This window comes from Pinus tabuliformis, chromosome 1_2, assembly GCF_031772625.1.
Source record: "Pinus tabuliformis cultivar Carrire ecotype Pingquan chromosome 1_2, CPIR1, whole genome shotgun sequence".
In the NCBI taxonomy this organism is placed as follows: domain Eukaryota; kingdom Viridiplantae; phylum Streptophyta; class Pinopsida; order Pinales; family Pinaceae; genus Pinus; species Pinus tabuliformis.
In genome coordinates this window covers 319926785-319998873 of record NC_142298.1, presented here as the reverse complement: position 1 = coordinate 319998873, position 72089 = coordinate 319926785, and the positions used below count along the sequence as shown (strand labels likewise).

The 72089-nt window shown below is 39.1% G+C and overlaps 1 protein-coding gene across 1 annotated transcript; it reads right to left on the bottom strand.

Moving 5' to 3' along the window:
- Positions 1-20453: 20453 nt before the first annotated feature.
- Positions 20454-70281, bottom strand: LOC149205659 (DNA oxidative demethylase ALKBH2-like). Its single transcript, XM_089393523.1, has 3 exons — positions 69965-70281; positions 21340-21456; positions 20454-21110 (listed from the first exon to the last, which is right to left on the bottom strand). The coding sequence occupies exons 1-3, from the start codon at positions 70157-70159 to the stop codon at positions 20553-20555; spliced, it is 870 nt and encodes a 289-aa protein (XP_089249649.1). The 5' UTR covers positions 70160-70281; the 3' UTR covers positions 20454-20552.
- Positions 70282-72089: the final 1808 nt, after the last annotated feature.

Sequence of the window (72089 nt, the reverse complement as noted above, 5' to 3'; positions counted from 1 at the left end):
GAAGTGGAAACAAACAATGATTGTACCTTTAGTGCACACGCACCACTTGAGCAGAAGTGGGGAGACATCGATTTGTAGTCAGGCGAACTACAAGCGATGAGGGGAAATATCCTCGAGGTACCCAGCCTCTTAGATTAGACCTTGCTACAGGAGCCCCGAAGAGGAGTAGCAGGACTGGAGGAAGTGGGTGGAGACGGATGTGGATGAAGCGACAGAGAGAGCTATAGTGCAAGATTCCCAGGACAGCGCAAGGCTAGCAGGCTGCAACGGTGCGAGAGGCACGGGAGTGTTGCACCAGTGCAGGATGACATAGAGAGGTGTGCAACGGTGCGAGATGCGAGGAATTGTTGCAGCAGCGCAGAGGTCAGAGAGGGATCACTTGTCAGTGGTAGAGGGAGCTTCAGCATCAACGGGTGTCTCTAGCCCAACAAAGAGGTCAAAATTGGGAGATCAGTTACTTACTTCTCAGAGACTAAGTTGCAGTGCAGCAATGGGCAGCACGATGTAGCATGATGAGAGGAGATGCAGTGCAGATGCAGCAGTGGCAGTGGCAGAGCCATGAGCAGCAGCACGGATGCAGAGGGAGTTGTCGTACAGATGCAGCAGTGGCAGTGGCAGAGCCACAGGTAGCAGTACAGGATGCAACAGTGCAGAGGATGATGGGCAACAGGGCTAACATCAGCATAGGGACCGATGCCGGATGATCAGGGTGATACTCAGTGAGAAGTATTACTAGAGCACACTCCTCACTAAGAGGGAGTGTTGATTTGGGGTAGCATAAGATGTGCTCTATCCATGAAATTTGGTGGAGAGGTTGGGGCACATGAGATCTCCAATACCCAGAAAGGGTTTGGGAAGATTCTGAACAGTTTGGGAGATATTAAAATAATTAATATTTTTAATGGAGTCCCTAAGTCTTAACTTAGGGAAATTAAAATGTTAATGTGGATTAATATAACATTGTGTTAGAATGGTCCAAAAGACATGGATCAAGCCAGATCTAATCTTAGTCGTTGATTAGGGACTTAATCTCGGTCGTTGATATGTCAACGAGAAAAGCATAAGAGGAAGCTTGAGGGTCACTTTGAGAGTACACCAGATGATCAGTAATTCTATTCTCTAGAGCGGGGTTTGCTAAGAGAGATAGAATCAGTGATCGAAGTTGCAGCGAAGGGGCTGTGAGTACAGAGAGACAAAGAGGCAGAGGTAATGTCAAGAGATCAGCATAGGAGACAGAGAGAGTGCCGCAAAACCAGCCAAGGCTAACTCAGGGCCACGTAAAGGCAGCCAGGAGCTGCACAATGCTTTAGAGAGGCCAGTGTTGTTGACACAGAGGGCCATAAGTTTGACACGGGGCCTCCTGAGACTGACGCAGGCCCATTCATGGTGATGTGGGGCCAACGCTGGGTAGAGAGAGGCTAACGCAATCCATAAAGGCAAGCGCTAGGGTTTCGGGGGCAGCTTGGAGCTGAGGAGCTGCCAGAGGGTTTATCTGGGGTTTCAGCTGAGAAATTTGTCTCAGACTGAGAGGTACTACTACCAAGGGCATTCTCTGTTGGGTAAGATGGATTTGGCACCCAAATTGTACTTTGAAATTGCTTAATAAGAAAACCCTCAGATAGTTGCACCGGTTTTCCCGCATTGGGTTTTTCCGGGGACATTGGTCCAAAAATAACGGTGTCATTTTGTGTGCTTGTTTCTGTTTCCTTCAGTTGATGATCTGTAATATGTTGAGCATGCACTAGTGTTTATTTTCAGTATTTACATTGTAAATAACTTGTTAAGTAACGGAACAAGTAGGTAGGAATAAATCAGTAAAGTGCATGGAGGGTTTCTAACTGGTAGACTTAGAAACTTCAACATTGTAGAGGGGAAAGCCCCACTATGAACAAACTTCACACCCATCCAATACATGGCCATAGCACTCTATGATTTTGGCCACAACAACACAAGATACTTTTGATATAAACGTACATTTACATATATGTTCCTGATTTCTTATTATCACTCCGTGAGTAATGAAAACATAATCAATCAAGCATAGTAGATCCATGTTAATTCATAACAAGACATATACAGTTCATTAACAACAAAACTCTCTAATGCTCGAACACAAAGATTCTCCAACAGTGAAAGCATTTAAACCATGGAATTTCACACATGCCAAAGCAATTCAACTGAGCTCTTTACAAACAATATAAATCATTCAAATAGCTAAGAATACATCAACGGTTACAGGGATCTACAAAGCCCTTATATCATGAGCACAATCATGCAACAGATATTATTGCACACACATACAGAATTACTCACGTCTTCATCAACAGTGTTGATACACCCTCGATATATAACAACAACATTTACCTTTCAAGTGATAGATATGCACAGAGGCATAAGTAAGAAACCTATCTTATCATTTTAATGAGTGGAAACTGAGAGAGGGACTTCGACTCTCCATCAAACCATAGGCCAACTACACTGTAATTATTTCTTGTAATTGACCATCCCCGAGCCAAATTCAAAGACTGAGGAGGGAAGTGCTCAAGGGAAATGTACACCAATCAGTCAATAAAACCACCTAGGAATCTAGAGAACATAGTAGTTCCACCTACTAAACCCAGCGGGAAACCTCGAACTCCCTATGTCTTCACCTACTAAACACCAAGAGATTTTCATGAGTGCACAACTTCTCCGCCTGATATATAGGAGTCCAAAGCCTATTGTAACTCTACTTCTCAACACAAAAACTTCTTCTTTACACCACGCTTATCCCATGCCTTCAAGCCCTCATATATGCTTAAGGTATTAAGCCTATCTTCCACCTTTCTCTTGTGTTCCATGTCCGCATTTTCCCCTATTCCCTTGCATTCCTTTTCTTGTATGTTGACTACCACAATCTCGTTCCATGAGAGAAACAATTTGTCATCCTTTTCTCAGGAGCGCATACACCAACTTTAATAATTGTGCAACTTTTTGATACTTCCCTCAAGGTGATAAGTGGAAATTAAATGCAAAATTCTAATTTTGGAAACTTCCCCAAGCAATTTCCCAAGCAACTTCTCCTCCTCATAGCTCTGAATCTGTGTCCTTCCTCAGCCCAGTCATTTTTTGTTTTACATAGTTATTTTTAATGGAATTTGTACATAGTATTTACATGAGGTGCAGTAGAAGGGCTATCACATCCTCTAATGGGGTGGGGTTTGTAACAACCCTTTTTTGTCACCCTTCATGTAAATATTATTATATGAACTGATCATGTAAATTGATGCGAAATATAATTGAGGACTAGACTGAGAGAGAGGACATGGATTCAAAGTTGGGAGGAGTTGCTTGGGAATGGCTTAGGGAAGTACCTAAGGTTTAAATATTGTAATTAATCCTCACCCATATCCCTATTAGATTGTACAAGAATTAACACTAGCTTATCGGTGCTAGAGGAAAAGGATGAGCTAGTCCTGTGGGACAGTTGGCGTTGATCAACACGCAAAGGAAATTAGGGAAGGATTGGGAGGAGATACACTCTCGCAAGGAGAGCATTATCAAATAGACGAGAAGAGCAAGTGGAGACCAGTGAAGAAGCACAGATTAAGACCAAGGCACCGTGACTTCATCGCAGCGAGAAGAAATACACAGTAACAATGTGTCAAAGCATTGGATGAGACTTAGAATATGCTCAAGCTTGGGAGCTACTTAGGAAACATTGCATGAAGGTGAAGTTGTGGTGTTAGTAAGGTAGGGTGGAAGTGGACTATGGATTATTGCATAGTAGGTGGAGGCACTAGTTACTCTAGGGATTCTCTTGGTTTTCTTGGGTGGAGACCTTGAGGGTAAACTCTGGATTCCTATTAAATCTATGAGGTGGAGGCATGGTATGCTCTAGATTCTTGTCGGATTGCAAGTGGAGGCATGGTATGCTCTAGATTCATCTGGGATTGCAAGTGGAGGCTTGGTATGCTCTAGATTCATCTGGGATTGCAAGTGGAGGAACTATGGGATTTCGATTCTTGTAGTGTAATCAAGTGGAGATACTAAGCTATGGATTCCAGTGAGTCATTGTTGGGTGGAGACATTGTGTGATTTGGATTCCGACCGAACTAGGTGGAGACACTATGGACTCTGAATTAATGGAAGTGAATATTTGGGTGGAGGCACTGTGTTCTCTGGATTCCTACCAGATTGTAGGTGAAGGCATTGTGCGCTCTGTATTCCCATGTGTTGTGAATGACTGATGTGAATTTCCCTTAAGCATTTTATTCCTCAGGCTTTGAATATGGCTTGGTGGTGGTTAAATTCAAGAAAGGATAGAAGTGCAGATGACCTATTGTTGGGAGGAGAGTTGAAGTCCCTCTCTCATTCACATATCATAAAATTTACATATATTTAACTAAGGCCATAAAGAAATCATACAAAATAATATTGCAACACATATGTACCATTCACCAGAAGACGAGACTCCACTTGATTTGTCGTTACTTGTCTTCCCTTGTTGTCGGTCACCTTCGAGAGTGAATGACGACGTACTTGATCCGAATGCGATGACCCACCGGTTAACCTCCCAGCCTACTCCTTGGGTACTCTTCTTCCCCGCGGACCCTCGAGCTGCAATGGGGTTGTACAATGGAGGAATGCAATCGCTGGTAGAGGAAAGCACTCCTTGGCTCAAGAGTCCCCTCTCTACAATCCTCTACCTCACCAAACTCGCTATAGTTTCGTAATCACTGCTCTGACATAGTCTCATCCATCCAACAATAGAATTCCCAAAAAGTTTCTTCTCCCATGCTTGCCCTTTCTTTTATAGGAGTCTTCATTTGTGACACTTGGCATGTCATGCATAATTAATTATTTTTTTATAATTCAATAGTTTGATTATTCACCCACCCATGTGTCACTCTCTCATCAAGGGTCTCCAAAATTTACTTAAATTTTAACTTAAAACTAATATTTTCCTCACCTCAGCAAGATTCCTATTTCTTCTCCTAGTTGCCTCTTGATCCCCCTTTTTACTCCTTAATTTGTGTTCATTACTAAAGTCAATTAATGAGTCAAGATTTGATCCCTTATCTACTCCCTAATTTAACTCAAGTTATCTCTTAGATGGATATTCTTATGTTGGTTGTTGCCACATGGAGGTTCTCTACATTTCTCTAAAATTTAATTTACTAACATTATTTTAATTCACCATCCTCTTCTCTTACTTAGGTTTAACTATTTTAGGATTAATCTTTATCCTTACAATTATGTCCCTCTTTCCCCTTTTACCTAATTAAACTACATAATCTACCTATTATTTTCCAACATGGGAAGGGTAGAGTTTTTAAGGTAACTTATTTTATTTCTTCATATGATCCTCTTAACTCAAGTTTTATTTTTGATTTAATTACCTCGGTTTCTAACATCATTTACCCTTGATGTAAATTTACCTAGTTTTCATTTCTTGATTATATTTATTAATTTATTTATTTTTAATGATTCCAAGGGTGCCAAGTTTGGTCGTGCCCTTCAAGAAATTCCCTTGAAGTTCCAAAGGTTCCAAACCACTTGCCCTTCAAGCATTCAGTGACTACGAGGGGAAAATATAGGTGCAATGTCATAGACCACTATCATCTCTTATGTTGCCTGCTATAATGAGACTAATGGTGTCGGGGATCAAAGAATCCGCCTTGATGCACGAACCCCAGTGAAATCCTCATGAGCGACCCAACTTTGGGACCTGCCCTCAGGACATCGTGATCTTCAAGGCGAAGGTGTTTCAACCTTTCCAGCCCAAGTCACGGCGGGAGTGCTAGTGGGTGAGATCGGGGACACTGTGCCACCCCTCCCATGTAGTTCCATCCACTTGTACAACCCCTTCACCCATATGTGAGTCATTCAGCCAAGCAACTAATCTGTGCCTACAACCACTAACATCTCATCAGAATATAGATAAACATATATAGCAGGTTTCAAAATTGACTTTGAATTTCAAAGATAAAATAATATAATTCTTTTTTTTTATCAAACCAGATGTCATCAACTCGTCAAATGCGAGTGTCTTTGGTGGTTTCCTGCCATACTCAATAATCATCAGTAACAAGGTTTCTTAGTGTTAGTCATTGTCATAATAGCATCATTAACAACACCTAGTCATTCACATCATTGTTCATAGTAAGCAGAACTAATGCAAGTAGGTAACATAGGGGACACATCCACCATGGCTATCATCATCATAACATCAATGGGAACATACATATCTATCAAATCTATCAACATCGTAACCTCAATAGAAAACATACCTATCCATCAAAGCTATCATCATCATGATATCAATACAAAGCATACATATCCTTTACTGCTATCATCATAAATTCAATAGAGAACAAACATAACCATTTATGCTACAATCATCATAATATCAATAGAGAACATGCATAACCATTAATGCTACAATCATCATAATACCAATAGATAACATACATAAACATCACAACCACTAAGAATAGAGTCACGTGTCTGGATCCTCAACCTGAGGTCCTCAAAGAAGAAAGTGTGGACCTTAGGGTTAAATAAATGTTAATGTCATATCATTGTCAGTCGACTAAACCAGGGCACTATAGTCATCTAGTTACTGAGATAAGTTGCTTACCTATAACTTGTGTATGTTTATGCAATATCAATGATCATTGTTGTTATCTGGTTGTAATGGGTATATCAGCACCATCAATGAGGAACATGTATTCATGTATGTTGCAATGTGATGGTTTGTGAATGATTCCCATGGTCGTAAGGGACTTGCAAATCCATGTAATGTTGATATGTTCCTGAATGGAAAAGTTATTTATTTATGCTCATGTTAATTGTTGATATAACAAGTTGACTGTGGATGTGTGGGATTCCCATTATATGTATCATGTGAATAATGGTTAATGCATCTCACTAAACCACATGGTGTGCTTAAATCCACGGGTTGTATGATATGATGGAGATGGAACCTCCATGCCTTAGATATGATGCGATATTTTGTTCAATGTGGTTTACAACATGTTAAGGATTGTGTGGCCGACTCTATTATACATGTTAGACGCAATCTAATACTTTTTGTGTTACAAGTGTCGGGAATGGTTGTGTAATGTTGTTGAAATTATTAAGACTTTGAGTTGGGGCTTGCTTAGAGTGGGCATGTATTCGAATTGAACAAACCTTGAAAATTTTCCAAAGGAAGAAGTGTGACCTACGAAGGCATTGAGTTAACAGAATGTTGAATGGGAAAATTCCTATTATCCATTGTAAATATTTATGTTTTGTTGCGTCGAGTGAGCTAGCAGGTTATTGTGGAAGGAGGTGTGGTTGACAAAGGCTTCAGCATGGGAAACTTCCCGTCACATGTTTCCAATATTGTCGTCGCATCATAGAAGTGTGATGAGTGGTTCTTCCATATTGGAATGTTGGCATTGTAAATGAAGGGCGTGACATAGATCCCTCTCCATTCACAAACAAGAAATAATGACTTTACATGGAGTTCTGGGACCCTGATGGGACCCAAGACCTAAGTTTAAGTGACACCTTCGGGGATTGCCATGTGACCGGACAATGTCACCCTAATCTCAGCAAAACATTAGCAAAAGGTTGTAGGAGTGGGTGACGTGGAGGTTAGTTGATGTGTAACCTAGAAGACATGTGGTTGTGGATCATGATGACACATATGCATGGAATTCTCATGCAGTAATGACATGGTGGCTCACATGGATAGGGGTCATGTCATCACATATTGCGCTATCGTGGAGGATAATTAGTGGTATCATTTCGTAGCGGACCACAAAGATAACAGGACCTGCAGAATAAATGGAAGGCGCGTAGCGTAGATTCTCTCCATTACTTAACAGAAATGTTCATGATGTGTTGCGAAGATCAAAACTATGTACATAAAAGAGGGAAAGGCACAGTGCAATGAAAGCGCTAGATGAGGACCTTTTTGTCATTCGACAAAAATAATTTTGTCGCATCGCGAAGCTTGGAATAAAATATCCTTAGAAGAATCGGGCAATGGCAAGGTGGTGTTACGGAACTATGGCAAGTCAGGTTCCACCCTAAACCTTGCGTGATGTGGCAACGCCACGTGTTTTCCACATGGCTAACCCTTGCTAATGTGGTAGGGTTGTGGGGCCCAATTTTCAAATGGACATAACTTTCAATTTGGAGGTTGGATTGAGGAAAAAATTATATCACCAGAAAGCTTTCGACGAGCTAAACGCGATGGTGCAGACCGAAGTTAATTTTGCTAACTTTGGAAAAAGGAGGAATTTCATAACCCAACATTGTAATGAAGACCATGGAGATCGGGCTAGTTAAAAGTAACACCTCCCACATAGTCGAGATTCTTCTAACAAGGTGGGAGGGAGCATTATACTAAATATGTATTGAAACTATCACAAAGGTTAAAAATGGAAGACTGTCAACTATGTTCCACTCCTTGCCAACTAGGATTAATACTACTCTCTATAGGAAACTTGTTGGTAGCCTTATTTATCTAAATCATAGTTGATATGATACTTTGTTTGTTGTCAGTGTGGTCTCTCAATTCATGTGGTATTTACGAGAGTGTGACTTGAAGGTTGCAAAGAGGATTTCTCATTATATCAAGGGAACTTATCAACTTGGTACAAAATATTGCAGTACTAAGAACTAATTAGTCAGGTGCACTGAATCAAATTTGGTTGGAGATCATAATCACACAAAGTCTACATTAGGATAGTTTATCTTGTCTCTAGACCTATAATCTAGCCTTGATTGGTTTGAGGAAATTGTCCAAAAAATATAACTCCAAGCAATCTCCCATAATATCATCAAAATCATTTGGGCAATGCTAGAGCATGGAAACATGATCCAAGCATAAGTGACATACTTGCTCCTAAATATTAACTTGCAAATTTCGAGAAAATTTAGCTAGCAATGCTTCTTCAATCAACTCATTGTTTCCTTTATCTTGCATGATGATGCATTGTCTATTTGTTGTTATTTCCCTATGGAGATTGAAAAATTCATTATTCACTTCATACTTAGTCACTTCTACCATTGACGTCTATATATAGATATTAGTAGCTCTAGATTGTACAAGATCAATGAATGATATCGATGCTGACTCTTTTTTTAAATATAAACATAATAATAAAAAACAAGTTTATCCTAGTCAATCTACATTTCATTCTATCCAAGAATTTTAATTGCAAAGAAAAATTCAAAGTTATACACATTGGATGAACTATTATGATCGATGAATATTTTATCAACCAACATTTGGAGATATTCCTACTCTCCATCATTACTCATTATTTTATTCTTGAAACAAAGATGTATAGTTTTACTATATGATAAACTAGTGGATGTTCCTATAAGTGGACATTATCAAACAAGGTCAAGTAGAGAAAATAGAGATTTTCAGAATTTGGAAATGATTCTTTGGTTAATGAGTTTTAACAAACCATAACAAGTCATTATTATTTTGTTTCGAGATGGAATGCTAATACAAGTTCAAAATAAATATCAACGGTTTCTTTCCACCTTGAGTTTGAGTTTCTATATTTTGATGACAATTCCTCTATTTTAGTGATTTACTAGTTATGAATCATGTTTTCTTCATTTTATTATTCTAGTTCATGACCCTCTTTAGAATATGTGATGTTAATTATTTCCCAATGCTAACCTATCATTCAAATCTACAATAGCCCTCGAAGTTGATTCTTCATTAAAATCTAGTTTAAAATCATCTCCTACAATATTATTTCCATATTATATTTGAAATTAGATCACAAACTATGAGAGACTCGAAGATCAACATTGATGGTCTCTATGATTAATCTTATTTCCTCATGATGGGAAGAGGTTGAATTTTCGTTGTGATTCTAAATTAGAGCACTGAGAAACAATTTCATATAGGTTGGAAACCTTTTCATTTTCTAAGTTGTTTCCTTCTAAAATACCTTATAGACGATTGTCTCTTAGACTAATAGTTTCAATGAGAGGAAAAAAATTTCTTCAAGTAATTCTACATCAGGTAATGATAGTAGCAATTAAAAAGAAATGATAGGGCAATATGCTAGGGGGACACACCCAAGATTCTATAAATTCCCCTCATAGTCTAAAGGTACTTCATTTTCTTCATCGACGGAAAACAGCTATAGAAACCATCCAAGGACTTTTCAGGCAGATGATTTATCAATTTCAAAAAACCTAAAGTAAAGTCGTATCCTCGTTTTAGAGAAAACATCTAGAGGTTGAATTATATTCCTATGGATTCCTTCAACCTCATTATAAAGTTCTTTATAGCCATAATTTTCATGAGCGATCATAAATTATCTCCAAGTATGAATTGATTCAGACGATGATGTCCTATACCAAGCCTTGATTCATCCTTCCAAAGTCAGGGTAAACAATCAACACATTCAATTGTCCTAAATAATTTTAGGATTTGATGTGAAAAGTTAAATTCATTGAGATGCATGCAAAGACTTTCCCTTCACCATTGAACTTCAATTTTGACAAGAGATGAAGTGTCTTTATCAGGGTTGCAGGAATCGCCCCCCCCCCCCCGCCGGATCCAAACCCGGAACCGCGGATCGGAGCGAACCGTCCCGGAATCCACCCTGGAAGCGCGGATCGGATTTGGAGGTGGCGCGGATCCGTAAAAAAAAAACGATTCCTGGCATATTGGGTTGCGCCAGCCCGGAACCGCGGATCGGAGGACGGTTCGGGCACGGGGTGGCGCCACGCTTCCTGCCCGGAACCGCACGCCACCCGCACGCCACCCAGGCGCACCCGGACGCAACCCCGCGGCAGCGGATTTTTACTTTTTTTTTTTTAAATTTGTTTTAACATGTAACTTAACTAGCATGAGGGGGTGGGTTAGGTGAGTTTAGGGTGAGTCTAGGGTGACTTTAGAAAAGAATAAAGCCCCCATTCTCTTCTCATTTTCTCACTTTGAGTTTATGAGAGTTGGAGAAGAGAAGAGAGGAGAGGAGAAGAGAAGAGAGGAAAGGAGAGGAGAAGAGAGGAGAGCTTGGAGGAGTGAAGAAGGAGGAGCTAGGAGAAGGAGGAGGAGCTAGGAGAAGGAGGAGGAGCTTGGAGCAAGATCTTGGAGGACTTCATCTACAAGAGCTAAAGAGGTAAGTTCAAACCCCAAACTCCCTTGTTTTTTTGAAAAAAAAAATTGTATTTTTCTCCTCCCTCTCCTACTCTTTCCCATTGTTTCTACTTGCTCCTTTATTTACAGGTTGTCCACCACCTATATCCATATTCCAAGATGGTGTTCTTTTGGCTTCTATGTATCATTCCACTCTTGGTTTTAATGATGGCAAGGGTGAGGAATAGAGGGGAAGAGGAAGGGGATGAACTTGGTCCTAATAGTAGTGACCCAATGTATGATGAGGAGGAAGGGTTTGAAGAGGAAGGGGATGAACTTGAAGAGGACACTGAAGCACAAGATGGGAAAGGTACATCAAATCCCTTGTGGACCTATGTGACCAAACTTGAAGGGGGAAAGGGTGGTGGATCTTACAAATGGATGTGCCCTCATGGTTGTCATGGAGGAAAACCATATACGGGTTCATATACCCGTCTGAGGAGGCATCTTTGTGGGGTGCTAGACAGTGATGAAAAAAAGGGTTCCGTGGGGGTAACCATTTGCCCAAACATTTCAAGTGAACAAAGACAAAAATACATCAAAATAGAGATGGCTGCACAACGAAAAAACAAGAAACAAAAAACTCATTCTGAATCAAGTGCAACCTCTAAATTTGGTAGTTGCCCATCTCCTCATGGTACTTTTGCAACCTCTGGAGGTAGAAAAACAATAGGGGATTTCCTTAATGTTACTGGGAGGGATGATGTGGATGGAAAGATAGTCCGTTTTCTTTGTGCTTGCGGTGTACCATTCAATGTGCTTCGCTCTCCCTATTGGCATGACATGGTAAAGGCCATCAATGAAGCCCCAAAAGGATACAAGGCCCCCAACTATGAGAAAGCTAGAACAGTGTTATTAGAAAGAGAAAAAGCTAAGGTTCAAAGAGCTTTGACACGTTTTACACATGAGTGGGTGGATTCTGGGGTATCCATTGTATCAGATGGGTGGACAAATATTAGAAACCAACATTTGATAAATGTTCTTGGTGTTTCTTCTAGTGGTGCTGTATTTATTGCATCTCATGACTCCTCCTCCATCAGTGCAACTGCACCAAACATTGCAGATCTCCTATTGAAATCAATCAAAGATGTTGGTCCGAATAATGTGGTTCAAGTGATCACAGATAATGCAGCAAATTGTAAGTTAGCAGGAAAAATTATTGAGCGTACTCATCCACACATCTTTTGGTCTGGGTGCCTGGTTCACACATTGAACCTTTTGATGCATGATATTGTGAAACACAAAGATTGTGGGTGGATTGCTGAGGTTTACAGGAAAGGGAAGCAGCTCATTAAATTCATCACAGGGCATACAAGGGTAAACTACTTCTATGGCACTTACTCCAAGTTGCAATTGCTTAAAATTGCAAAGACAAGATTTGCTAGTTATTACCTCACCTTTAGGCGGCTAGTGAGGGTGAGACAAGCTTTAACTAATCTGGTGTGTGCTGAAACATGGGATGAAATTAACAATGACACAGATGGTGCTAATGAAGTCAAGGACACTGTTCTTGACAGTTACTTTTGGTCACAGGTTAAATATGTTTTGCAATTCACCAAACCAATTTATTACATGATCAAGTTTGCAGATTCAGATCGACCAGTAATTGGGGAGGTGTATGAGCAAATGGATAGCATGTTGGGGCAGATTAAAGACATTGTTGAGCCTAGAGATACCACCTTGTACAATTATATTCGTGAAGAGGTGGTAAAACGATGGGATATGCTAAATGTTCCATTGCATGCATTAGCATATGTTTTGACACCTAAATACTATCATCCATCATGGCTTTCAAAACCAGCACCTGGGGGGGGAGTCAGGAGAAAACCACACCAAGATAAAGAGGTTCACGAAAAATATATGGCTGCATTGAGTAGATTAATCCCTGATGAGGAGGAGGCTGCATTGGTACGGAGACACGTGAGCAACTATACGAGCAGCACTGGTCCATTTTCGAGCATGCATGCAATTCAAGATCGAGAGAATTTTTCTGCTCTTGAGTGGTGGAACATGCATGGAGGGCCTACTCCACTTCTACAGAGTTTGGCATTGCGGGTGCTATCACAGGTGGTAAACACTTCTTCTGCAGAGAGGTGTTGGAGCTCTTATTCTTTCATCCACAGTGTTAAAAGGAACAGGTTGAATTTAGACCGGGCAGAGAGCTTGGTTTATGTTCATTACAACTTGCGATTGTTGTCCCATTACTGTGAAGATGCAAAGTCTAATAAAGACTTGTTGACTTGGGACAAGAATCCAGAGGAGCCCAATTTGGAGGATGGAGTGTTGCGACTAGAGCAATTAGAGGATTCTCTTATCCAGGTATGTCCATTGTGGTATGAATTTTCCAATTTTCCCTTATAAAGAATTCATGTTTTTAATTTTTTTGTTAACTAGTGTTTTTTTTTTGCATGAATTTTTTGAGCGATTCTAGGATGATGACACGGGTGTTGATATGCCACCACCCCCACCCCCATCTGGTCCCTTGGTTTCTACTAGAGGAGGTTCTTCTTCATCAGTTCCAGTGCCACGACTTACACAGGGACCATCTTCTTCATTGCCACCACGTGGAGGCCCGCCATCACGTTCTATTCGTGGTGGAAGGAGGAGAGATTAGTAGATATATTCACAATCTACTTCTTTTTGTCATAGATTACTCATTAGACTTGTAGACTTGTGAATTTGAATTTTGAACCTTTTTGGCTTGGCGGTGACCAAGTGACATATTTTGTAAACATTATTATTTGAATTTTGGACATGACAAATGTTGACAGTTGCTCACTTGCTAGATAAATCATAATATGCTCTATGTTTTATGTTTTATAATATGCTTAAATGTTTTATGTTTTATAATATGCTTAAAAATTTGATGTATGTTTGTAATAGCTAGAATATAGATGATTGTTGTACATACTAGTAACTACAATGGAATCATGGATGCCATATCTATCTTGATTTATGCAAAAATATGCATGTTTTCATGTCTTCTACAATTAATTTGGTATTTGGGATGTTTGTTTTGAGTATAAATGCAAAAAAATATAAAAAAATATATATATATAGCAGACGCTTCCGCGGACGCTTCGCTCCCTAGATTTTTGGAAAATGACGCTTCCGCGCTCCGCGCTTCCGCTTCGCGCTTCCGCTTCGCTCCCGCTTCGTGCAACATTGGTCTTTATTAGGTTGCCACCCAAGGATCTCAAAAGACTCAAAGGGTGATCCCATATAAAGATAGAGAGAGGATCCATGTGTTGGTTAAAATATTTCAAGAAACTTTGCTCCACATGGATAGACCTATCATCGGGCCCTCCTTCTAGTGCCAATTCTATTAATGGGTCAAAATGATTAGAATTCCTAGATATACCCTACACCGTTTAGAATAGGGAACTCATCCGCATTTTACCCTGACAATCATTAATGGTTTTAGAGTTTTGTTGACTGTATTCTATTCCTAAATTGATGGTTTCTAAATTAGAGAATAAAATGCAACTAATATAAGATGAAAATGCACGTGTCCATATGAAAGTATTAGTAACTAGAAAGCAAACATGGATCCACACATGCTATTGTCAATAGCCCAAGAAATAGTTCATTGAAAATAAAGACAAGAATATGAGATAATGACTACAAACCTATAATAATCCAGCGTTAGGCCAACTATTTATTGTCCTATGCTCATAGATTCAGACAACATTTTTAGAAGAACAAAGGAAAAATGTAGTAGCTACACATAAGAATAGTCTATAGTGTGAGATACATCCTTGCACAACTCTATTTTCCTCCCATCAAACGCTGAAGTCAAATTAGCATCGAGGGGGTTGTTGCTAGCTCAACATAATCTACCGACAATAATAAGACAACATGATTTTACCATGGCTGTAGTAGATAAATTAACCAAGACAATATATTTCCATCTTCCTTCCATCTTTGGCAAAGGATTTCTATTTAATGAATGAGAAGGATGTGAAGATCTTTCTTCTAGAGAATTAGGGGGAGCAAAGATTACACATTGTACAACGATGGTTGATTGAAATCTTGATGGTGGTCAGTTACAAAGAGATATGTTGTAGTTAGGCCTATGGTTGGGTAAAGAACCATCCCCCACAAGTTGGTTGCAATCAACCAGATTAAACATTGGAACTCAATATGTCAATGGGATTTATCTCAATTGGCTGGCAAAATTATTATTGTTCTCTCCACCAAGGTTCAATACTCACTAGAGTCATCCCCCACACTAGTTAAAGTCAACATATCAAAAACTAAAACTCAAAAATTCCACATTCACGAATCTAACAAGTTTCTCACCACTCATTACCCCTGTGGATTATGTAATTCTTCATGAAATTTTACTTCTTATTATCAATTAAAAGTTATAAATTTTGTTGATATAAGTATGCTAGATTTGTTTGTTAGGCATTAAAAGATATTTACTCACCATTCATGAATTCATATTCTTTCCAAATTTTGTTAATATAAGTATGCTAGATTTGTTTGTTACATTAAAAGATATTTACTTACCATTCATGAATTCTACCACTTCAAGGCATTTTAAAGTGCAAGCTTGCTCGCTTTAAATGGAAACAAAAAACAAGAAGAAAACAGTCCCAAAAAAAAAAACAAATAAGAGCAGCAAAAATAAAGAAGAGGCAACCATTTCCAGTCCCACATCTACACCTCTTACTTGGTCGTCAGATTTCTATGTCCAAGAGCTGATGAAGGCCAGGGCAAGGTTGGAAATTTTGGAAGCCAAAGAGCAGGAAAGGGACCACAAATTTTCAAAGATTACACTTGCAAATCGATTTTTAATGTAAGGTAATAGGATCCTAAAAGAACAAGTAACAATACTACAAGAGACTTTAGAGACAAGAAAACAAAAATGGGAAAACATGAAACAATCAATGGCAGCAAACAAGTGATAATTTCTAAAGCAACTCAGGTGGATACACAAATATCTCAGCAAGTAGTCATGTCCGAAAAAAAGGCAAAAGAGATCAAGAGGACAAACATTCCAAAAGAAATCAAAACCAGCGCTGAGGACACTAATGATTACATAAGGATGGAAGGAAAAAAAGATGTAAGTGCTCGTAGAGCACATGAAAGAGAACACAAAGACAGAAAAGATAGGGAAACAAACTTTATTTTAAGAGGAATAAGTGACTATGGAAAAAATGAAAGCACTCTCAATTTGACAAGAGACTTTTTAAAAGAGAAATTACATTGGAGAGGGCAAATTTGTCAAGCAAGAAGGGTGGGAAAAATATGTGAAGAGAGGCCTCGACCCATAAAAGTCATCATGGCAAGTGTGCAAGACAAACACTATCTTTTAAGAAAAAAGAAACTCTTAAAAGGCTCACTTCTTAGATGAAAATCTAACTAGCAAACAACAAGAAGAGAGAAGAAAAGAAGTGGAGAAAATTAGCGCAGCAAGAAACAAAGGGAAAAGAGCATGGTTGTACAATGGTAAAGCGGTTATTGCAATGTTTGGGCCTCATGACAAAGTAGGGCCGCAATTTGGCAATAAAGAAAAAACAGTTAATTCTATAATAGGGAGGAAAACAACGAGATCAACATGGATGAAAAGAGGTGAAGACTCAAATTTGAGTCTTGCATGCCAAGCCGTGTAGCAATCAAATCCTACCCAGGTCTACCTAAGTCTAGTTTGTTGGAACTGTAGAGGTTACCCTTGGAGGAGGGGACCTAGGTTAGGACCTATTGCAGAAGGTAGAGACATAATTTGTCTCACAGAAACTCATGAACATGATGGTTGTAAAACTCCTATGTTTGATGGTTATTTGAAATTAGCAATTTGGAACGAAGCAACAGAAAATGGCAAAGGGTATGGAGGAATACTGGTTTTAGTGAAAGAAAAAGGTCGTCACAATCAGTTTACGAAAGAAAATACAAATAAACAATATTTATGGTTGAAAATAAGAGGGAATGAGAACCACATAAGAATTGCAGTATGTTATTTTGCACCTCAAGTCTCAAAAACTTACAAAAATAAGGGGCTAGATATCAAAGACCCTTATGCAACTTTAAAGCAAGATATTGATGTATATTTTCAGCAGGGAGAAGTTATTTTAGTGGGAGATTTCAATGCTAGAACAACAAATCAACAAGCTAGTATTTTTTTGTTGCAAAGAGGATCACAATCCTATCTGGCTTGTTGAAGAGGAGAATCCCCAATGGTTGAGATGTTCAGAAGATGAAAAAGTTAGCAATCATTTTGGAGAGGAGTTGTTCACATTGTGTGGTGCTTTCAACTTAATTATCTGCAATGGTCTAGATAAATGGAAAAAGTTTGGGAAGTTCACTTGCAACACATACAATGGGGCGAGTGTGGTTGACTACATTATTTGTTCACAAGGCTTGATAGAAAGGATAGATGAAGTTAAGATTGGCGAGCATATGTGGGACTTAAAATCAAACCATAACCCAAATTATATAAAGCTATCTTGGTTAGAGGTAAGTCAACATAGGAGGAAAACCTAATGTTCTCAGCAATTGATATCAAGGGGCAAAATTCTTCTAACACAAGAAAATTTCACCATCTTCAAAACAATGTTGGAGAGATCAATTCAGAAAGAGAAGAGTGGTTCCCAAAGCCTCAATAGTCATGAGCTAACAAATATATTTAGAGTGCACTTGAAAAGTACAAAAGAGCAAAAAATAGAAAATCTAAATCAAATTGTTTTCTTGTAAATGCTTGGTTCGATGAAGAATGCAAAATGGCAAGGAAAACCTTGAAAAAGGCAGGCGAGGAGAAGATGAATGTAAAGTTATATAAGCATATTCTGAAAAAGAAAAAATATGAGTTCATGCAAACAAGGCAAGAAGAGTTAATATATCTACGCAAGAATCACCGAAAGCGTTTTTGGCAAGAACTTCAATCAAGGAAGAAGCAAATTGAAAATAATATTACAGCGAATCAATGGTTTGACTATGCAAGACAACTCTATGAGGAAGAATCAGAGGAGAAACCTCCTCCCAAAATCAACACAACCACAAAGATTTTCACATTACAAGAAGTAGAGACAGGTATTAAAAAGTTGAAAATAGGAAAGGCAAAGGACTTGGTTGAACTTCAAGCATAATATCTAAAGTGGGGAATGAACATTCTTGCACCACACATCATGGAAATATTCAACAACGTCATTCGACAAGGATTCCCAAGAGATTGGACAACTAGTCAAACAATACCCCTTTTTAAAAGTGGAGACATTAATCATCCTTCCAACTATAGAACCATTATGATCAATCCTTTGTTTGAATAACTCTTCAATAGCATGGTGGAAAATAGAATCAGTGAGTGGGCGGAAGTCAAAGAAAAGAGGGAAAAAGGGCAAGCAAGTTTTAGACCGAAACATTCTACAGTAGATCATGGTATCACGCTGAAACACATTGTAAAAAAGGTTTGGGAGGCCAAAGAAGTATTTTGTTGCTTTGTTGACTTCAAAAAGGCATTTGACACAATCCCTAGAGATAAGTTGTGGAGTAGAATGGAAGAACTTGAAATTCCTTTGCATTATAGAGTTGTTGTCCATAGGCTTTATGAAGAGGTGAAAGTCAAAATTAGAACTTCAGCAGGCATTTCAAAAAGCTTTAGAAGTGACATCGAAGTTGAGCAAGGTTGTCCTTTATCCCCTACTCTTTTTGGTCTATATATTGATAAATTGGAAAAGTGGTTAAATCTGCAAGGTGGGGATGGTGTTTGCTTGGGGGAGTTTGTGATAAAGCTTCTTTTATATGCTGATGACCTTGTATTGATTTTTAAATCAGCCCAGGAATTGCAAAGGCACTTATATGCCCTTGAGCATTTTTGTAAAGCAGCGGGGATGCAAGTCAATACCAGCAAGACCAAAATAATGATTTTCTCAAATGAAAAGACGCTGAGTCAGCATGTGTTCTTCTTTGAAGGCAACATATGAAGAAGTAAAAGAATACAAGTACCTCAGGATTGATTTCAACAAGCTTAATTGGGAGCACTACAGAAAGAAGAGAATTTAGGAGGGTGAAAAGCATTATATGTCCTTCAAAACAGATGTAGGGAGGCAATGTTATGGGATTGGAAAACAATTAAAGTGCTTTTTGGGCTCCTAGTTTGTCCAGTGATATTATATGGGTGTGAATTGTGGGCTAGCAACATCCCTGTTTCAAAATGGAAGCAATTTGAGAAAATCCAAAAACGCTTGATCATGAGCAAGTTTAAAATAAATAAAAAATTGGTTTCTTATGAGATAATGCTCAGTGAAACAAGGGCAACTTCCATCAAAGCAATTGCTATGGTGCGTCTCATAAGATATCTTTAGAGAATTGAACAAATGGGAAAAGGTAGATGGCCTAAAGTTATCTTCAATGACGGAATGAGTGAAAGAAAGAAACCATGGATGTGAGAAAACAACAAATGGATGCAAAAATGGAACATTTACATCAATGTGTGTCCCACAAATAGCAAGGATTTGAAGAGTTGTGTTATGGAGAAGTTTCATGAGCATATATGGGGAAAAGAGTTGAGTAGAAAGACGAAATACTATGTTCAATAATTCAACCCCACGTGTGATCTCCAACAAAAAGAGTACATTGGAGCTAGCATTCCATGGAGAGCAAAGATTCTTATTGCTCAATTAAGAACTAACTCGCATCAATTACGGTGCAAAAAGGTCGGTGGAAAAGACCTAAAGAAGCTTGGGAAGAGCGGGTGTGTACTTTTTGCACTTCTAGGACAGTGGAATCAGAAAAACATTTCATTTTGGAATGTGATGCTTTCAGAGACATCAAAGACAATTACAACAACATGTTAACTTCGGTTCCTTGGCATTGTCTTTCAGTGAGGGGACCCTTAGAAGGTTGGGTCAGCTCATCATTAATTTGAATAATAAGAGGATTGAATTGCAAAAGGCAAAAAGCAAGGAAGCTAGTGGTCCCATAGACTATAGCTAGTCTCGTGGACGTTAAAATTTCATTCATTCATTCATTCATTACCCTGATGCCATGTAGCCCTGAATAAGCAACTCCTAATCTATGATTCTGTGTAGACTAGATTCAGAAACTTCTGAATATCTAATGCAAACAAACCAAGTAACCAGCAAGCAGTGCCTGTAACACGTTTATTCATTCAATTTTACGATGATTCATATTCTTTTACCAGGACAATGAACTATAACATGGGACCAAGAAGCAGAAATTATTTTTAACATCTGAAAGTAACATGAAAATCGATTTACTTATAACCTAGGAAAGACTTATACGGGAATATGCAATGGATTATAATCATGCTTCAAGTTTTGGAGCGAATTTCAGCAAATCTAATGGGGCTACCTGTAAGCATTTTAAACATGTGCAGCACTGGTACTCCAAAGATTATCGCTATCATGTCGAACCCCTTTAGCACTTGATTCAAAAATTAACTTTCCCGCACATATCTAAATGTGAGATTTATTCTCAAACCTGGCAGTTTCATCCGTTTGGGAACTGAATGTTCCCAATCCCTTTGGGTATAACCTTTCATTACAAAAAGTGAACCATGCTTGAGCATAAAGGAGTATCGGTCTTTATAAACTTGTGAAACTTGTGAATGGCTGTCTCCCCTGTTTGTTTTCAACTTTTCAAATACGTTAACAGTGTTTGACTGAAACGCCCTCTTTGTGCATAGGGGGACTGTTGATACTGCAGACATTTGGGCTATAGTCCCCTGAACTTCTGACTCATTATGTTTGATCTTTTTATCTTCTTTGGTTTCAACGCCATTGTTTAATGCCTGAACACCCTCCCCTTTTGATATCTTTGTTTTTTTCTTCCGCAACAAGAATTCACGTTCTGCACCAAATGTTACAGAGGCAATTGTAGGAGTCGGACCATACAAGACTTCATTATCAGAGTGCCAACCAACATAGTCACCCCCATGTTTGTATCTGTTTAGTAACAAACTGTTGAAAGTACTTCCTGGAAGTGCCTCGTGAACCTGCGCATGAAACTAATTAGTCAATATGTTCAAAAACCTTACATTGAGTGAAGTTCCTATTCAATAAGAAGAAAACCAACTCATGAGATTTAAACTCTCCAATCAATCACCGTTTATTCCAATGACATTGGTACATACATGAGACAATCCAATATACAGGTTTAATTCCAGGCAACTAAAAATGGCTCCTCTGAAAAATATAACTTTATCATGGCAAGGAACAACTTACAGCCTGTAGAATATCTTTGAGTGGAGGATAGTCATCCCATGAATGAATGACAGGCTCATACCCACTGTATTTATATGCTGGCAAGCCACTTTTGGATACATAGCATGTCTCTCTTGGCTGCACACACATTCCATTAACCAACATTGGATATACAACAAAATAAGATGGGAAAAGGTCAATGGACATGAAATGATAGCTGCACAGCAATTACAAAAGCATGCAGAATTATTTCCGTTAGCTAATGAAATGCAGCAGTGACTTGATCACCCACACTTCTTGAACATATCTTCAAAAAACAAAACAAGCACAGTGATTTAGATGCATTTACATTGATTTAATAAAAGGTGTTTGAACGAATGCAACATGATGTGAACCTGGACAAATATTTCATAGAATATACAAGCAAATGAAGCATTATAGATGGAAGAATATTTATGGACCCATTACATTGATGTCAAGGAACACAAATGATGGGAAAGCAGACACTGAGAAAAGGAAATGTGCATATGAACAGTGGTCCCAATACTACAAGCAAGCAAAAAGCAAAAGAGTGGAAAAGAATTTCCATGTCAAAGGCAAAAATTCGCACTTAAGGAAGCCATGATGTGAGCAGAGAGCAGAGAGCCAAAGAAAGTGAACAAGATAGAAAGAAAATGGAAGGAAATACAAGCTACTCTATGTTAGATGGCTTTATGGCTTTAAAGAAATGTAGGAATCAAGGTTACTTGAGAGCGGGTGCGAAAATGGAGAGCGGGAGCGACATTTTCAAAAGCTCCCGGTTTGGGAGCGAATCCCGGAGCCATTTTTATATATATATATATATTGATGCATATATGTCAACAAAAACATGTAGAATGATGAATTAAATATAAAAAACATAGATTGAACCATATAACAACAATCATCTAGAAGTTATAATCGTCATCAACCACGTCCACAAGTTAGTAACATACAACATATTGAGTCTCATGAATCATGATTCATCAATCTTAAAGTTTGAAGCTTTCAAAATTCAATATATAACATTTATCATCATTGATCACCAAAGTTGCACTTGTAAGCTAAGTGTAATCATGTTAAAATTGGCAGCTAGGGCCAAACTCCATGTGGGTCATCTTATTAATGGAAGCTGATATTTTTCTTGGATCCCTCTCATCGAGAGATGTAGGATTGATCTAAAGATCATCCGATTCCGATAAGTATTCATGGAGATATGAATTTATTTGTGTTATGGGACAATTTGTCAAAGTCGGCCAGCAACCAAATAAACCCCACTTGTGCTCAACGTTTTAGTATAAATAGAGGTGGCCTTCAAGTCATTTCAACACACTTGGAATCTCTTCCTCTCTACTTGTCTTTGGGTTTTAGTAGGAGGAGGGATCCTAACGGATAACGCTGCCCTAATCCAAAGGGCAGACGCTGAAACTAACAGGAAAAACCGAAACTGTCAGAACTGTCGGGAACAGCTGGAACTACCGAAACTGCTGGGAACAGCCGGAACTACCGAGAACTGTCGGAACTGCCGAGAAAAGCCAGAACTGCCAGGAACTGTCGGAACTGGCGGCAAAAGCCGGAACTGTCAGAATTGTCGAAACTGTCGGAACTGTCGAGAATCTCCGGAACTGTCAGGAACATCGAAAATTGCCGGAACAACCGGGAACGCTGACGCAGAGGGCAGACGCCAGAACAGCCAAGAACTGGCGGGAAAAGTCGGAACTGTCGGAAATAGCCGAAATTGCCGGAACTGCCAGAACTGCCGGGAACAACCGAAATTGCCGAAACTGCCGGAACAGCATGAGCATCTGTCTCCGAAAAAGAGCAACATGCAAGGGACAACTAACTAACATTGGGACAGTTGTATGGTACTTAGCAGCAAATACACCAAGCATGCAATATTACAACTAGCATGCAACAACAAGCATGCTAAGGACAACAAGCATGCTAGGGACAACAAGCAAATAAGATGCAGCCAACACATAGGTGTTAAAATGGGCAACTAGGGCCAAACTCCATGTGGGTCATCTTATTTATGGCAACTGATATTTTTCTTGGATCTCTCTCATTGAGAGGTGTAGGATTGATCTAAAGATCATCCGACTCCAATAAGTATTCATGGAGTTATGAATTTATTTGTGTTATAAGACAATTCGTCAAGGTCGGCCAGCGACCAAATGAACCCCACATGTGCTCAACGTTTTAGTATAAATAGAGGTGGCCTTCAAGTCATTTCAACACACTTGGGATCTCTTCCTCTCTCTACTTGTCTTTGGGTTTTAGTAAGAGGAGAGATCGTAAGGAATAAGTTGCCCTGATCCAGAGGGCAGAAAGTCGGAACTGTCGAAAATGCCAAAAAAGCCGGAAAAGCCAAAACTGCCGGAAAAGTCAGAAATGCCAGAAAAGCCGAAACTGCCAGAAAAGCTGGAAAAGCCGAAACTGCCGGAAAAGCTGGAACTACCGAAAAAGCCGGAAAAGCCGGAAAAGTCGGAACTGCCAGAAAAACCGAAACTACCGAAAAAGCCGGAACTACCAGAAAAAGTCGGAAATGTCGGAACTGTCGAAAAAGTCGGAACTGCAGGAACTACCAGAAAAGCCGGAAAAACTGGAAAATCCGGAAATGTTGGAAATGCCAGAACTGCCGGAAAAGCCGGAACTACCGGGACAGTCGGACTTGCGAGGAACGGCCGGAACTGCCGGAACTGCAGGGAACGGCCGGAACTGTCGGAACTGCCGGAAACTGACGAAACAGCGGGAGCATCTGTCTCCGAAGGAGAGCGACATGCAAGGGACAACTAACTAACATTGGGACAGTTGTATGGTACTTAGCAGCAAATACACCAAGCATGCAATGTTACAGCTAGCATGCAAGGGACGACTAGCATGCAACAACAAGCATGCTAGGGACAACGAGCAAGCAAGGTGCAGCCAACACATAGGTCACGATGGCAACATGGTGCAGCAATGGTACATAATGCAGTACACTGATGGGTACAGTCATGATTAAAGAAGTGTGATGAGATGCAGCATAGTGATGATGGGTGCAGCATGATGCAGCGCGGTGAGGTGTTACATGATGACGAAATGCAGCACAACGATACGTGAAGGAGTCACCTTGGAGAATTAGTTGAAGCAGCATGTCTTCAACTGATCTCATGTATCATCTTCTTAGAGATGATCTATGCTCTTATCTAAATAAGTCAAAGTGTTGACTTCTGTTGTAAACGTACTCTCTCTCTCTCTCTCTCTCTCTGTTGAACTATTGAAGAACATATAAGAAGAAATGATCAAGGGTTCCCCACATTGGGGTTTGTCCCTGGCTAGCGCCACATCTTGTGTCCTCTTGTCTTGGCTTGTCTTCTGCGATTTATGTTTATGTTCTATCTGCAGTTTACTTTAATGCTGATGTGATTGCTAATCTGGAAAAGATATGGAGCTAACTGTAAAAATTGAAATAAATTGCTCTAAGCATAGAACATACCTAAAATTAACAATAGGTCAGTATGGCAACATGCTGCAACAATGACACATAATGCAATACAATAATGGGTACTGTCATGATGAATGAAGTGTGATGAGATGCAGCATAGTGATGATGGGGGCAGCGCGGTGAGGTGTAGCATGATGACGAAATGAAGCACAACGATAGGTGAAGGAGTCACCTTGGAGAATCAGTTGAAGCAGCATGTCTTCAACTGATCTCATGTATCATCTTCTCAGAGATTATCTATGCTCTTATCTAGATAATTCAAAGTGTTGACTTCTATTGTAAACGTACTATCTCTCTCTCTCTGCTGAACTATTGAAGAACATATAAGAAGAATTGATCAAAGGTTTCCCCACATTGGGGTTTGTCCCTGGCTAGCGTCACATCTTGTGTCCTCTTGTCTTGGCTTGTTTTTTGCGATTTATGTTTATGTTCTATCTGCAATTTACTTTAATGCTGATGTGGTTGCTAATCTGGAAAAGATTTTGAACTAACTGTGAAAATTGAAATAAATTGCTCTAAGCATAGAACATACCTAAAATTAACATGGTATCAGAGCTGAGATGAAGACAATGACCAAGCAAGAGTGAGAGCAATCACCGAAGACAGTTGGGAAAGGAGAAAAGGATCAATGGATTCCTCATCCCTCTTCAAATTCACTAAGGGTGAAGTCGAAGCAGAAAATATTATCAGAATGGCATAGCATAAGTTTCTGATGGCCTACCTAAAGATCACTTCAATGGGAAGTCCGGATCTAAGGGTGAAAGGAAACGCAGATGGCTTGGTTGTAATAAGTTCGGCCATTATGCGAAGGAGTGTGAGGTAGGGACACATCACTTGATGATGATAAAAATCACTCTAGTGACATCTTCAATGATCAAAGTAATGACCGGTAATGCAGGTCATCAAGGAAATGGTCGACTCTTCAAAGAAAGCAAGGAACCCCAGGTATGAAGAATCAAATGTTGTTTCTGATAAGATAAAGAAGCATTATCTTGTATTGGCCCTCTCCTTCAGATTCTTTAGGAATCTGGCTTATTGATCGTAGTGCTTCAAGGCACCTCATCAGATAGAAGGGTGATCTCTCGAATTTGGTAGAGACAGAAACAACCATGGGATTATACTTGGAGTCGATGCCACCTATCTCGGAAATGGTGTAGGGAATGTTACCCCTCAATTGAATGAGGGTAACTCTATTCATTTACAAGAATCTCTTTTATGTACCTAATCGCAAGAAGAACGTGGTGTCCATCTCGGAAATGGAAGTCAACGGTTTCAGGGTGGCATTCATCGATGGAAAGGTACGTGTTAAAAAAAAAAGAATTTTCAAAGATGTTTTTTCTCATGGGTTCAGGGTTGGCAATTTGTATCAAGTTGCAGGATGGTCCATTGGGGATCATGTCAATTGACATATCGCATCTATAACACCGGAGGTCTACCTATGGGGCCCTACCCGATGCGAGTCAGATGGTGATAGGGATGCCTGAATTCAAGAAGAGCATGAAGGTACATGTCTGAGATATACCGAAGGAAAATCTTATAAGGGGACCATTCCCCTCATGCAGCAGGTCCACAAGTTTGGAACAACCCGAGGAGTTTGAGATTGATGATCAGGAATCTCACGTATGCAAGTGGAAGAAAGCCCTCTATGGCTTGAAGCAAAACTCCCCGGGCGTAGTATGAGAGGATTGATAGTTGTCAGATGAAGCTGAAATTCACTAAGAGTGAAGTCGATCCAAACCATTGTTTGAAGGTTGTGGATGATAGACCTCTCATACCAGCGCCTTATGAGGACGACCTATTTTTGACGGGTGCAAACCCTCTCATTTGCAGAAGTAAGCGAGAGTTGGATTCCGGATGTGGAATGATAAACTGCAACACTGTGACTACCTCGAGGATCTTAACTTTCAGAAATTATATGGTAGTGATGTCAGAGCAGATTTGGGAAATGCCTCTGAGTTTCATAAACTCATTCGCATTGATGTTCTTGGTGAACTTCCGTCTGGATATATGTTTTTTAGTTAGCATGGTGAGCTCATATTTGGTTGAGCCTCACTAGATTGGTGCCAAGAATCTTTTGAGATATCTTCGGGGCACAATCTCTCATGGATTGAGATATACTGCCAGAAATATGAAATTGCATGATTATTTGAATGCTGACTAGGCAAGCAGTGTGGAGGATCACTAGAGCACTTCTCAATGCTAGTTCTCTTTGGATTCTGCTTCGATATCATGGATGAGTAGGAGCAAAAGTCGGTTGCTATAAGCACCGCCGAGACCAAATACATAGCTACGAGTATGATCTCGTGTGAAGTTGCATGGTTGCAGAAGCTCTTAAGTGAGTTGTTTGTACACATGATGAATACCACTGTGATTCTTTGTGACAACCAGAGGGGGGATTCGATTATTAAGGAATCCCGTATTCGATGATTGCTCCAGCAGATAGACATCAGATACTGCCTTATCTGGGATACCGTAAGTCGATGAGCGAGGAGGCTCCATCGCATTAAGATTGATGTACAGGTCGCAGACATTTTGTCAAAGCCCTGAGGAAAAGTCAAATTTGTGACTTTCCCGAACGACTTGGAGTCGTTGAGAGACCTTCTTATAAGGGTCCTGCATGTTGCATGCATTGAGCTCTGGGAGCTCTAGGGGACTTGGGGTACTTACTGGAGCAACATACGACCACAGGGCGACTCACCCTCCCCTGGTGGTGCGCTATGTACAAGACGACATGTTCAACCTTCCCCTGTGATACCCCGTGGCGACTGTGGAACGGGATGATTAGTTCTCTTGTGGGCCGGGATGATTAGTTCTCTCGTGGAAACTATGGAAAAGGATGATTAGTTCTCCTGTGGGCCAGATGATTAGTTCTCCCGTGGCAACTGTGGAACATGATGATTAGTTCTCATGTGGGCTGGGATGATTAGTTCTCCCATGGCAATTGTGGAACAGGATGATTAGTTCTCCTGTGGACCGGGATGATTAGTTCTCCCGTGGCAACTATGGAACAGGATGATTAGTTCTCCTATGGTCCGGGATGATTAGTTCTCCCGTGGAAACTGTGGAACAGGATAATTAGTTCTCCTGTGGGCCGGGATGATTAGTTCTCCCGTGGCACTGTGGAACAAGATGATTAGTTCTCCCGTGGCAACTGTGAAACAGGATGATTGGTTCTCCTATGGGCCGGGATGATTACTTCTCCTGTGGCGACTGTGGGGCAGGATGATTCGTTCTCCTGTGGACAAGATGATTAGTTCTCTTGTCGAGGCATCCTACCCATGCAGTTTGGGACTCATGGGAAGTACCTCTCATCTGATCAATGAGTAAGGAAATGGGGTTAGGGACCATAGTAGTACTATTGATGGACGCATCGATGTATCTAGCGTACTCCCTATGCTAGGATGACCTCCATTGATCTGGGATCAATGAAACTGATCTGGGATCAGTATGAGTGGTTTGAGACACTCTCTTGTGATATTAATCTAGGATCAATAAACTGACTTCGGGCCAGTAAGAGTGAGGTGACACTCTCTTCAGATGAAACTGACTTCGGGTCAATAGAGAATGGTATGAGACATTCTTGATCAATTCTTCTTCTTCATGGTTCAGCAGAGCAGAGCAGTGCAGGGCACTAATGGCAGAGATAGTACAGTCGGACATATGGATCAGCGGATGGAGTTCTCCCTAGTTGAGAGGAAGTGTTAAAATTGGCAACTAGGGCCAAACTCCATGTGGGTCATCTTATTAATGGAAGCTGATATTTTTCTTGGATCCCTCTCATCGAGAGGTGTAGGATTGATCTAAAGATCATCCAATTCCGATAAGTATTCATGGAGATATGAATTTATTTGTGTTATGGGACAATTCGTCAAGGTCGGCCAGCAACCAAATAAACCCCACTTGTGCTCAACATTTTAGTATAAATAAAGGTGGTCTTCAAGTCATTTCAACACACTTGGGATCTCTTCCTCTCTACTTGTTTTTGGGTTTTAGTAGGAGGAGGGATCCTGAGGGATAACGCTGCCCTAATCCAGAGGGCAGAAGCCGGAACTACTGAGAAAAGCCGAAATTGTCGGGACTCGAACTGCCAGGGAATGTCGAAACTGCAAGAACTGTCGGGAACTGTCGGAACTACTGGGAACAGCCAAAACTGCCGAAATTGCCGAGGATTGCCGGAACTGCCGAGAAAAGCCGGAACTGCCGAGAAAAGCCGGAACTGCCAAGAAAAGCCAGAACTGTCGGGAACTGCTGGCAAAAGCTAGAACTGCCAGAACTGTTGGAACTGCCAGGAAAAGCCGGAACTACCGAGAACTATCAGAACTGTTGGGAAAAGCCAGAACTGTCGGAATTGCCGGAACTGCCGGGAATAGCCGAAACTGCCGGGCACAGCGAGAATTGTCGGAACAGCCGAGAAAGCTGACACAGAGGGCAGACGCCGGAACTGCAGAGAATAACCGGAATTGCCGGAACTGTCGGAACTGCTGGGAACAGCCAAAATTGTTGAAACTGCCGGAACAGCCTGAGCATTTGTCTCCGAAGGAGAGCAGCATGCAAGGGACAACTAACTAACATTGGGACAGTTGTAGGGTACTTAGCAGCAAATACACCAAGCATGCAATGTTACAGCTAGCATGCAAGGGACAGCTAGCATGCTAAGGACAACAAGCATGCTAGGGACAACAAGCAAGCAAGGGACAACAAGAAAACAAGATGCAGCCAACACATAGGTCAGTATAGCAGCATGGTGCAACAATGACACAATGCAATACAGTAATGGGTACAACCATGATTAATGAAGCGTGATGAGATGCAGCGTAGTGATGATGGGTGCAGCGCGGTGAGGTGCAGCATGATGACGAAATGAAGCACAACGATAGGTGAAGGAGTCACCTTGGAGAATCAGTTGAAGCAGCATGTTTTCAACTGATCTCATCTATCATCTTCGTAGAGATGATCTATGCTCTTATCTAGATAAGTCAAAGTGTTGACTTTTGTTGTAAATGTACTATCTCTCTCTCTGCTGAACTATTGAAGAACATATAAGAAGAATTGATCAAGGGGTTTGTCCTTGGCTAGCGCCACATCTTGTGTCCTCTTGTCTTGGCTTGTCTTCTACGATTTATGTTTATGTTTTGTCTGCAGTTTACTTTAATGTTGATGTGATTGCTAATTTGGAAAAGATTTTGAGCTAACTTTGAAAATTGAAATAAATTGCTCTAAGCATAGAACATACCTAAAATTAACAAATCATTACAACAAATAATATCTAACATGAAATGAAATGTTATAAAATGAAATGAAACGAAACAACTTTCAACTTTCACAAAGCATCATATTCATAATTCTTTACCAATGAGTTATAATTGCCAACTTCAAACTTAAATTGTCATATATTGTTTACAAAATATATCATAATAAATATGAAAGAGTCAACACTTATAAAAACTACTAGAAACTAGAAAAGACAAGTAAATCTATCATGTACATCTTCCTCTTGCCACCACGAATAATGTTTAATTTCTGAGTAGGTCGTGGTGGTCTTCTAGAGTCTCCTCCTGCACAGTCCCATGACCAGAACCAAAAGGCACATGCCCTCCACGTGAGGATGTACATGGAGGCGGCGACAACAAAGGAACAAGACTTGGAACTCGAGCACTGCTACTGGATGGTGGGGGTGGCATGGTTGTTGCTTCATCTTCCTTTCTCATAAGTTTTGCTTCTAGTTCTTCAAGATGTATAGTGCCATCCTCCAATTTTTTTTCCTCTGGGTGGTTGTCCCAAATTTTATATGTTGGATCCTCATAAGCCCGATCACAATGATGACTCGACAACCTCAAGTTATAGTGCACATAAACCAAGCTTTCTACCCGGTTTTCATTGAGTCTATTTCTTCTCACATTATGTATGAAGTTGTAGGTGCTCCAACACCTCTTTGCAGAAGAAGTATTTACAACCTGTGAGAGAACTTTTTTTGCCAGTTTTGGCAAAAGTCCCTAGCCGCCATATGCTCCCCACCATGTGAGAGCATCAAATCTATTTCTATCTTCCATTGCATGGAAAGAACCAAACAAACCAGTGCAACTGAAGTATTTGCCTAATTCAAGACGAAGATTAGCACATTCCTCCCTGTCAAGTATCAACTTGTTTAATGGTTGCAAATATACTGTAGATACCTCTTGATCTATATGGGGTTTGACCCTAACCCCACCCCTAGGTGCAGGTTGGCCCAAACAAGATGGAGAGTAGTATTTTGGCATAAGGATATACGCCAAGGCATGAAGTGGAACATTAAGTTTATTCCACCGTGTACACACACAATTGTGAATCAATGTATACGAGTTGGGATCATCTTTCTAAACAATATCTTTTATTTGCCCCAACATGGTATCCATTTGCTCATACAACTCCCCAATCACTGGTTTATTTGTATCTGCAAAACGAATCATGTGATAAATGGGCTTGGTTAATTCCAATACTTGCCTCACATATGCGCAAAACTAACCATCAAGAACAGTGTCCTCCACCTGTTTAAAACCTTGCTTTTCAGATGCATTTGTAGCTCTTTCCTTTAATACCTGCCAGTGTGGACTTGATACCATGCTAGCCAATGACTCGCTTACCTTCAGAAGGCCGCTGAAGGTGAGGTAATAGCTAGAAAATCTAGTCTTCGCAATCTTCAACAGCTCCAATCTTGAGTGGCTGCAGAAAAGCCCATGGGTATTGTTATGATTTGTAATAAATTTTATCATTTGTTTGCCTCTCCTGTACAAATCACCAATCCATTTGTATTGTTGGTTTTTGTTCTTAATAATATCATGCATCAAAAGGTTCATTGTGTGAACCAAACACCCAAACCAAAATATATTGGGGTATTTATCCTCAATAATTTCTCTCGCTGCCTTACAATTAGCAGCATTATCAGTGATGACTTGGATGACATTTTATGGCCCAATACGTTCAATTGTTTCAAGTAATGGTTCTGCAATGTTGATGCCGATCTTGAACTTGTCTGAGTAATCCAACGGCACCACTAACAAACACAGCAAGAACACTTATCAATGGCTTGTCTTTTATATTTGTCCATCCATCAGATACAATGGACACCCCATGCTCAATCCAAGAATTTGTCATTCTACTCAAAGAATGTGATATTTTTGCTTTTTCATGATCAAGTCCAACGGTTCTAGCCTTGTCATACCTAGGGCTCTTGTATCCTTTAGGGGCATCATTTATGGCAGAAACCATTTCATGCCAATAAGGTGAGCGAAGAACATTGAATGGTATCCCACATGCATAGAGAAACCGATAAACTTTTGAATCCACATCATTCCTACACCCTTCATCAAGGAAATATGATATGGTTCTACACCTTAAAGAGATGTTTGGTGACCCTGTGCCTCCATATCCACTGTCATGGGAGGATGCTGAAGGAGTTCTTTATGCATGTGATTGTGAGCTTGGTTCAAAGAAACCCTTTGATTTTTTCGATTTGTATTGGGCTTCCTCCTCTTCCCTTATGTATTTGACTCTCTCTGCTGCTGACACACCTGTACAAGTTTTGATTCCTATTTGTTTATCTCCATCCCATGGCCTTTTCCGGCAGAGGTGCTTTCTGGCACGGGTGTATGAACATGTGTAATTATTGTTGCAATGGAGGCAATGAAATTTAGTGGTTTTGCCCCCTTTCCCTGCTTCAGGCCTAGTAACATATTTTCACAATGGGGTTTGGTCTTGTTTAGTTGTTTGAGCTGAATCATGTTCACTCTCCTCCAGTGCCTCCTCACCAAGGTACTCCTCTCTGGGGTTTTCATCAAATCCACTATAACCCACTTCTTCATCCCCTTCTTCATGTTCAACCCTCCTTTTTCTACTCTCCAACACCATAATAACCAACAAAAAAACCAAGAAGAAGAAAATGCCAAGCAATATAACCATGATGTTTGAAATTTGAAGTTTTGAATCTGGAAAAAAATGGAATGGGAATGAGAAATAGAGAAAAAAAAATATGTATTTATTTTAAAAAAAATAAAAATAAAAAATAAAAAATTTGCTAGATTAGAGTGTAGATCCTACCTCTTTGGCCTCCAATCCCAAGCTCCAATCTCCCCTTGCAAGCTCTTCAAACTCCTCCAAGCTCCTCTCTCACCAAGCTCCTCTCCTTGCTTCAAACTCTCTCCAAACTCTCTTGCTCTCTCTCCAAATTCTCTTACTCTCTCTCAATGGGATGAAATGAATAATGGGAGGGGAGAGGATTTATTTATCGCCCCCCTCCCCTTCCCTCTCTCCCTCTTTCCCTCCCTTTCCTTCTCTCGGCCGCGCAGGCGTCGCTTTTTGCCGGTCGGGAGCGACTTTTCCAACTAGGAAGCAGTCAAGAGCGATCGCTCCCCAACCACTCCCCAATTGGAAAAGTTGCTCCCGACCGGAGCGCAGATTGGGAGCGGGATCGAGGGGGGGGGGCGCTCCCCCACAACCCTAGTAGGAATACATTACGTTACACCATTTGGGCTTAAAACAACTTGACCAAGTCAAACATTGGTAATAAGAAATATAACATAATGTCCAGAATACATTATCATCGTTTCCTCCCGCTTAGAGGAAACTGTCAATAATCTCTGATGATTAGTAGCAGTCAATCACTGCACATGGGACTACCAACCATGTGAGTGCTTGGTTGTCCATGTGTACCTTAATAACGAATAACAATTCTTTGACAATCCATGATATTTTGGTGTATCCAAAAATATGCTTCAAGACTTATTATCCATGCACCTAATTTTTCTCCACCATGTGTGCCGTCAAAGTGCAATAAAGCGGTCTTTGTGCCCAGCTTAAGACCAAGTGGAATGGCCATAGGAGTTTATTGTTGTGTGGCTCTTAGTAATTGTTATACAATGAACTGTTGTTCCATTAACCGTTGGAACATGGACATCATATTGTGCATCATCTTTGCTTGGAACTCGATCCACTGTTGTCACCGATCTTGAAGCTCGTTAGCCAAGAGTTGGTCCTCAATCACCGTGTTCAGCAAAATTGAAGCTTCAAGTTCAAAGCAGTGAAACATGAATCTCCGATCACTCACGATTAATCGTGAGTCAAACTCTGCTCTTCCCTCAAACGATCTGATTCAACTCTGGGCAAGTCAAACTCGCGTTGACCAAGTTTGACTCGTGGTCAACGTGAGTTTGACTTGCAACTCACCAATTAATTGTGAATTAGGCGACTGAGGCGATTTTCAGCCCTCAACTCAACAAGCACAGGTATTAACTTTTAGGGTTTCTGCATTTTTCCCTGCATAGTTTAGTTAGGTTAAAAATTAAACGTCAGTGCGCAACTCACTTCTCACTACTCATGCCCGCAACTCATACACCGAGAAGGTAATAGAGGCATGGTTTCAGTTTCAGTTTACTCTGCGCAATAGAGTCGTAGTGTAATAGAGGCGTAGTGTGCAGTGTGCTCCAGTGTTAGCTTCAGTGTGTGCTCTGTTAGATATTTCAATACCAAACCATTATCGTAACACTTCAGTAGCGATCAAGAGATTTCAGTTACTATTTTTTTCACTGATTAGTATGCAGTGTTTTATAAACTTTTAGACACAGAGGCTTCTGGTTCTATGTAGTCAATAGTTAGGAGTCAGGACTCAGTGCTTTGGATCATGTTTGGACTCATAACATATATGAGATACTTATCCATTCATTATATTTTGGACATCTATTGATATTATGCATTGTTTGGACATGGCCTTATTGATTATCAATGAAAAATATTTTTTTAATTCAATATATGTGTATATCTTTATTTTTTGAATTGACCGATTTTTCCCAATCCGATTAAAACTTTTCACTCTTTTGCCTTGCCAATTTATTGTCGATTCCGAGTCTGGTAACATTGGTGCAAAGTCCATCAAACTTCAAAGTAAATTGAATTTGTTCGTTCCTATTCGCCAAGCATCGAGCCAAATATCAAGCCAACTGTTTGGGCAAACAAATTTGTTGGAATTGATTGGAATTCACCTGGATCATATTTGTTGGGGTTCATTTCTAAAAATATTATTAAAAACAAAAACAAACAAAAAAACCTTAATTCTCTAATACGCAGTTCCAACTCATGTTCATTTCCATCTAATTGCAAATCGCAGCCTGTTAAACAGTAGACTTAGACTGAGCCAACATCAATTCCAATGTCTTATAGTTTCACCCTTCCAATTCAATTATATCAAAGTTCAAAAAATAATATTAAAAACGTAGAAACTTAATCAAGATTCAAATGACACCTCAAAAATTCATTGTTGAGGCATGGGGCTGACCTTGCATGCCTTTTATGCCATCATAACTTTATTGGATCTTTAACAAGAGCAGTGGATCACCTTTTTGATATCAATGATAGCACTGGAGGTGGTGTGGAGGGATGCCCAGTAAACTCTGTAGAGCAGAAAACAGCAATGGAAAAAGACTACGAAAAGTCAAAATCAAAAAAAGGAAAAAGAGAATGAAGAGGCAATGGGTTTAGGCGAGATGTGTCTTATTAAACCCTCATCCCATCTTTCACCTCAACCATCTGCGACTCTAGCACCTTTGTCCCAATAAAAATCAGTGAAACAGTGAAATTAAAATCAATTTGGAAACACGTAGAAAAATAGGTTATTGTCGAATTATTCATGCATGTACAATCCTAATTAATGTGGCCACAAGCCTGTATTTCCAAAATGCATGTTGAGTTTGCCAAGGGGTATGTTACTCCCTGAATCTGAGGCTCTAAGGACCACTCTGCTAAAGAAAACAAAGGGAAAAGTGACAGAGAGGTAGATGATATCAAACAACCTTGGAAAATTAAAAGTTGCACAATTCTCAGTAATGGTTGATAAGATTTCCCTCATCATCCGGTTGGAAAATGTAACTATGTTCGGTCTTCATTAATGTACTTGAGTCATCATGTAATGTACTTGTCAAATGAATAAATAAAAGAAAATTTTATTATTATTATTGTGACTTATTAAAGCATGGGTTTCATGCTTGGGTCACCTTGTTTTAGGTCAAAGTCCCCTTGAGGACATCTAGGATTTATTCTGAGTCAATAGAGTCATTGTACTTTTAAAGAGACCCTTCTTGGGCTTTTGAATCATGTAAAAAAGTCAAGTATTGAGTCAAATATGATTTATGTACACCATGTCGGCCTAGAAGAAGATCAAGTCAGCCTAAGGACCTTATTCAACCTCACATGGAGCCTATAAATACAAGCTCATCGAATTCATTTGGAGCATTATTCTCTCACACAAATTCAATATCTCTTGTAGCTGGGAAAAGGTGTGAAGTTCTCTTGTAGCTAGGAAAAAGTGCGAAGTCTGTTGTCGGAAAGCCGAAATGAATGCGAGTTTGGGGAAATCTAAGGAGAAAAGAAAAATCGAAATTTTGGTGCCTCTCTCTCTCTGTTTCGTGCTTTGGATTGGGAGATCGAACTCTCTTAAGTTTTGCTGTTGCTGGAAGTTGCCTCTTGCCGAAAGCTGCTGCCTAGTCGAAGTTGCTGGAAGGGGTCGAAGATCTGGGAGGCTGACTTGGTGTGGAGGGAAAGTCTAATCTTGGTCTACAGTGAAGAGTCTCAAAGAATACTATTGAAAGGAAGAATTATCTTGACTGGGTTAACCCCTCGAGGGGGGCTTTTCCCTGGCATAGTACCTATATCTTGTGTCTCTTGTTTTGTGATCTTCATACACACATAATATGGTAATTGCTTAACGAAAGACAAGATAATAAAGAAGTAAAAGAAGCCAACACACTCAAGTAATTATCAAGAAAGGAGAATCAAACCCTAATATAATTGCTTTGATTTTCCAACACGGTATCGGAGCTAAGGTCAAGAAGAGTCGAAGATCACTTTGTTAGCATAGATTCTCCCTCTATGATGAACTATATAAGAATAGGTATCAACATTGCTGGAAGCTGGATCAAGAAGGTCATCTATTACTAAAGAGTCAAGGATTCTTGGCTGCTCTTACAAGTTCTCTTACTGATGACAATGCATGGATCATTGATAGTAGAACATCAAGACACATGACAGGTGAAAGTAAACAACTTCATACACTATCAAAGGAGCCACTTTCCCATGCAATGGAATTGGGTGACAACAAAAGCTATGTTGTTAGAGGCCTAGGATCAACATTGTTGAAACTGAATAATGGATCGAAGCTGCATCTCAACAACATTCTATATGTTCTAGGTTTGAAAAAGAGTTTTCTTTCTATTTCTTGTTTAGTAGATAAAGGGGAAAGAATTGCTTTTGTTGATAGATCGCAACTCATTAAAACCAGAGAGGAATTCACTGCCAACCTCAAGATAGATTCATCTGCGAACAACTCCTTTTCTTGTGGGCTTAGATAGCGAGCAAAGGAGCCATCAACCTAAGTTATCACCAACTTTTGATCCATTAACTCAATGTGATTTATCCCATCCTTGCTACATGTGGTGAGACTACAATTAATACTTCTCGAGGTGGTGTGGACATTAACCATTATGGTGAGAAGTGGGAACCTCTAGAGTGACCTACTTCCTCCATGTGGATTTAATTTCGCCTTCATGCCCCGGCTAATTCCAACTAGGGTGACACTTGGAGAAACCGTGAAATGATGGGACAGGTTGTGTGACATGTTGCCCGTTGAAAATAACAATAAAAACCCTTTTTATTTAGTTGGATTATGAAATTTTCCTAGGAATTGGCCAATTGATTATTGCTTCGTTGGACATGGAACCATTTGATTTGGAAATCCATGTTATCAGCTAGAAACCAAATTCTATTGAGAATTGCTTCCAATAGATCCTTGGCTTGGGTTTGTTGCTACAAGTGTTTATTGATGAAAAGAGAATCTCCTACAACTGTGAGATGTCTGGGATGAAGAGAACGAGGCAAAATAATGCCTTGAAGGTGCTAGATTCTTTTCTCAAAGTATCTGGAGGAAAATTAAGAATCACAAATTTCTGATGTGTCCAACAATAGTGGCAAATATGGCCAAAGGCGGTCCACATTAAACATTGGGTGCAGGCCAAGGAATGGGGGGATACTTAGCTCAAAAGCATTGTCACCTACAACCTTGGTGATGCTATAAGGTCCATAGCGGAGTGGCCGAAGCTTCTGATGGGCCCCTGCAAGGCATTCCTTCTACAGAAGCAACCAGACCTTGTCTCCCACTTGAAACTTGTGTGGCACCCAGTGTTGATCATGGCATTGTTTATACTTAGTATTGGCATTCTGCAATATATCATGGACCTATTTGTGAATGTGTTGAATTCGTTCAATAAGCTTGGTAGCTTTGTTGGTTTCAAATTGAACATGTGCAAATTTTGCCTGTGTAGTGGTAAGGAGCAGTGCAACATCAATGGGACCTAATGGTTAAAATCCCAAGCCCACCTGAAAGGGGTTGTGACCAATTAAGCTATGGAGTGCTCTATTGTAGCTGTGTTGAACATAGGACAGACTCTCATTCCATGTGTAAAATATGCGCAAAACATGCATGATCATCCTGTTGACGACCTCTATCTGGCCATCAGTCTGGGGGTTGTGAGCTTAGTGTCCAACAATGACCAAAGTCTCAACTAGAATGCGCTTAGGAACCTGCTATCCTGATCTGATATAATGGTCTGCGAGATCCCAAATCTACCACACCCATTCGAAGAAGAGCATGGCAGTGGCTTCTGCTGGGATACTCTTTTTGCAGGCAATCGGGATGGCCATCTTAGAAAATCTATTGAGAACCACAAACACACAGTCATTACCATGCTTGGTAAAAGGAAGGCCACACATATAGTCCATCGAGATGGATTCTCAAGGCCGATTAGGAGTAGGAAGAGGGGTGTACAAGCCTTGCTTCTTAATGGTTGGTTAGGCAATGGCACAACCAGCATAAAGTTTGATATACTTGCAAACATTATGTCGAAGTTTCGTACAATAAAAATGCTTCTGCAATACCGCCACTATCTTCTCCATACCAAAGTGCCTTGTTACCCAACTGTAATGTGCCTCCCAAATCAGCTTGGCACACATGCTTGAACGAACACAAAGGTGTCCCAAATAGCACAACAATGCATCCTGGAGGTGGAAGTTTGAAACTTGCTTGCCTACCATCAACATTTGGTATGTGGCAACGAATTATGAATCAATGTTGTATAGTTGTGGTCATCCAGAGGAGTCTCGTGCCCACAAAAGTTGAGAACGGTGGCGAGTGCCACAATTGCAGGCTAACTGAGGCAATCAGCGACGTGATTGGTGCTACCCTTCTTATATTTAATGTTCAAATGGACTTGTTGCAAATATGTGGACCATTTCTGATGGCAATTGTTTTGCAACTTTCCATGTGTCTGCATAAATTGAAGACATCGGTGATTCGTGTGGATGATCGTCTCCTTCCCTAGAATATAATGTTTTTGTTGCCAACAAGCCTACACTATGGAATACATCTCCTTATCATAGATGGGGTATCTCTGAACAGTATCGGAGAGTTTCTCACTATGATATGCCACCGGATGTCCGTGTTGAATGAGGACTGCACCAATAGCATAGTCGGAGGCATCTGTCTCAATCTGAAATGGTTGTTCTAATTCCGGTAAGGTGAGGAATGTTGCAGAGCAAAGGCAGTGTTTCAATTCATCGAACGACTTCTGTTGTGACTCGAACCAAAAAAAACTTCGCTTTTGCTCCACCTTTGGTAACTTGACTTAAGGGCCAAGCGATATAAAAGAACCCCAACAAAAACTTTTGGTATAAATTCTCAAAGCCCAAGATGTTGTGAAACTCTATTAGAGTCGTCAGGACCAACCAATCCCAAATGACTTGTATCTTAGTTGGATCCACATGCACACCTTGCTCATCAATAATGTAATCAAGATATTGAACCTTGTCCATTCCAAAGGAGCATTTCTCCAAGTTAGCACATAGCTTATGCTACCATAAGGTGTGAAGGACCTATCGAATATGTTGCAAGTGCCTTGCCCAACTTCTGTTGAAAATGAGGATATCATCCAAATATACAACCACGAAAGAGTTGGTGACAGCTCGCTACATGTCATCCATTAGCCTCATAAAAGTTATTGGGGCATTCACCAAACCAAAGGGCATGACCAACCATTCAAAAAGACTCGCTTTGGACTTGAAAGTGGTCTTCCACACATCAATTGGTACTATCAAAACTTGGTGATAACCGAACTTCAAATCAATCTTGTTGAAGTATTTGGCCCACTTGAGCTGGTAAAGAAGGTCGTCAATCTGGGGAATTGGGTACCTATTCCTAACTATGATTTTGTTCAAAGTGTAATGACCCACCTATAGCTATAAATAAAATACAAGTATTAGCATACATACGAGGCCTCCATACGATAGCTACGTATGCATGGACCTGTATGTAATGCACTATATATAAAATAAACCCTCAAACGAACAGAAAATGTTAGTTTTAATGTTAAAATTTTAATTTGTAAATTAAAATTTATGAAATTAAATAAAATTAATTAAATTAAAATTATAAATTAAATTAATTAAATTAAATCATTAAAATAAATAATAAACTTTATTAAATCAAATTTAGATATGCAAATAAAATCACCAAATCAAATCAGATTTTGTTTTATATAAAATCAACACATATCAAAATTAGGACACGGAGATGGAGGGAGGCAGTGAATGGAGATTTAAAAGATGGAAGGTTGTCTTGAGAATGGGGGGGGGGAAGAAACGAATAATCAAAAGGCGGTTGGAGGAAGTACAGTAACATGAAGTTATCCACAGTAAGGACTGAGCCTTGTTTGTTCTGAAGTTTTTGGGCACGGGGGAACAGATTGCAGCAATTGAGAAGCAATCTGGACTGAGTACCTAGGTTGTACTTAGTTTGGCTGGGAGGTTATGGTCTTTTGGTAACGGGAGCGAAAGCTGGAGCAAATCTGAAGCCTCTTCATCCGCAGGAAACCAGGTAGGTACTTCTCATCAAATCAATCAATTTGATACATGAAATTTTGTTAAATTTTAAAACAGGTTCATGAAGATTTCATAATCTGTTCAGAGTAAATAGTTTAATTATTTACAGGCTTTACATTTGGTAGATTTCATAATCTGTTCAGCGTAAATAGTTGTTTAAATTATTTACAGGCTTTACATTATGTATTTGATGACCCACCTATAGCTATAAATAAAATACAAGTATTAGCATACATACGAGGCCTCCATATGATAGCTACGTATGCATGGACCCGTATGTAGTGCACTATATATATAATAAACCCTCAAATGAATAGAAAATGTTAGTTTTAATGTTAAAAGTTTAATTTGTAAATTAAAATTTACGAAATTAAATAAAATTAATTAAATTATAAATTATAAATTAAATCATTAAAATAATAAATAAACTTTATTAAATCAAATTTAGATATTCAAATAAAATCACCAAATCAAATCAGATTTTGTTTTATATAAAATCAACACGTATCAAAATTCGGACATGGAGATGGAGGGAGGCGGTGAATGGAGATTTAAAAGAAAGAAGGTTGTCTTGAAAATGGGGGGGGGAAGAAACGAATAATCAGAACGCGGTTGGAGGAAGTACAGTAACACAAAGTTATCCACAGTAAGGACTGAGCCTTGTTTGTTCTGAAGTTTTTGGGCACGAGGGAACAGATTGCAGCAATTGAGAAGCAATCTGGACTGAGTACCTAGGTTGTACTTAGTTTGGCTGAGAGGTTATGGTCTTTTGGTAACGAGATTGAAAGCTGGAGCAAATCTGAAGCCTCTTCATCCACAGGAAACTAGGTAGATACTTCTCATCAAATCAATCAATTTGATACATGAAATTTTGTTAAATTTTAAAACAGGTTCATGAAGATTTCATAATCTGTTCGGGGTAAATAGTTGTTTAATTATTTACAGGCTTTACATTTGGTAGATTTCATAATCTGTTCAGGGTAAATAGTTGTTTAAATTATTTACAAGCTTTACACAAAGCCTAATAATCAATGCAAAGTCTCTGAGTCCCATACTTTTGCATGAGTACAATTGGGCTCCCACAAGGTGAGGAACATCACAAACTTCAAGGGGAGCAACGTAACACAATACCCCGTCCGTGGAAGGCTTGGTGTTGTAGAGCATGTGACATTTTCAGTTGAAGCGAAGATCTCGCCCTTGCTAGAGCCACCTGATGGTGTATGGCTACAAGTGTGGTTCTACATTAATGATTTGTTTCCCCTTGTCTAGGTCTGGTTCAAAGTCAGAACCTACTTTTGGCTCTAAAGCTTTTAGCTCAACCACCAATGGCTACTTTGTGTGACATTCATTTGTGTTATGAGTGGGGCTCTTGTGGAACACACGCCACTTTCTTGTTTCTTTCTTCATCTTCCCATTACTATTCTTTGTTCGTGGCTTCTATGTGTTGTCCTAGGGTGGTCCATCCTAGCTTTATCCTTTGTTATGTGGTTTGGGGATTCCCTTGCCCTGATTTTGTTGTGAAGGATTCGCAGATCCAAAGCCTCACTTCTTTTGTTTAAATTTTTGCTCGATTTTGACAGCATATCAGTATGCTACACCAAGCGAAGATATGTCCAAGAACTACATTTCAGTCTGGATGTATTTGTGCAGACAACCACGGTACTTGAGCACCAGATGTCGCTCAGAGTGCTTGATACCAACTTGGTGTGTAAGGTATGAAAGATGTTTGTGAACTTTAGCACTACTTGGTCTCTTTCCTGTCGTAGTGTGGTCCATCTCAAGTACTAATCTTCGTAGCTTCCAACAATGCAATATTATTCCTTAAGAGCCTCCCTAAAAGAGTTCCAAGTGGGTGCAACTGAAAATAGTGTGGATTCCTTCGTGGCCCTTTTCTCACAGTAAGTTTCCCACCAATCCTTGACATGGGGGGCAGCCTTAAGGAGTGCAAAAGTAATATTTTCTCTATTGGAAAAATTATGGACTGAAAAATATCCTTCTAGCAGATTTAACCATTTGTCTAAAGCATTTGCATCTATCTGGCCTTCAAATATAGGAATATCAAAATTAACTTGTACCTTAAAGGGAGTGGCACCTCTGAAGTGGCCACTAGATGAAGATGTGTCACCTAATGGTAGGTGTCCAAGGATATGGAAAAAATTATCCATCATCTCATTCCTTTGTCACTGGAGGGCTTCTTCGAGCAACAATTTGGTAGGATCTCCAACTCCCTCATATTTATTTTCTTTTGTCATGGATGGTCATCAGGGTCAATGAGGACAGGCTTGCAAGGGCTCAAGCAATTCGAGTCCCAACCCCTTATACCCTGACCTTGTTGGGGGCATGCAAAACAAAACTAAAAAACTAAAAAAGAGAGTAAATCGCTTTGATAACATTGATCCGAATTTATGAAGGGAACAAAATGAAATACAGATTTAAAACCAAAACACAGACATACAATGAAATTGACTTCAATTAATAAATGGAAAATGTTGAAATTGTATACATGCATAATGAAAGAAAACTAACTCGAATAGTGGTAGCGCATCTCTGAAAAGAGATGTGACCCTAAGTTGCACGAAACGGGGAAACAAGTACGAGTTTCCGAAACGGGAAGCGATACGAAACACAACCTCCCCAAATTTTGGAAACGGGGAAACGCGAATATATATATATATAGAAAATATTTATATATAGATATATAGATATATAGAAAATATTTATATATATATATGTGTGTGTGTGTGTGTGCAATCATAAAGCATAAATGGTACATTATAATTTATTACACTTAAACATTAAGATTTAATTTACATCACATTTACTCATGAATGATCACATAATGAAAATAAAAATATTGGAATATCCAAAAGCAACCTTTATTAGATATCCAAATCTCAAAATCAGCCTTTATTTATATTAATATATGAGGCTGCAAGTACAATAAAGACTATAAGGCTGCAAGAGAGAGATCCAAATCAAGATTTTCTGCATCCACATCCCATTCTTTAGAAGGACCACTGTTGTATTGGGAGTCTCCTCCTACATAGTCGAACGACCTTAGTGCTCTTGATTAAATACACGTTTCATACCCTAGTACCCTACATGATCTTGATTATTGGGAGTTTCCCCTGCATAGAGGGCTTGGTTCTCTTGATTAAATACAAGTTCCATACCCTAGTACATGATAAAATCCAATGGAAACATTGCAATAATCCAATCCTGAAATCCTGAAAAACAAATAAGTCTGCTGGATTTTGAGTGAGATCTAAAATTCTACTTTCTCCATATGAAATCCAATGAGGGCGAAACCACTCTCAAACATCCTGAGTCATTTCATGGTAATGTTAAAAATTTAAGTAAAAGGATGAAAATGAAAAATAAAGGAGAATATCACTTTTACTTTAAGAATTTAACATTACCATGAACTGCATATCAACACTAGGGCAAAAATTCACTTTTATAACTTTAGACACACATCTAGAAAATTAAAAAACAAATTTGAAAAAAAAAAAAATTTAAAAAAACACAATTCAATTGGGAAACGCGGGCTGTACGGCCGGAAACGCGTTTCCTGGCCGTACCAAACGCGTTTCCGCGTTTCGTCCCAGTTTCCAGCCGGAAACGGGCCCCCCCCACGTTTCCTGCAACATAGATGTGACCGCTACGCACCTTCTTGAACTATGTTACAATGAGGCTCTGAGGCCTTTTTATAATGAAGAAGTAATGAGAAATCCTAAACATCCAAAAACCTAACCCTAGGATATGAAATGCCAAAGGCTTATGGGCCCCGATGGGGTAAGTCGGAACATCAACTTCTTGGGGTCAGAACTTTGGCATACAATCTCCATTTGGCATGCACGACAGACCATTGGAAAGGTATATCTGAGGAATACAATTTCTAACTACTGACGACAGTCAAACCACTGTCAACTTGTTTCCCCAAAAAAAGATCGTTTAGGGCCTCAAAACAACTCTAAAAGTTCAGGGCCTGAAAACTGCCAAAATAGGAAAATTGTGCTATGAGCCAGTGGAATAGGTGGGTGGCCACCAATATCCACCTAGATTAAACATTGTGCAACAAATTGGAGAATGGGCTTCACAAATATAGCTTCAATATGCATGCAACCACAAGGAGGATAGCCAATAAATGAAGGGTTGTAATGAAGAGGTCATCACTCAATAATAAGAATAAAAGAGTGATGGACAAAGAAGATTTTTTTTTTTGTGAGGTCAAAGAATAAAAGAGCATATCATGGCCACAAAAAAACAAAAGAAAGAAAATCAAAGTGCAAAAGATGGTCGGGACATAGAGACTAGCACGTGGACAAAAGCCTAGCATGAGCTCTACCTTCCTCCTTTGGCCATCACCCAGTTCCTGAGCACATGACGCTTCATTACATCAAAAAGGAACCCTTGCATGTCTTAGCACTAATGAGAAATGAACTAACTCCTCTTAAGGGGAAATAAAGCAACTATATCATAAAGAGCAATCTCTAACCCTTGAATTATAAGTGGTAATTCAAGGAAGAATTGTTGATTTGGGGTAGCATCGAATGTGCTCTAAGCCTCATATTTTGCAAGGAGGCTTGGTCACATGCATTCCAAAGAACCCGGAAACGGTTTTGGGAAATTACACCCATATACGATTTTATTAAAATAATTAATATTTTTAATGGAGTTCCTAAGGCTAAACTTAGGAAAATTAAAATATTAATGGGATAATCTAATTGTGGGTGTAACTTCTTGGAAAAAGACAGAGATCAAGTCAAAACGATCTGAGCCTTTAATTAGGAGTTAATCTAGGTCGTTGGTTGTCCAACAGGAAGATATAAGAAGGGGCTTGAGGGTCATTTGGAAAACACACCAAGAGAGATCAAGAAATCGATTTTCTGAAGTGAGAAGTTCTCAGGAGGAAAATTCAATAGAGGAGATTTCTTGCAATTGAGGGGCAAGAATAGTTGGGGTTGGAGTATCTTCTTCGAGACCCCGAATACTCAGCCAAGAGGCAGAGAAGCACCAATGGAGGCAGCGCAGACCCAGGAGGGCGCACACAGTGCTTGACGCAGAGCCAGAAGGGCCAGCGCAGAGGCAACGCTGCCTTCCAGCGGAAGTCTAAAATTTGCCAGGGAGTTGTCGAATCAATCGAGAGGGTTGACGTCAGAGCTCCAGGAGGCAAGGAGACCCAGCGCAGAGCTGACGCAAAGCCTCAGAGAGCTCCACGCAAGCCCACGTAGTTACTGCGAAGGGGCAACGCAGTTGTAGCCGGGGATAGTCAGTTCAGTTGTCGAATCAGCCAAGATTTGCCGGGTGAAGTGATGTAATCTCACTAAGTTTTCTGCCAGTGTCTTTTTCTCTGTAACTGGATTGCCAGAAGGGCATCCAGAGTTGTATTCAAAACTACAGCTTAATAATAATAAACCCTCAAAACTGTTGCACTGGTTTTCCCGCATTGGGTTTTTTTCCAAAGACATTTGTCCAAAAACAACAGTGTCTATTGTGTTGTATTTTCTTTCTTTCTCAGTATCTTGTTTCCGCTTATAATTTAATTAAGTGAAGGATGCACTAGTATTTACTTCGATATTTGTCGTAGCACATAGTAAATAACTTGTAAGGATTAACAAGTAGGAGAAGCAACATCAATTTGCTGTAGTAGGGGTTCCTCTTGTGGAATTTTCACAATAATCAAGAAGAAGTAAAAGGCACAAAAGAGGGGTGTTAAAATCAGACCAAACAGATAACTTATGTCTCCACGATTGTTCCCCCTTTATATACATACACTCAGGGTGTGGACACCCCATCAATTGGTCCTTTTGACCATGGCACTTCGCCATGAAGCCTTTTCCCCTCCATTACCACTAAAACCTATTGATTGAGGGGTCGACCTTGGAATTGTCACTTCCCCTTGAGGGTTGGAAGCACCTAATAGGGTTTGCCATTTGCCACCTTTGCTAAAGTAGGGAACACCTTTACGAGACTTGGTCTAGTTAGATATCAAAAGGTGAACCTTGTTTGAAGTACTAACACGCCCTTAACATTCAAGTTTGGTCCACCTAGATACATATATGATCATAGTCTCTGATGGATGGTTGCTTTCACTTTTCATGTTTTCGTCAAGTGGTCCACAACAACCCAATCCTTGAGGGCACCCACTCCACGGGGAACCAAGCCTTTCAAAGAAGTGCATGGCCTTAGCAGCATTGAGAGACTGGAGCCTCCTAATAGCATGCGCAGATGCTACATGTCCCAGAGCACATTCAATACCCAAGACATTGGTCAACTTTGACCTAGCTTTGAGTATTCTTCATGATGACACCATTGAGAGACTAGGGAGGGCTTGTTGCACCAAAGAAATCCCTAATGTTGGAGAGAAGGAGGCCTTATTTGACAATTGGAGACCACATGATAGCACCCCAACTGTACTTGGGACCCCACGGGAGGATTTGAGGTGGATTTGAGGACAATCCCTCAAATTTTGGATCATCCAGGCACCTTCACACATTTGGACACCTCAACACACCTTGGCATGGCATTTGGAGCCTTAATTGGGCATGATGTCAGCATTTAGAGAGGCTATGGCTCACACGTGTGGGAAATTATGGTCTATTTTGTCATTAGCTAGTGGGTTGGCTTGTAACCCAAGTTCATTTCATGTCAAACTTGTTATTAGGGGCTTCATTAGGCTAAATTACTTGAGGTAAACCTCATATAAGTAGAGGTCACCTTCATTTCATTTGGATCATCACTTGTGGATCAATTTGGCCCTCTTAGAGATTTTGGCCTAGCTGAAATTTGTCTTGTATCTTGTGGAGATGTGATCTATTGTGGAGTTTTTGCTTATGGAGCTATTCTTTGGTTTTGGAGATGTCATTTTGGAGCAATAAAGGATTGGTTCATGCATCTATCTTGTAAGTGTTCTTTGTATTGGAATTTATTTTATGGCTATTGCATGGAATGGTTATTGTCTAGGGTTTCTATGTGCTAGTTATTATTGAAAAAATTTCCATGGAATCTTAGCAATGGTATTGTATGCATTAACCATTCTAGAATTTATGTGACAATCCCATGAGTGATTCTTCATGGTAAGCTCTCGGTGTTGACTTTTCTCCCTCATAAAATGATAGCTAGGGTTTGAAACTAGGGTTTCTTATTCCCTTACTTCTTGCTAGAGTTTAGTCTTTTCTCCTAAGTAGACCTCCCTTAAACTCCATCACCTAAGGTCAAGGCACTAGCGACTGCCCTTATTCACATTGTTAATCACACCCTAAATCATCTTACAACCTAACCTTTCTCTCCATTTTTTGATTTTTGGCCTCTTAAGGAAAGTTGCTAGGCTAGGGTTAGGGTTAAAATTCAACTAGGGTTGACTGTGTTACCTTATGGAGGGATTGAACACTTGATAGTCAAGTCATTGCCTCAAAATCAACCTCTTCCTGTGGCTAATTCTTCCATTCTACGGCTAACATCCTTTTCCCTAGATAATTTTTGCCCTAGCTAAAACCCTAGTCTTGCCCTAGGCTTCAACTTAGGGCTTGTTGAAGACTTGTGCCACAAATTAATCATTTTCATCTAGTCCAAGCCTTTTCTTGGCCTTGTGATCCTAGATAAGCCTGTTGACCTTGCTTATTCTAAAACCCTATCCCATATTGTGCCCTAATTAGGGTTTCTGGAGAGAACACATTGCCTTGTTTAAGCTAGTTGAGCCATGTTCTTAAGTAGAGCATCTCTCCTTGGCCTATCCTCGTCACCTCCAACCCTTGGACTTGGTATATCCCTCAGATGACCTAACATAGGGAAGCCTCCCTTGTGGTGCAAATCCACTAAAAAGCAAGAGGTAGTGGTTGTGGTAACAGAGGGCCACACCTCGTAGTGTTGTCACTTGGTCTAGCTTTTGTCTTGTGAGCTCCCCTCACAAGCCCTGTTAGATTTTGAGACAACAAGGCCCGAGGAGCTTGTTTTAGCCCATAAAGAGACTTCTTCAACTTACAAGTTTAGAAGTACCAACCTCAACAAAACTTCATATCCATCTGCTTAATTTCCCGATGAAGATACCAATTGAGAAAAGAAAACTTCACACCCATCCACTAAATCTCTTGATGAAAAATAGAAGCATGTGAAATTACCATATAAATGGTATCCATTTTGGCAATAGAAACTAAAGTCTCAATGTAGTTAATACCTTTGTTCTAAGAGAATCCCAAAGAAACCAACTGGGCTTTATGCTTCTCAAGACTACCATCCAAACAAAACCTAGTTTTGTAGACCAATTCACCTCCGCAATGGAAGAGGTACCATTTCCCAAGTATGACTTATAATCATTAGCCATAGCATCTTCCCACTCTCACTTTCCATAAGCTTCTTCATAGGACTAAGCATTGAATGTTATGACTCTTGATATAGAAGTGAATCTACATTGTTGTTTCTAACCATTTGGAGTGTCCAAAACATCACTTACATCAAAACCTTTTGCCTTTGAGAGTTTTTGTAGCCCACTTGAGGCAATGTTGTTTTTGTAGCCCATGGAATGAAATGTGCATTGGACCACAAGTCACTATGAATAATCCATAATTGAGTCATTGTACATCTTGATTTTACCCAATCAAATTTCTTTCTATGCTACTTGTCAAGGACACATCCTTCACATACTCCATCCTTGGGAGCCATAACATGTAACCCATGATCCATCTTCAACCTGTCCGTAAGTTGCAAACTTCTGAAATTCAAGTGACCTAGTCTTTCATGCCATAAATGGGCTCACATCATTAGTGTGAACAAGGTCATAAAAACTTTGGCATAGATTAAACAAACTTGAAAATTTGTAAAGTTTCTCATCTTCAACAAGAACACTAGAAGCCAAACCATTACACTTAGTCTTACACAACAAATTTGTTAGGCCAAAATCCAACTTTCCACCTAGTTTGGATCATCTGGTAAATGGAGAGTGCATTTCTTAGCACCAAGATGTAGAAAATGATAAATATCATTGACGATGCCATTTTCAACTTCAAATTTTTCAATACTATAAATATATTGTGCAATATTATCACCAATATAAACTTTTCTAATCATATTTTTTGTCATTAACTAGGGAAAAAAAAGAGTGAAGCATCCATAGCCATGTCATGAGTATAACTTTAATCTACAATCTCATCACTAGAATAAATATAAGCATGCAAAGTAGACGAAGTTGTTGCAAAAAAGGATTTGCCATCAAATAAAGAATAAATATGTTGCTTATGTTCCTTTTCAAATTGTTTAGTATGGTCCACAAGCTCCTCATGATATTTAAATTCAAAATGTCATAGTTTGCCACAACGCTCACAAGGTTTCTTTCCAAACTTGTTTCCTTCTTATTATATCTTCTCTTGGACTCTTACGACACCTCGTAAAATGCTTTTGTTGTTGTTTCCCTTTGGCTACATGAGCCTTTGGCTTGAAGCCAATCTTACCCAAATTCACAACTTATTTTTTCCTCAATCAATGCATTACAAAAGCTATCAAAATTTATACTAGAAGAATTACTACTATGTAAATTCCTCATAAAGCAGTGAGTGGAAGAAAAGACCTCACATAGAGCAAGTGGATTTTAGAGAACAGTTTGAATCATCCAGTAATCCCCTTTCATGAAGCCAAGCAATAATCAATGCAATCAAACTCCTACAAGTCCAAATGTCAATTTGTTGTTCCACTGAATAACATATGCCTCATTAGTTTGGAGAATACCCTCTCTAGAGTGCCCATTGCAAATTTAGGAGTTTCCTCCTTTTAAATAATAAAAAAATGTAACTCATCTGACACATGGATGCCTATGAAACCTCGAGCTTCATATGGCAATTACGCCATTTTTCCTTCTTACCATCATTTTTGGATTCCTTGTCCTCGTCACTTTTAATAATCCATCCCAAGTCACACTTAGGTAGAATTTATGACTTGTAAGCTTCATATCAATGGGATTGTGGGAATTGGTAACTAGGTCAAATATCACCCACATCTATATTTATGGATCCCAAAATGAGATCTAAGAAAAAAAATTGCTTTCAGACAATATATTTACTGACCTTTGAAAAATAACTATTCCCCTAACTAAAAAATTTTACCTTAAGATAAAATAACTAAGCCATTTTTTTGACTTTTTACTCCAAATTTTATTTTCGCAAAAAGGCATTTTTTCTTGTTTTTACCCCAAAGGGTGCAAAAAGTATCAAAAGCAATGTTACATTTATTGTTATTGGCAATTTATCATCGTGCCGAAAATTTGAATTATCGGCAATATCGAGGAAAATACCAAAAATTATCAAGGAATTTTAAAAAATACAAAAATAATCATTTTTTCTCATTTTTTTTACTTTTGAAACAACATCAACATCAAACGAACACATTGCTACATAAATATGAAATAAAATCGATATATAAGATGTCAAGTGATACATCAAACATCAAAATTGAAATATGATATTTGTCCTAAGTCATAAGATCTAACAGAATGATACAAAATCATATCAAAACAAAACAAAAATGTATCTCATGAGATGAATCATGGCAATGAAAACAACGAATTTCCCCTTCTTTGCTTGATGGAAAATGGTCATAACATCCTCAACAATGTTGGCGGAACTGGACCAAAAGATTTGATCGACCAAAAAATACATAAAAATTCAAATTTTGAAAAGAACATATAATTCATGTGCATCCATATGAATCCAAATTATTATACACAAATATGCAAAATTTCTCATGTATATAGCAAGGGTGCATATAACCAAAATATCACCAATTGAATCAAAATAGATCAATAGAGATGGCCTCTGAAATCCAAACAAAATCATGCTACAACAAATAGCTACATAACATCAAAATCATTGCCTATATTGGGATCCTTCTCATCAAGATCACCCTCTAAGCATTAAAATAAGATAGAAAAAACTTAACATCTTAATCAATGATTTTGCTTGAGTGAAGTGTACATTTTTACTAAGGCCATGAATAATTGAGTGAAGTGTACATTTTTACAAGGAGTCAACAATCAATGCCACCAACATCAAGGTACATATAGGGCTTAGTGATCTTGATTAAATGTTAGTTCCATACCCTCATACATCACAGAATGTAGTAGAAATGTTTCAACCTCACCAATCCTAAAATCCTCAAAACTATTAAATCTATTGGATTTTGAGTGGGATCTAAATTTCTAATTTCTCCATATGCAATCCAATAAGGTCAGAACAACTCTCAAAAATCCCAAGTCAATTAATGATAATGTTAAAAATTTAAGTAAAAGGAAGAAAATGAAAGACGAAGGAAATTTCAAAAGGGCAAATTATCGCGATAATTACTGCCGATATTATAGTTGAAGTTGGTTTTGGCAACTGTCGTGATCATTCTAATAATATCACAATAAGTGCAACATTGGACAAAAGACTTTTACAAGTATCCTAAGGGACCTTATCATCAATTACTCATATAGAGAGTAGAGGATACAATAACCATAATTAATCCTATAGTGGGAATCCTTTATATATTTGATGGTGACCAATCATGGTTTGGATGTTTAGGAGGGCATAAATCAAATGAGGGAGAAGCTTCAACATCTTGCTCAGTAAGAGTTCTAGAATTGACCCAAACAGTGGGGATGAATAGTAGAATCTTAGTTTGCAAAGGTCAGATACTTCACAACGTTATTCAAACAATGGCATTTCTACTAAATCCAAAACGATTTAATAAGAAACCAAAATATGATGTAAAGGTCATGCTAAATTGAACCAACTTTACAACAAGTGTGGATTTGGGGAATCTTCAAAATTATAGGGTGTTAAAATTGGCAATTAGGGCCAAATTCGACCTTGAGATAGCTCATTTCATGGAGATGATGATTGCATTGGATTCCTTTTTTCGAGAGGTCCAAGATTGATATAAAGATCATCTCATTCGAACAAGCAGAAGTGTGATTTTGAATTTATGCCCACTCATGTGCAAATTGTTCAGGTCGGCCCCATCATCATGTAGGTTCAAGAAGCCCAATGGATGTCTCTTCACCCACAACGAATTGTATAAATACAAGAGACCCCACTCCTCATTTTGCACATTCATCACTCACACATTCTTCTCTCTCTCTAGCAAATTGGTTCGTACAGCTATTGGGAAGCCTCTCTCTCACACGTGTGGCAAGGAGGACGATTTTCTGGGCAGAATTACAGGCCGAAATTTAAGACTTCAGAGACAAGTTTGACCAACGTTGACCGAGGGGTTAATAACCAAGTTTGACTGTGTTTTTGAAAGTCAAAGGTTTGATTTTTCTAGGCCGCATTGTTGGGCACAAAACCGAGAAATTCTGGGTTGTTTGACCTACGTTGACTTCAAGGTTGACTATTATTTGACTTCATAAAATTACAGCAGTTTTCTCTCCTTTGACTAAGTTTGACCAAGTTGTTTTGGGCTAAATTCATCCTCCTGATCAAGCCGAGTTTGACCAAGGAAGACCAAGTTGCTTTGTGGACGATTCGCTATTGTTTTGACCAACGTTGACTTTCTGGTTAGGGTTGAAGTTTGACTGCATAAATTTACAAGGTTGTTTTGACTTTGTATTGGGTAAGTCAATTTTACTTCTGTACTCTCTCTCTTAGTTGAACTTTTGATTTATCAAAGGGTTTCCCCACATTGGGATTTTTCCTTGGCATCCACCAAATTTGGTGTCATCTTGTCTTCGCTTGTCTTCTGCAGTTTGTTTTATGTTCTATCTGCTTTTACTGTCAATGTGATTATTGTGATTGCTATTGGAAATTGTTATTGGGTTGCTAAGGAACATTGAAGTAAATTGTGCTAAGCATAGAACATACCATTGTTAACTAAAATTAACATAGTATCAAAGCCCATGTGAACACAAAGCCCAAGCAAGAGTGAGAAAAGAAATCACTAGGGAAAGTTGATGGACAAGAATATTGTTCTAGCTTCAATGACGACTACATCATACTTCAAATCCAAGGACAAGCTGAAGGACAAATCTAACTATCATGCATCGAAGATGACTTTGGATTTGACTTTGGAAAAGAATGATGTTATGGACTATACAAAGGGGAAAGTGGTGGAGCCTCTTTCAAATGCACCTGTTGCTGCAAAAATCAAAGTACAAGAAAGGTGAGGTCAAAGCCAAGATAATTATTGTAGATTCCATTCACAAGCCTTTGGTTGCCTATATTTCTTATTTGGAAACATCTAAGGAGATGTATGATAAGCTGGTTGGGATGTTCGAAGTAAACAATGCAAATGAAATCCTCAATCTCAAGAACAAGTTGAAAGACATCAAGATGGATAGAGGGGAGTCCATCCAATCCTACTTTATGAGGATTACCAAAATCAATAATGATCTTCTATCTATTGGAGAAGTTGTTGCTGATAGGGAGCTCACTCTTATTGCACTTGGAGGTCTTACAAGAGCATGGGATGTGTTTAACACCACCATCATCAACAACGACAGGATTCCGAGCTTCGATGAATTATTGGCTAGATACACTCAAGAAGAAATAAGGATGATGGAGAGGGATAAGCCCTCAAATGGAAATGATCCTACTGCTTTCTTTGCTCATGCTAAGAGGAAGAACAACGTTGGTCCAAGGAAACAAGGTCAGGGATTTAAGTTGGGATTCAAAGAAGGAAGAAAAGTAAGATGCTACAATTGCAACAGGTTTGGCTACTATGCTAGAGAGTGTCCTCACAAGAAGGATACTCCAAGGGAAGATGGCAACAACAACTGCAAAGGCAATGGCAATCAAAGGAACAACAAGTTCAACAACAAAGGAAAGAGGAATGCTCCCGCTATTCGATATGGAAATGGTCGTCCTCCCAAAAGATCAAGAAATTCCAAGTATGAGGAAAGTAATGTTGTAGAAAAACAAAATGAATTTTATCTTATTTCCGCTTTATCTACTACCTCTCCTCCAGATACACTAAATCGTTAGTTGATTGATAATGGAGCCTCAAGGCACTTCACTGGGTACAAAGAGGCCCTCTCGAATTTGGTTGAAAAGAAGACTAACTTGCAAATCATACTTGGAGATAATGCCACCTATCCCGTGAAAGGAATAGGTACCGTCACTCTTCACTTGAATCAAGGTCAAACCATTCATCTACAAGAAGTATTGTATGTGCCCAATTTGAAGAAGAACCTAGTATCTATTTCTGCAATGGAAGATAAAGGCTTCAAGGTAGCATTCGTTGATGGAAAGGTACGTCTTTGACAAAGAAACCCTAAAGATGCATTTACGCTTGGATTTAGGGTTGATGGTCTTTATCAAGTTGGAGGAAATCCTTTAGGAGCCATGTCCTGCAACACTTCCCTTCAATCCAAATTATGGCACCGCAGATTTGCCCACCTTCACTACAAAGCCTTACCTTGTTTGTCAGGGTTGTGCAGTTAGGAAACTTACAAGGGGACCATTCCCCTCAAGTGAAAGTCAAACTTCTGATATTCTTCAACTAGTCCATTCTGACCTATCTAGTATGTTGCTCGTAACATCATTAGGAGGATACTTATATTATGCTATCTTTGTGGATGACTTTTCTCGCAAAACATGGATGTATTTCTTGAAGAAATATGAAGTATTCAGATGGTTCCATGCGTTCAAAGCCTTGGTGGAGAATCAAACAGGGAAGAAGATCAAAATATTGAGGACCGACAGTGGGACCGAATATGAATCAAATGAATTCAATGACTATTGTAGAGAATTTGGCATTAAGAGGGAGACAATCGTTGCATACACTGTTGAGCAAAATGGAGTTGCTGAAGCAAAATGGAGTTGTTCAAAGAAAGAATCAAACGATCATGGAAGCCACTCATGCCATGCTTCATGATCTAGGTCTACCGAAATTCTTATGGGGAGAAGCTGCAAATACTGTCGTATATGTTCAAAACAGGTGTCCACATCAAGCATTGAATTTCAAGACACCCGAAGAAGTTTTCACTGGTAAGAAACCTGATGTTTCTCATTTTAGAATATTTGGTTGTCCTGTATATTTTCATGTGCCTAAAGAGAAGAGAAACAAGTTGGGAGCATGTAGGAAGAAAGGAACTTTTGTGGGCTACAGTGAAAACTCAAAGGCATATAGAATCTATGTGCCTGGTCAACGAGATGTGGAAGTAAGCCATGATGTTACATTCGATGAAGACAATACTCTTGGGAAAGCCAGAGATCTCCCCATTCCAGGAAAAGAAAATGATGATGCTACAAGAAAGTAGGAAGAACCTTCGTCCGATGAGCCTATGCCCGATGTTGAAGGTCTGATGGATACCATTGATCCACCTCTTAGTCATCCCTCTACCTCAAAGAAAAGACCATTGTGGCTCAAAGACACTCTCAAAGATGTTGAAAAGCATATTGCTCCAAGAGGGACATTTCGTGAAAGTAAGAAGCCCACCAAGTATCAAGGATACCTTCATGAGTACCATTGTTCAATTTGAGCCTTGTACGTTCAAAGAAGCCGTGAAACACCATGGAAGGATGAGATGAATGAGGAGTACGAATTCATCATGAAGAATGATGTCTAGGATGCGGTTCCTATACCCAAGGACAAGTCTGTGATCACGTCTAAATGGCTTTACAAAATCAAACATGGAGTTGATGGGAGTGTTGAAAAATACAAGGTCAGGTTCGTTGCTCGAGGCTTCTCTCAAAAGGAAGGAGTGGACTATGATGAGATATTTCCACTAGTTGCACGATATACCACATTCTGTTCAATTATTGCTCTTGCTACCTCTCAAGGATGGAGCTTACACCATATGGATGTTACGAATGCTTTCTTGCCTGGTTTACTTAAGGAAGAAGTTTACTTGGAACAACATGAGGGGTTCAAAGTACAGGATCGAAGGACACGTATGCAGGTTGAAGAAAGCACTCTATGGGTTGAAGCAAGCCCCCAGGGCTTGGATTGAGAGGATTGATAGCTATCTTATGAAGTTGGGATTTACAAGGAGCGATGTTGACCCTAACCTATATTTCAAGGTTGAGAATGACAGGCCTCTCATTATGGTCCTTTATGTGGATGATCTCTTTTTGACAGGTGCGGACCCTCTCATTTATCAATGCAAGAGGGAGTTGGCTTTTGAGTGAGAGATGAAGGACCTAGGACTGATGCACTACTTCCTCGGCCTGGAGGTCTGGAAAAAGCCAAGTGAGATTTTCTTTTCTCAAGGAAAATACAATGTGAAGTTGCTTGAGAGACGTGGGATGGTGGATTGCAAGTTCGTGTCTAATCCAATAGAACTCAACTTCAAGAAGCTATGTGGAAGTGTTGTTGGGCCCGAATTGGTGAACCCTTTTGAATATAGACAACTTGTGGGGGCCCTGATGTTCTTGGTAAACTCTTGTCCTGATATATGCTTCGTTGTGAACACGTTGAGTCAATTTATGGTCGAGCCTCATCACATACATTGGATTGCTGCTAAGAATCTCTTGAGATATCTCCAAGACACAATCTATTATGGACTGAGATACACTGTCAGGAATTTGAGGTTGCATGGATATATAAATGTTGATTGGGCTGGCAGTGTGGTGGATCGTAAGAGCACGTCTGGATGTTTCTTCTCATTAGGATCTGCTTCAATTTCTTGGATGAGCAGGAAGAAGAAATTGGTTGAACTAAGCACCAACGAGGCCGAATACATTGCAGCTTGTATGGCCTGTTGTGAAGTTGTTTGGTTGAGGAAGCTCTTCAGTGAGCTATTTGAGCACGTGTTGGATACCTCTGTGATTTTCTGTGACAACCAGAGTGGGATTCGCCTTTCAAAGAATCTCATGTTCCACGACCACTCAAAGCACATCGATACCAGGTACCACTTTATCCGGGATATGGTACAATGAAGAGCGATAAGGCTCCAACACTTCAGAACTGACGAGCAAGTTGCAGATATCCTCGCGAAGTCTTTGGGGAAGGTCAAATTCTTAACCTTTCGAGAAAGACTTGGAGTCATGGAAAGACACTCCCATGAGGGTCCCACTTGAGTTGGACACTGAGCTCTGGGAGCTCTTAGGGGCTTGGGGTACTTCTTGGAGCTATGAGCGACCATAGGGTGAGTGGTTCACCTTCCCCTATGTGGTGCGTTGTGTACAGGGTGAGTGGTTCAGCTTCCCCTGTGATACCCCATGGTGACATGCATGTAGGGTGAGTGGTTCACCTTCCCCTACTACACACGTGTGTTGGGTGAGTGGTTCACCTTCCCTTACGAAGGACCTATGCATCAGATGAGTGGTTCACCTTCTCCTATGGCATATGAGCAGGATGAGTGGTTCACCTTCTCCTGTTGATGCCCCAGCATACATCCTACCCATGTAGTCTGGGACTCATGGGAAGTATCACTCATCTGGCCAATGAGTTGGGAAACGTGGATAGGGACCATAGTATTACCGATGGACGCATCGTGTACTATCGTACTCTTTATGTCTAGGATGCATGGTGTTCAACAACTTGATCTAGGATCATTTGAGGTTCTACCTTTGGGTTGACTTTTGTCAGTGAACAGTGGTAAGATCTTGCGACTCACTCTCGATCGATTTTTCTTCATTATTACATCAGTTCAACATAGCAGAGATGAGATGACAGAGATGGTACATGACGACAGGATGGCATGATGACGACAGATGGATTGGCAAGTGGAATTCTCCCTAGTTGACAGGGAGTGTTAAAATTGGCAACTAAGGCCAAATTCCACCTTGGGATAGCTCATTTGATGGAGATGATGATTGCATTGGATTCCTCTTTTCGAAAGGTCCAAGATTGATATAAAGATTATCTCATTTGGACAAGCAAAAGTGTGATTTGAATTTATGCCCACTCATGTGCAAATTGCTCAGGTCGGCCTCATAATCATGTAGGCTCATGAAGCCCAATGGATGTGTCTCTTCACCCACAACGAATTGTATAAATACAAGAGACCTCACTCCTCATTTTGCACATTCATCACTCACACATTCTTCTCTCTCTTCATCAGATTGGTTCGTACAGCTATTGGGCAACCTCTCTCTCTCTCTCACACGTGTGGCAAGGAGGACGATTTTCTGGGCAAAATTATAGGTCGAAATTTCAAACTTTAGAGACAAGTTTGACCAACGTTGACTGAGGGGTTGCTGACCAAGTTTGACTGTGTTTTGAGGGTCAAAGGTTTGATTTTTCTAGGCCACATTGTTGGGCACAAAAAACAAGAAATTATGGGTTGTTTAACCTGCGTTGACTTCAGGGTTTACTATTATTTGACCGCAAAAAATTACAACAATTTTCTCTCCTTTGATTGAGTTTGACCAAGTTGTTTTGGGCTAAATTCATCCTCCTGATCAGGCCAAGTTTGACCAAGGAAGATTGAGTTGCTTTGAGGATGATTTGTTGTTGTTTGATCAATGTTGACTGTCTGGTTAGGGCTAAAGTTTGACTGCAGTTGACGGCGGAAATTTACAGAGTTTTTTGACTTTGTATTGGGCAAGTCAATTTGACTTTTGTACTCTCTCTCTGCTGAACTTTTGATTTGATAATAAGAAAAATTGATCAAAAGGTTTTCCCCACATTGGGGTTTTTCCGTGGCATCCGCCAAATCTGGTGTCGTCTTGTCCTGGCGTGTCTTCTTCAATTTGTTTTATGTTCTATCTGCTTTTATTGTCAATGTGATTATTGTGATTGCTATTGGAAATTGGAAATTTTTATTGGGCTGCTAAGGAACATTGAAGTAAATTGTGCTAAGCATAGAACATACCATTGTTAACTAAAATTAACATAGGATCAACTTGCAAATGAGTAGTGTGCATACAACAAACTCAACTAAGTCTTGTAGACTTCGAGGACCAGCATGGAGCAAGGATTTGTTTGCTTCATTGGTTGGCTACTTGCTTGTTTTTCCAAGTAGCCTTAAAAGGATTCGTAAATTTTAAATCTAAAAATTTGATTTTCTTTATATTTCAGGCTTGAAGTTTTTTATTATTAAATTTCAACAAAAATATTGAATTCTTTTCTTCACACGAATAGGTCACTAGTTCATCAGCAAATGTGCGAGATGGAATCAATATGCATTCATCTAATTTGTCAATTGGAATCACCTTACCTCACAAAAGGCACAAGATTCAATGAATGCTCGATGACATGTTCACCTTTTATTTCAACAATAGCTAGATTGCTTAGTTGGACCCAATGTTCCACCAAGTTTCCAAGTTGGGGGGACGCGGGAAAAGGGAGACGCACAGGGGGGCATGTGGGAGCACCCCCAAATTTTAGGGAAATTTAGGGGGGACATCGACGTCTGTGTGTGTTTGTGTGTATTATAAACATGATTTAAATTCAATAACGAATACATTGATTCATAAATCATAAATGATTCAACAAGATAGAAATAGTAAAATATTGTATACAATGATTTAAATTCATCATTCATTATTTTAGAATCTGATAAGTACTAAGCAAAATAGTAGAAATTAAAGTCAAAAGACTGGAATAGTAAATTGATATTACTCAAATACAAAAATAGTAAAAAGTGATGAGTCAAAGACTTGGTCTAAGGTCATCAGTACCTGGACTCAGGACTCAAAATTTAAAACTAAAAATGAACAATGGACAATGAATCAATGTTATCAAAACTAGACTGGTTATCGAACCGGTTGACCCCAAAATTGGGAACTAGAAAAAAAATGGACCAAAAAATTGGTCAACCAAAAAATACATAAATATTCAAATTTTGAAAAAACATATACTTAATATTCATGTTCATCCATCCATATGAATCTAAACCATTATTCACAAATATGGAAAGTTTCTCATATATAGGGCAAGGGTGCATATAACCAAAATAGTACCAAGTGCAATCCATATTTGAACCAAAAATACATCAACAAAGAGGCTCTAAATGGCTTCTATAGTCCAAAAAAATTCATGCTACAACAAATACCTACATATCATCAAAATCATTGTGTATATTGGGATCCTCATCATCAATATCACCCTCTAAGCATTAAAATAAGATAGAAAAAGCTTAACATGTCAAGTCGAGATTTTGTTTGAGTGATAGGTACAATTTTACTAGGGTCATGACAAAGGAGTTCAATAATCAATGCCACCAACATCGAGGTACATAGAGGGCTTGGTGCTCTTGATTAAATGCTAGTTCCATACCCTCATACATGATAGAATCCAATGGAAATGTTGCAATCCCCCAAATCTTGAAATCTTGAAAATTGTTAAGTCTATTGGATTTTGAGTGGGATCTAAAATTCTAATTTCTCCATATGAAATCCAATGAGGTCAGAACCACTCTCAAACAACTTGAGTCAATTAATGGTAATGTTAAAATTTCAAGTAAAAGGACATTATTACATTGCATTAATAGGGCCCTAGGGTTGAATATTAGGCTTCTCCACTTATAAATTATTGTTTGCAAGCAAAATTCAAGGGGGACGCCCAGCTCTTTTTGAGGGGGGGTGCCCACAAGCACCCCTTTTGGGAAAACATTTCCCCTGTGTCTCCCTGAGTTTCCCCAAAAGGGGAGCATGGGAAAACGTTTCCCCGGGCTTCCCCCATCCCGAGTGCATGGGTGGGGAGCACGCACCCCACCCTAGGGGTACGCATCCTGAATCCCCACGGAACACTGGTTGGACCCACTAGAATGTGAAATTGTGGTGAATGGCAAAATGACAGTGACAATGACCTTACTTTAAGAGGTTTTCAAGTAGAATGCAAGGAGATATTTATGAACTAAACAGTGGTGATCAATATTAACTTGATGGCTCTGGCTCTAGCTCGGTGAGCACTCCACCAATGGCAACAAATGAAACAAGACATGACATAATTTTGGATGAATTCGATCACCAGTCTACATCCTAATACGACTTTTCCAGTGCCCAGTGTTTGGTAGGTTTATCATTTAATTTTGTTATCACTTGGCACTATGTTCATGAATCTGTAAGCTGACTTCCACATATATAACACAGTTTGGACACTATTATGATTCTAACTTTATGTACATTGTAGAGTAGAATGACGAATCTATGTCTATTGCGATGTAAATATTAGTTGTCTTCATTTGAATGAATTGGATTATGATGTGATTTGATGCCCTGTAATCCATTATGACTTTAAATTGTGAATCTACTTTCATTTATATCCAACGCATATCTTTTTGGACCTGAGAGAAATGGATTTTTAATACGCATAATATTCTAATAGAACCATTACAAGTCCCTCTGGCCCCATTTGTTGTTTTTCCTGATAGATTCTGACAGTTCACTATGCCACTAGCAAATTTAATTTAATAGATACTACAACTCATATAAGCTGGGAAAAATAAAAGAATCCAACACAAATAATATTTTTGTGATCTAAAAACAAAGAAAAGTTTCGTGCTGTTGCACTTTCGAGTAGCAGAAGAAGTAACTGCTAAGCTAAGTCTAATGGAAACAAATACAGATTTTGAAAAGTCAAGATTTAGATACGAGGAAACAACATATATAACAATATCTTCAAATATATCTTGCTCCAAATCACTCTCACAAACTCATAAATGTACACTACTATTAAAAAAAACTTCAAATGGTGTGCTTTAAAATGAAAGGTCATTTCATAGGCAAACATTAGGATTTTAAGGCCGCATAATTTGACCTTTATATTTTTTCTGCTTTATGCTTTTATATGTTTTCTAAAAAATAGTTTTTTTTTGGGAATCTGCTTGCTTGACAACGGACATTTCTGGCAAGCCAAAAACAGATCTGGAGTAGATCATCCGGTGATTCCAAACTGTTGAGATTTTCTGTTTTATTAAATTTGGGAAAAATCTCATGTTTGTGACAACAATAGGATTAGTTGCTATATTAGCTCCAGTATTTTTTGAGGAGGAGTTAATGCATCCTATATTTGTTGTGAGGAAATTTATGATTCAATTTTATGCTCTAGCGATATAGAAATGTAATCCCGTAGAGGATTGTAAGAGTGTGTAGAGAAAGTAGAGAAAATAGGGGAGAGCTGAGAGCATGTGTGAATTATTAGATTTGTTGTAATCTCCTTTGAATAATAAGATTGTCGATGCCTCTGTTCTGGTGGACGTAGGCCAGATTGGTTGGGTGAACCACGTTAAATCTTTGTGTTATGGTTTTGTGTGGTTTTTTGTTTGTGCTGTGTATGTTTCTATTATTTCAGCTACGCTTTGTTAAGTCTAACAAGTGGTATCAGAGCGGCGCAGCGGAGCGTGGAGGGCCCATCACCTACAAGTCTCTGGTTGTGGAGCTGGTGCGCGTGAGAGATCGGCTGAAGGTGGAGTGTCAACGATTAGCGCGGTTTTAGCAGAGACAGTCGCGCCAATTTGGCAATGAACGGGTTGGCGCGTTTTATTTTTTGAACAGACGCGCCAATTGGCGCGGATCCGAGTTTGATACTCACGCTAGAGATCCAATATTCAGATTGGCGCGGAATCAACGGGATTAAGCGAGCCAATTTTGCGACACTTAAACAGATTTTGCTCTGGCACGGTTGATCGGCTATCAGCGGAGCGCCAGGCAGTGAATGTGTTTTAGGCGCGGTTTTTCCACTGTCCTGGAGCGCCCAGCAGATTTTCCCTCTGGTAAACTTGCAATTTTGGTTTTTTCTTTTAAAATTGTGATTACATGGTACGACAAAGGCATTTTTTTATTCGGAACTGGAGATTGTTTGTTTGATACAACATGGCAAAAACTCAAAGTGCTCGTTTTGAGATCGAGTTTAATAGCAAAAATAACTTCGAGATCTGGAAAGTGAAGATGCACGATCTGCTTGTGCAATAAGGCGTGGCGAAGGCGCTGTTGGGAAGATCCAAACAGCCTTACCCCATGACAGATGATGAATGGAATGAATTGGATGGAAGAGCTCTGAGCGGTATTCGACTGTGTTTGGCGGATGATGTTTTGTTTAACATCGTGTCAGAGAAAACTGCTGCTGGTTTGTGGACAAATCTGGAGAAGTTGTACATGTTCTGAAGCGACAATTGTACAGTCTGCGTATGAAGGAAGGTACAGCTATTACTGATCATTTGAATGTCTTTAATACTCTCATGGTGCAATTAGAAAGTATAGAAGTAAAATTTGAATCAGAAGATAAACTATAACTTTATTGTGCTCGTTGCTCGAGTCATGGGGTCATTTTGCTACTTCTATCAGTCTAAGTATATCAGAAACCCTTGAATTTGATGATATTGTTGGAGCTTTGTTGTCCGGAGAGACAAGGAAGAGGTCAAATGCCGACACCTCTACATCAGAAGCAATGATGGCCAGAGGTCGTTCGAGAGAAAGACGCTCTGGTAAGCACAGCGACTCACGATCAAAATTGAAAAGGAAGAAGAGTAAGGTAAAGTGCTGGTTTTGTGGCAAATCGAGACATTTGAAGAAGGACTGTTGGAAGAGACAACAAGCATCCAAAGAAGACTCTTTGACAGCGAAGCAAGAAGCAAACACAATAGATACAAGTTCGGCATCTGGTTCAGGTATGAGTGATGAAGTGTTATCAGTTAATTTGTCAAATCATGATCAACATTGGCTATTAGATTCTGGTGCATCAAACCACATGTGTATTCATAGAGAATGGTTTAAGATGTATAGATCAATTAATGATGGAGTCGTGTACATGGGTAATGATGTCACATGTAACATTGTGGGAATAGGGAGTATACAGCTGCAAATGTTTGATGGGACAACCAAAATGTTAACTGATGTAAGACATGTACCAGATTTAAGGAAAAATCTAATTTCACTAGGAGCACTTGACACAAATGGATATAAAACTGAAATTCTAAGTGGAGTAATGAGAATTTACAAAGGTATTTTACTAGTAATGAAAGCTAAGAAGATAGGAAATCTATTTCAGTTAGAAGGAAGAACAGGGTCAGATCATGTGTCTACGGTGTCTGAACATGACAGTAGTTCCATTCGCTTATGGCATCAAAGGTTGGGCCATATGAGCGAAAGAGGGTTAAAAATTTTGGCTGATCGCAAGTTACTTCCGAATCTAAAGTCTAGAAAGTTAGATTTCTGTAAACATTGTCTATTTGGAAAACAAAGTAAGCAAAAGTTTAAAACAGGCAAACATACTAGTAAAGGAATACTTGATTATATCCATTCAGATGTTTGGGGTCCAACCCCTACAACTTCATATGGTGGTTCGTCATATTTTGTATCGTTTTTTTATGATTTTTCTAGGAAAGTGTGGGTCTACATGTTGAAAAGGAAGTCTGATGTTTTTACAATTTTCAAACAATTTAGAGCATTGGTAGAAAACATCACTGGTAGAACTATAAAATGTTTAAGAACTGACAATGGTGGTGAGTTTACTTCCAAGGAGTTTGAAAACTATTGCAAGGATGCAGGGATCGAGAGACATAAGACCACTGTTTATACTCCTCAGCAAAATGGAGTTGTTGAACGCATGAATAGGACTCTTTTAGAGAGAGCAAGGAGTATGCTGAGTAACGCCGGTTTGCAGAAGGAATTGTGGACAAAAGCGGTGGCTACAGCTTGTTATGTGATAAATCGATCACCATCCACGGCGATAGGTTGCAAGATTCCTCAAGAGGTATGGAAAGGTCACCCTTGTGATTATTCTAAACTCAGAGTGTTTGGTTGTGATGCATATGCTCTAGTGCCTAAACATCAGCGAACTAAATTAGATCCAAAGTCAAAAAGGTATATCTTTGTTGGATATGGTGATGGAACAAAGGGATATAGATTGTGGGATCCTACTACCCACAAGATCATCATCAACAGAGATGTAAAGTTTAATGAATCCTCTCTTGTACAGTTAGATGTAGATAATAGATTGAAACAGGATGATGTATCTAATTTTCAGCACATTCAGTTTGAAAGCACTTCTAATGATGACCATAGTTCAGATACTAGTCATGAACAGGTTTCAGAATCAGATCATCAACAGGGTTCAGATGTAGATCATGAACAAGTCTCAGATGTTGATCATGAAGAAGTTCCTACAGATGGTAGTCAGCCAATTGTGGAAGTACCAGAAACATCTTTAAGGAGGTCCACGAGAATTAAACGTCCTCCTAAAAGGTATGATGATTATGTTACTTCAGTCGCTTTAACCGCTAACGATGATGAACCTTTGTGTTATCAGGAAGCTGTAGAAGGTTCAAAAAGTGAAAAGTGGAAAGAAGCTATGAAAGACGAGATGATGGCATTACACAAGAATGGCACTTGGGATCTGGTTGAACTTCCGAAAGACAGGAAAACTGTGGGATGTAAATGGGTTTTCAAGTTGAAACAAGGTGTGAATGATACTGAGGACAGGTACAAAGAGAGGTTGGTCGCAAAAGGTTTTTCTCAGAAAGCAAGCATTGACTTTCATGAGATTTTTTCACCAGTTGTTAAAATAGTTTCAATTAGAATTGTGTTAGCATTAGTCGCTTTGCTTGATTTAGAATTGCAGCAACTAGATGTTAAGACTGCATTTTTACATGGAGACTTAGATGAGGAAATTTATATGGAACAACCGAAAGGGTTTGTTCAGCATCGCAATAAGAAATTTGTCTGCAGGCTCAAGAAATCATTGTATGGCCTGAAGCAGTCGCCTCGGCAATGGTACAAGAAGTTTGATTCTTTCATGTTGAGTCAGAAATATATAAGAAGTGAATATGATCATTGTGTTTATTTTAAGCAATTAAATGATGGCATGTTCATTATCTTAGTGTTATATGTTGATGATATGCTTTTAGCAAGCAAAAGCATAGTGGAGATCAACAGGTTAAAGGCTCAGATGGCAAGGACGTTTGATATGAAAGATCTGGGAGCAGCAAGACAAATTTTGGGCATGGAGATTTTTAAAGACAGGAGCAATGGTAAGTTGTGGCTATCACAACAGAAGTATATTGAGAAAATACTCTTGAGGTTTGGTATGAACAATGTGAAGCCTGTTTCAGTCCCTTTAGCTTCCCATTTTAAGCTTTCTTCCAGTTTATGTCCTAATACAGATGAAGAAAAGGAATATATGTCTCGAATTCCGTATGCTAATGTAGTAGGATGTTTGATGTATCCGATGGTTTGTACTCAACCAGATATTTCACATGCAGTTGGGGTTGTCAGCAGGTATATGGCAAATCCAGGTAAAGAACACTGGTCAGCAGTGAAATGGGTGCTTCGGTATTTGAGAGGCACAAGTGATTATTGTATCACTTATAATAAAAGTAGTGAATTTGTTTGTGGATATGTTGATTCCGATTTTGCAGGTGATTTGGATAAGAGAAGGTCAACTTCAGGGTATGTCTTTACTCTTGCAGGTGGAGCTATTAGCTGGATGTCAAAGCTACAGAATATTGTTGCTTTATCCACTACTGAAGCAGAATACATCACTGTTTCACATGCTTGCAAAGAAGCGGTTTGGTTAAAAGGTTTGATTGGTGAGTTTGGGAGGTTACAGGACAACATCAAGTTATTTTGTGATAGTCAAAGTGCAATTCACTTGGCTAAGAATCCAGCCTATCATAGTAAATCAAAGCATATACCAATCAAGTACCATTTTGTAAGACAGGTTATCACTGAAAGGGGTGTTTCTCTTGAAAAGGTGCATACAAAGGAAAACTATGCAGACATGTTCACGAAACCAGTTTTGTTAGAGAAGCTGCATTGGTGACTGGCTTCTCTTGGCTTGCAGAAAAGATAAAAATAATAAATGAACAAGGCATCAAGCTAATTGTTGTCAAGGTGGAGATTGTTGAGATTTTCTGTTTTATTAAATTTGGGAAAAATCTCATGTTTGTGACAACAATAGGATTAGTTGCTATATTAGCTCCAGTATTTTTTGAGGAGAAGTTAATGCATCCTATATTTGTTGTGAGGGAATTTATGATTCAGTTTTATGCTCCAGCTATATAGAAATGTAATCCCATAGAGGATTGTAAGAGTGTGTAGAGAAAGTAGAGAAAATAGGGGAGAGCTGAGAGCATGTGTGAATTATTAGATTTGTTGTAATATCCTTTGAATAATAAGATTGCGGATGCCTCTGTTCTAGTGGATGTAGCCCAAATTGGTTGGGTGAACCACATTAAATCTCTGTGTTATGGTTTTGTGTGGTTTTTTGTTTGTGTTGTGTATGTTTCTATTATTTCAGTTGTGCTTTGTTAAGTCTAACACAAACAAGAAATGTATCTTGAGCAGGTTGGGATCAGGATCTGCGGAAATGCAGATCCTGGATCCTGGATCCCTCATAGGCAAATATGGTAACTATGCCGGCAACATTTTGCAATGTAGATGAGCCTTCAACTATTTAGCGATAAAGGAGATGGCCTTAAATCATCGTAGACTCATTTCAAATCATTTAGATGGAAAAACTGATTCAACTCAACCGTAGGTAGGCATATCAATATATAATAAGTTATATCAGCAATGTTAAAAGAATCAAATTTGAAGATTGCAACAGTAGCATTGTATAAGATGTTATATACCTAGGGGGGATAATATGGGGTACCAAGGGAGGTACCCAAGGTAATAATGTAATAATGGGATGGGCCATAGTAATAAATAAGGTGGTTAACCCATGTCATGTAAGGGACCACAAGTAGTTAATAATAATGTAATGGGCCCATGGTATTAGTTGATGGTATGAGGAAACCATGGTAATGATGCATGGTATTGTATGTATGAGGCCTATATAGAGGCTAGAGACTCCACACGAAGAGGAAGAGAAGTATTATTGTATGAACAGGCATATGGCTTGTGGAGTGTTCTCCTTCCTTAAGGAGTGAATGTATGGTGTTGCCCTACCTTAAGGGTTTGATCTATAAAGAATCATTTCATATTATCTTTGGGTTTACTTGCATTATCTTATATTTTTATATCAGATCTATAATATTCTGGGTTAGATCTACAACAAGTGGTATCAGAGCTATCAGATCTATAATATTTATGGGTTAGATCCACAACAATTGGTATCAGAGCTACAACAAGTGGTATCAGAGCACTTTCTTGGGCAAACCGTGGAGAATTTTTTTTTCATTTTTGCAGGGTTTCTGAGGCAGCGACTTTGCAGATCAGATCTGTACGTTTTGGGGCCTCATACATACAATACCATGCATCATTACCATGGTTTCCTCATACCATCAACTAATACCATGGGCCCATTACCTTATTATTAACTACTTGTGGTCCCTTACATGACATGGGTTAACCACCTTATTTATTACTATGGCCCATCCCATTATTACATTATTACCTTGGGTACCTCCCTTGGTACCCCATATTATCCCCCCTAGGTATATAACATAAGACGCTTTAACTAGAGTTAGTGCCAGAGAAAAGGAAGATACAACCAAACAATTAGTGCTAACTACTGGATGACCTTTTGAGCATACCAAAGAGAAATGAAACGTCCTTGATCTTTTTGAATTCAAGAGAAAGGAAGCATAGCCCACAAAGCTATTGGCCATATAAACGGTAACCTTACTTTTGAAGCATTCAAAGGGCAGCGTTAACCTTACTTTTGAAGCATTCAAAGGGCAGCGTTAACTTTAATTTGCATATCTGTAATGTAATATTTTGCCAGAAGACCTCCCTTCTCAATGCAAATTATTCCTTCCGATCAAAATAATCTCACTCAGAGATCAATGTCAACGAGGGCTTGGTTAGATGATAAGTGGGTTGTTTCACATCAGAGACACGTTTCACCCTTGGGAGAGAGCCATCTTGCCCATGAAAGCGAAGAAGATAGCGCTTCGTAAGGTAACAACCAGAAGCTGCCACTTTGAGCCACAGATGTGTAGACAGGAAGGGATGCGAGTGACTATTCAGATGGGCATTGGGGATCACTGGAAAGGCTTATAATATACCCTGCTCTGATTAGCTTAGTCTAACTAATAGCCGACGTATTGGCCTCTTTTTTTAGATTTCTTTGGCTAGTGTTAATTATGTAATTTAAGGAATTGTGTCTAATGGTTTTTCAGAATTTATTTATACATTTATACACATTTTAAACCATAAAAAATTATAAATTATTATTTGGTATTCAACTGCATTACCTTCCCATAACCGGGAGTTCTGTAGTTTCAGATTCCATTCATCCATACACAGACCACATATGAGTTCTGTAGTTTCAGGTTCCATTCATCCATACACAGGCCACATATTTACAAACAGTTTTAAAGAAAAGAGAGAGAGAAACGGAAAGAAATAAATGAGTAGGTGTAATTGGGCAGAGATTGATTTGATGAACCTGTGAACAAGTACGTCCGAAGATGAAGAGACAAGGCCTTGTCCATGGAATGTGCTGATCCAGATAATTGAGCCACTCTAAAGACTGAGCATGAGGAAATAAACGTGGAAAGTACACAAGTTCGGATCCATTTCCCAGGTCAATCCATGTCTTCTCTTCTTTATTATTGGTATTATTCTTGCTGCTGGAATTCATCCTTCCCGCCTCCACTTCAACTGCCTTCGCTGCCAAAACCCCGCGTCACAGACTCCTAAACGGAAGGCCTTTTGTTTGAAATGAATATGAAACCGCGAACATGCGCGTAGAATCGACCACTGTGATATAGACGGAAAGGTTGATTTATACATCAAATTTTCCACTTTTCTTTGGTTCGATAGATTACTCGATTACTCATTTAAATTGATATAAATTCTCTTAAAAAGGCAATAATTTCGCTTGCATGGTATGTTAAGGATGTTAAATTATCGTAAGGGTGGGAATAATTTAATTACCATAATATTTTAAATTATGGTTAAGTTAGAAATTAAATAGGTGTTAGAAAGAAGGATTTTTTTCGTGAGCTTTAGATGTAATATTTAAATATTATATTTTAAAATATTTTTTAAATTTTATTTATTTTAAATATTTTTTAAATTTTGATTTTATTAATAAAATTATAAACAAAGAGAAAATTATAATATACACATCACATCAAAATATAACAAATAATTTGATCTCTTGGGAGCTTTGTAGATCCGGAGTTATGATGGATCTATGTTGTTTTAATTTTCCCCTTTAAATACGCTGCATTCCACGGAAATACCATGGTTCAATACTATGGATCATTTTATTTTTATTTTTATTTTTGTTTTGATAGGGATATTTTTTTTTACCAAGTTAGAATGTTTAGATTACATTACATTAATTTTTTTATTTAATTTCTTTTTATGTAATTTGATTTAGTCACAATGTTAAACATTACATTACAACATTTCTACCACATGAATACCATAGTTCAATACTATGGGTCATTTTATTTTTATTTTTATTTTTATAGGGATATTTTTTTTGACCAAGTTAGAATGTTTAGATTACATTACATTTATTTTTTTATTTAATTTATTTTTTATGTAATTTGACTTAGTTAAAATGTTAAACGTTACATTACAACATTTCTACCAAATTGGGCTGGAGAGCGGGGCAATGATTCCATAGTCATATTTAAATTTAATTAATAAACACACAAAAATTTAATACTTGCAATATAATAAGATCATTGACCATGAATATTCACCCCATTTTACCATAGATATTATTAACTTCTAAATAGGCTTTCTTAGAATACCATGGGCCAATATCATGGTTTATCAATATTCGTTCTCCCAAGCATTTGTGATTGTGATTTTTCCTCTCGTTTGTCTCCCCATGCTCTATCATATAGCAGTGAATCTATATATGTTAGATTGCACACAAAATCTGGTGATGGTAATCCTCCCATAAGTTTTGTGTCTATTTCTTTAAACTCTCCTGATGTTTTCTCCTATAATCTAGATGGTGACTCTCCCCTTCATTGTGGTTCCTTGTAGCCTTGATTATGCCCCCTCTGTTGGTTGTTCCCAACCTTGATCATCCACGTAATAATGTGGCCACCCCTCCCTCTATGTTTTATGTTAACCCTTCCTCCCTCAATTGGTCGTCATTGTGCGATGGCATTGAGGTTGCTTCCTCCTTGTTAACTTTTGTAAATCTTGTTCTACCCATACCCATCCCTTATACCCCTATCTCCGCTAATTCTTCTAAAATCTTGTCCCCATTCCCACTATACTCCCCTTGAACTCCAACTCATTCCCTAATGTAGTCCCTTTATCGAATTCTTTGAATCCCTCTATTTCCTCCACCGTCGTTGAATGCACTGTGAACCTAGATTATCCCTTTGTCGTCGTTGTAAAAACCCCCCCTCAATGAAGGACCCCCCTCTTATCCTCTTTATTTGATCCCTACCCCTTTACCTTTCCTTAACAACAATATGGTATCCCCCTCCGTTAATAAGAGCTGTTAATCTCTCTAAGTTTTCTTTTGATCCTCCAATATATAGTCTTTTGGAGAAAAGGGTTAAACTTTGCCCTTGCTCCGAGAAAAAAAAATC

What these genes read in the sequence shown, in the direction of transcription:
- LOC149205659 (XM_089393523.1), bottom strand. Translation starts at nt 70,159, where the DNA reads ATGAATTCCAGCAGCAAGAATAATACCAATAATAAAGAAGAGAAGACA. An exon ending in TCGGACGTACTTGTTCACAG is followed by an intron (nt 21,457 to 69,964) that starts GTTCATCAAATC and finishes ATGTGTGTGCAG; the next exon opens with CCAAGAGAGACATGCTATGT. An exon ending in TCAAAGATATTCTACAGGCT is followed by an intron (nt 21,111 to 21,339) that starts GTAAGTTGTTCC and finishes TTTCATGCGCAG; the next exon opens with GTTCACGAGGCACTTCCAGG.